Source organism: Anastrepha ludens, chromosome 2 (assembly GCF_028408465.1).
Source record: "Anastrepha ludens isolate Willacy chromosome 2, idAnaLude1.1, whole genome shotgun sequence".
Classification (NCBI taxonomy): domain Eukaryota; kingdom Metazoa; phylum Arthropoda; class Insecta; order Diptera; family Tephritidae; genus Anastrepha; species Anastrepha ludens.
The window spans coordinates 43,725,763-43,797,851 of record NC_071498.1 but is presented as its reverse complement, the minus strand read 5'-3'; the positions used below and the strand labels follow the sequence as shown (position 1 = coordinate 43,797,851).

The following is a 72,089-nucleotide window of genomic DNA, read 5'->3' as shown; positions in this document are numbered from 1 at the left end:
GATTCCGTAACTGTATCAGGATCTGTATTCGCCGTACTGCAGCCGCCCAGCGCGCTCACCTACCATTACTGTCACTTCATTGTTCGACCTACTCGTATGTAGTTCGACAAAACAAAACAAGATAAGCGAATTCAGAAGGTAAACTGGCGAATTTACGATTTACATGCACACATACATACACACTGGGGTATGTACAAATAACAATATATTCAGCATATATTCGTACATTCACACCAACATAGAGAGCCTTGCAAAAGTCAATTGTATGAAGTGACAAGCTAGCAAATATATTGTAATATTATAATTAACCAGTAGTCTCTTATTCTACCTATGCGAATTACAAAGACTAGTAATCGAAGTGATTTCATTGATCGTAAGTCGGAAATGTGATAGTCAGGTAGGAGTACTAGAAAGTTTTGTACTATAGGTATTATTTCATTGCTTAGTGGAGACTAGAGAAGCTTCAGCATATCAGCGTATGCAAAAGACGGTGTAAGAATAAAGAGACTCCCAATGAAAAGGCGTTGCTCAACGTATGTTCGATGTTCTCTAAAACTTGTAATATAATTTTTAATTAAATTTGAGGCCTTGAAGGATGTGATATCAGTTATTTGTACAATGAACAATAGAAGAAAATTGTAATTTCCACTCCGGTGGCTGAGCAATTAAGCCCATCGATATCCAGAGCAGGCTCTTCCACTTTTCCATCACGCCTTCATTTGCCTTATGGCAGATATTGATTAGGTGACTCAAAGTATTAAGGGGTTATACGCAGTTATGACTTTCAAAACAATCGATTTTTTTATTGCATTTTTGTAATGTACATATATTCAAAAGCATACGCACGAAATTTGAAGTAGATCTAAGCAATACTTTCGGAGTTATACCTAAATATGTAGAGATGCCTCGGCACGTTTTAAGGTAGGTATTGAAACTTTAAACGTGTTTTTTTCAAAACGGAATTTTTCAAGTCGGTGTACACGATATCTCGAAAACGGCTTGTTTGATCGGTCAACCGTTTTAACTCAATCTTTAAAGATACATTTTCTAGTAATTAATCGTTCCTTTTGTAAATCTGATACTTATTTTCCATTTTATAATCAATTTACGCCCAAATTTTAACGTAAAAATCGAAATCATTTCTTTTAAAAGCTGCCATTTTGTGAAAATTCACTATTTTGATTAGCCGAACGATTAATTACTAGATAATCTAATATATTAACAAAATTTGTTTGGTTTTTTGATTTCAGATAATCCAATCCTGAGTTACGATGTACACCGTAAATCGTCTTTTTTTAAAGGAGGTTCCAGAAATCGCCTGCAGCGCGCTCTATAATCAACATTTTCATAAATAAAAAATTTTGTTACTTTATACTGTTATATTCTGAAGTTTCTTCAGGATAAATCCTTGACAACCCGTCTTTTATTTGCTTCATAACTGCGTATAACCCCTTAAGCCTTTTAGACTAGTTTAGCTCATGAGCGATACCTTATCAAACAACTCAAGCATTTGGAACATTTGTGGCAATTTTTATATTTGAAATTGGTTTATTTCATGAAGTAAACTAAACAAAAATTTAATTTCATAATTTTTATATCTATTCTGTGTGGAAAATTTTGATACATAGTTTTTAAAGTCAAATGATATTGTATTATTCGATATACAGTGCACCATCTCCTAAGGAACATCTCTATTAGACGGGCACCTCCCTTGGCCGAACATTTATTTCCTACAACAAGTCTTAGGTATCGAAACATCTCTCTTAAGCGCACAAAAGTTGACTGATGGTAAGTATCCGCTCAAGGGAGGTTTCTCTGTCTATATAGTATGTATATTAGGGCGGGTCGATTTAAAAATCGCTCATTGCTCTGTGAAAATCATATTCTAGGGATCAAAATAAGAAACTTTGCCAAAGGAACCATACCTCTAAAACGAGTTCTGATGTCCCCCAATTTGCCTCCCCACAAATCGACCCGGCCTAATGTATATGCATATTTTTTCGAATAAAATATAATTTTATTTTTAAAAACTAAACTTTAAAAACATTTTTTTTGGTAGAAAGTTAATTTTTTTGCTCATAATTTTTCAGACAAATTTTTTTGCCAGTTTAACCTATTTGACAAAACCAAGTTTTATTAATATTTTATGAGAGTTTTTTGGCCCTTGGCAGGGATGCTTGGCAGAGATGCTATTCTAATTTACATTTTCTTTTACAAAGGTTTCTATTTAAAAAGTGTGCCAAATGTTGCACACACTAAACCCGGCACTACAAATCTCTCGGAATCACAAACCATATTTGACGGCACTGAGGAGTTAAGAAATGCCTTCTTTCTGTTAGGACGACCTAAAATAATTTTTTAAGAACACCTCTTCTTCTTTTCACTTCAATGTGTTCTACTAACAAGCTAAGTAAACGAAGTCGACTCTGATCTCATAGATTAGTTTATAAAATGGGGTATATTCAGAAACGCATTATAAATGCGCAGTAATTGCAGGGCTGGCAACACTGCCAATGTGACAAGTGATGCAATTGATAGATTTGTTAACGATTTGCAAACAGATTTGTTGCATTTATGAACGCGTTTTACACTAAAATGGAAGTATTATTGAGTTTAGTTGTTGACGATATATTTGAAGTAAAAAGTGATAGTTTTTTGCTAAATTTAAGAAAAAAAAGACGTGTAAAGCTAAAAAGAAGATCACATATAGTAAGATGTTCATTAAAACGAAAAATTCCCAAAAATAAATCTTTTTTTCCTAGTCGCTAATGCTTTTTAATTTATTGTGATTGTAATTCATTACTTTTCCAATTTAAAAAAAAAAAAAAAATCTATTTTTGAAACAATTAGAAAATTTTCGCTACGCGATTTGCCCGTCTATTTTCAAATCTTTATTCACTTTTTTTTATTTCTTCCGCCACCTTATTCCACAAAACACTCTTTTTCCTCCTCCCTGAAGCACATTCACTTTCCATGCTCAGTCGGACTCTGAGAAGCAACTTTACTTCCGATGTATTTGATAATCGCTACTACTAGATAATCGCTAAAATCAAGAAAAATGTAATAAAATATTGTTTTAATAACGTATATTTAATATATCTTTGCATTAAAAGCTAAAAAAATTAGTTTTATACTCACTTTTCATCAGACATTATATTAGCGTAATCAGCGGCAGTATTAAAATTTTTCCTGCAAATAATGCGTGACGTTTGATACAAAAATGGCGTTTTGGAACGCGATGCGTTTGCAGTACTGCCATATTTGCATTTCTGAACGCATTGCCAACACTGCAAAAGTACGTTGCGCATTATAATGCGTTTCTGAATATACCCATGGTTACATTTCTAATGCTTCAGTGCGCCCAACATTTCCAAATTTTTTAGCCAAAATTGAAACATTGGCTACTTAGGACCGAACACCGTTTCACAATCAGGGTCTGGGCACTTACAAGGAAACAAAGCCTTTTCAGAGATTTAAGCACCAAGAAACTGGTAGAATAGATGACAAACCTCCGAATGTATTTCTGTCATGAAAAACTATCTACCCAAAGGGAAAGAGAGTATCAGAAAAGCAATCAGACTACGGTATATGGAATATCTAGAGCAGCTAGAGGTTCTCGGGGTTTCTAGAATATTTAGTTCTGATATAACTTGAAGCCTGACTCAGCATCTTTACCCAGCATAACAACCGCATGATATTCTATTCCTAACGATGACTTGATGGCATTCGATTTTGCTTGAGTAACGCATGCCAGCGAACGAAAAAAAGGGAAATCAGTAAAGTTTTTTAGCTACCATGAAATTAGAGATCATTTTAGTATAACATACACAGTTATAAATCCAAATGTCCTGTACTCGTACCCTGGTCCATATACCAGTATGTTTTCTAATTGTATGTTATTTTAGCAACGACAACTTTCTGCTGCTGGAAATCTTGACAGCAAGTTGGTAACACCTCTCTATGGAGCGAAATGGCTCGTTTTACGCTTGGAAAATGTTGGGAAACATTACAAACTCAATAAAAAAGGGAATGTTGTCTAGCCAAACCAGTGCGGTTATTGGAAAGAAGTCCTAATCATCTTTTCGCATTTTCAGCTCGGCGTCTTTGTTAATAAGCGAACCTGTTATATCCGGCGATAAGAAAACCCACACGCGTTCATCAAGAAACCAATGTAATCTCAGAGAGTGACAGTTTCGTGCGAGCTTGAAGCGGTAACATCGGTGGACCACTTTTCTTTGAAAATTCTGCTGGAAATGCCATTTCGGATAGTGCTGAGCTCTACAGAGGCGTGATAAACGTGATATTCTGTGGCCCGAAATTGAAGACACGGACTGGAATACTCTTTGGTTTCAGCAGGATGGCACGCCAGGCCACATAGCCCATATCACAATCGATATTTTGCGCGCCTCGTTCGAGTTATCACTCGTTTCAGAGTTGTTAATTGGCAACCCCGGAGCTGCCATTTGACAGTATTATATTAGATTTATTTCTGTGGAGTGCTGTGAAGAACCGATATTATGAGAACAACCTACGATTCAGACACGGACGGAGAATATAAAGAATATAAAGCAATCCATTCGTTAGATAGGTAAATGAATATAAAGCAAGCCATTCGTGCGCTAGAAATCGTCACAAAAATCCTCAATGGCCTTGGGATGCGCTAGCTCGCTTAATAAACTAATAATGTACCAAACAAATTTTTTTTTATTTTTGTATTATAAAAACAAATCAATAATATACCAAAAAAATTGTTTTTATTTTTTTGTGGTACTATAAAGACCACCCTGTATAAAAGACAATTTTTAATGCTCCAATACACAGAGTATTATATTAAATTATATTCCTTGTGGATTTTCCTAGATGTCCGCTTTATAGTGCCCATATTTAAGCAAACTTATTGAAACACCCTACACAATTAATGCAAAATTTTTAAGAAACTTGCTTAATATATAGTCTATATGTGAATTGGCGACTAGTAATAACGAACTTAGAAATAATTAATGCTTTAATAAAAATAATTACCTTCTAATGGCAACCAAGAAATGCTCCATTTCAGTGGAATGTCCTGTCCTAACAGGAAACACAGTTTAATGTAACAGGTAGCACTTACTGCTAGCTAGCTGCAGCACGCCACATTTGCTGGCACACTCTTGGAGAAGAAGACGAGTGAAAAAGTAAGTACAAAGCTACAAAAAATTGAAAAAAAAAAAAATCAAATTACACGGAGTTTGTTAGTCATCGAGGTTCACAAATCCAAAATGAAAAGAGTGTCATTAAGAAAATTGTCAACTATTTAGAGATTTTCGCTTTTCCTCGGCTACTCGCCGCATACTATCGGGATATGAGACGTAGTTGATAGTGAGGTTCATTTACGTTGAACTATTCCAGCACATGTGCGAGTGGATGTGTGTGTGCACGGGTGTATTGTAGCTTTGTGACTGCAAGTAGGTAGATGCATGTATGTGTATACGTTTGTATATGCTGAAGAGCACTGCACAAAAAAAGGTAATTGGGTTTCTGTACAAGAAGGAGCAATAAGGAAGCAGCACAGTGGGGTAAGAACAGAGGATATTCCAAATGAAACGAAATGTGTCATGTACTCGTAGTTAACCCACGGCATACTGCGCCCTTCCGACGCCATTAACTCACCTCACAATACTCTACCATAGCCCCTGCCCACTTCTCGGGCGTCCTTAAATTACATAGCTTTTGCTTACATGCGCTCATCAAGCTAGCATAGGTACGTACATGTGGCCCTACATACATACATACATACATACACGTACATACGTACAAATATACGTTTGAATGTGGGTACTTTGCCTCCAACTCCCAAGTGGATGGATGCAATTTGCTATCAGTCGTCGCTGAGGCTGTCACTACTGCAGCAATGGGGTGACAGCAACGGAGGCCACGACGGCATTGGCGGAGACAGATACCGCTGTCGAGGCGTCGGAGTGCAAGTAGTAAGTGAATGGGAATATATAAGTGTATGAGTGTGTGTGTCTGTGTGTTTAGTAGTGTGTATGTTTGTTGCTTCTCAGCCACAACCAGGTGAATGAAAACATGAAAGGTCTCCGCGTATATGGAGTGATGGGCGGTGAGACAACACCCTCAGCCCAACAGTAGCGGCAGCAACAGCTGCAGCCGTAGCCGTAGCAGCGCCATTCGGTGTTCACGTCGAAACAATTTAAAAGGCGAAACGTGGAAAATTGGTACTTCAATGGGAGCATTGCGTTTTCGTTGCGAAAAGCGGGAGAATTATAGCTGCATTATGCGCACAAATTGCCTGCACGTAAATTTATTTCACGTAAATATTTTATTCATTTCACTTGCACTTTCTCTTTTTTATTTTTCATTTTTTTTTTTTTTGCTTTCCTTGTTGCTTTATCCTGTTAGCTCACTAAAGCTAGCAAATAATGTAGTACTTCTTTAGCTTGGCAAATATAGCTTTTTACTAGAAGTATATTCATTCTTTTTTCCACTCTGCTGCATTCAATGGCACATAGAATGAAATAAAATATTCTTGGTTTAGCAGCCAAACTGCATAAAAACACACACACATACAAACACAAATCCACAGAAAGCGAGTTAGAGAAATATGTAGATGAGCGCAGTATATGCAAATTTCGTGTTGCTTCGATAGTTTAATGGTGAAATTTCAGCTGGAGCATTCCTCGCTACATATTTGACGCTAATGAGGTCCATAGTGAATTCGCGAAATATGCATTTTTCAAAATGTCAGTGGAACACTTCAACAAATAAAACTTTTTCGGTTAGTTTTTGGCAAATGTGCTTATACATACATACACTACGTGACGAAGCGATAGTGATCAACATTTTGACCACTTTTGAGTATTTTCCTTTTTTTTGGAATTTTCAAATTTTAAATAAAAATTTCACAAAATTTGTATCACCATTCCACGATTTTAACTAGAGTTTCTAGAAAGATTCTTTGTACGCAGTTTTATAGGTTATTAAATTTTAGTATAATAAAGTAATAATTTGGAGTTGCTAAAAAATTTCGTTGATTTTTTATAGGCTGACCTTGAATTCGACCTTAATATAATTTAGAGCTGTCCGATATTCTTGTGCAACCTTTGATCTTAGTATAGCCGCGATCATTGATTTCATGGCCGCCTAGCTGACCGATAATTTGGAACCATCTGTACAGAAATTTAATTCCCCCTTCTCCATAGCTTTGGTGTTTGAGACTCCCTTCTTGACGGCATGTCTTGAAGAATCTGCCGAAGTTGAGTCTACAAATAAAGTAATCCATTCTTGTGACTATTCAGAGTGTGTAAGTTAGAGGCGTGGCTAAATCACCGGCCTTTCCATAGCGCCATACTTTTAAGTCTAAGCGCTGAGGTGGCGGCTATGTACTCGTATTCCCTTAAAGCCATAAGTTTGCACGAAAAAGCTTAAGTTCAAAATAAAGATTTCCATCATTTCAAATATTTTTTTTTTATTTATTAAAAGGATTATTTAAAAACTAAATTAGATGATTAATTTTACTCCAGTATAGGTACTGCATACATATAAGTACTGGGCCACTAAATATAGACTGAACGCCAACTGATAAAGTTCACTGTAAAAGAAGCAATGTAGATCTCAGTTGGATACAGTTCCTGGAAATAGATGATTAGCCGGTAACATACCAACTGAGTAGTCTTCAGATATGAAAACTAAGACGGTTGTCTGTAATATTATTGAATGGTGGCAGTAGTGATTAACAGAAAGCTAAAGAACAAATACCCACATTCAGTGCAGAAGGCCATTAAGTAAATGTCTGCAATGACAAGAGTAACTCTTCCCAACAGAAGCTATAGATTCAGGATTCGTCAGTCAAACATTACGGACTGGAAGACATAGTTAAGAAAGAATCTATAATAAGATTTATTAGGTCTCAAAGACTTAGATATCTGGGACATGTCAAGGGAGCGATCAACGAAAAATGCACTAAATCGTTGCCCAATTGGAGAAAGAAAAAGCGGACGCCCAAGGAAAAGGTGACTAGAAGATGTGGAAGCTGATTTTAGGAAAATGCGCGTGCAGTGTTGGAGGGAAGTGGATGTAAATCGAGATGTATAGCAAGAAGCAGTGAAGGAAGCAAATGTTCACCAAGGACTGTGACGCTAAGAAGATGAAAAAGAAGAACAAGGCAGATAAAATATCCAAACAGACAAGCAAAGGAGCGCATAAACAAAATTGGATGACTAACTTTTCGCCACCTTGTTAAATGATTATTTTTTACACTATTTTTCAGGAAACCCAACAAATAGATAATACCTATGACAGTTTATGGTCCCAATTGAATATTGTAGACCAAATTTAAGATTTTCGGGTATTTTTCGATTCAAAACTAACTACCCATATATGTAGATCATTTAGTTCTGAATGCGTACGCTATGTTATCCTTTGTGCAGCGTAATTGCAGATATTTTTAAGATCCTTGTACCTAAAAAGTTGAACATACTATTTGTTAGGGCCCGTTTAGAATAAAAAAATAAGTAAATAGTTGGCGCGTATACTTCTGTTAGGTGTTTGGTTGGACTCGTCCTCATATTTCTGGCGTGCGTCTTGACGTTGTTCCACAAATGGAGGGACTACCTCTCAATATACCTGCTAAGAACTACCGCCATTTCGACATGTTTCATGTGCAGTTGAACAAATTCAATTATGCCATGATAAATGCACCCACTGCGCTAACCTTAACTGAACTGAATAATATCAAAGATATCGACTTGCCATTTAATGGAACGGCATTTACTAGTCCTAAGTCATATTTGAACTCATTGATCCTATTTAGTGCAAAGCTAGTAAGCGTATAATCGAATTCCTTAGTTAAATAAACGGTCACTTAGCACTGATGGAGGGATCGGTAAGCAAAACTGCATGCGAAAACATTTTAGACAAATACAGGGTGGGCCATATAGCGTTTGCTTTTTGAACCACCTATTTTTTTGAGTATGGTAATACAAATGACATGTCCAATGCGTTCATAATTTACTTAAAGGTTTGACATTTACGAAATGGGACGTTCAAAACCTATTTCCAAAGTGGTGAGTCTTCTTCTTCTTCCGCGGTTACAGTAAATGGCGAGTTTTTGTTTCCAAAAATTGAAGAGGATGACATGGACGACATTTGGTTTCAACAGGACGGTGCAACTTGTCACACTGCCAAAGTTACACTCGAACTTTTGGCTACCGTTTTTGAAAACCGAATAATCAGCCGAAATTCCGATATCAATTGGCCGTCTCGGAGCTGTGATTTAAGCCCGTTGGACTATTTTTTGTGGGGAGTCGTTAAGGACAAATGCTATGCGAACCATCCAGAGACGATTGATGCTTTAAAACACGAAATCGAAGTTGCCATTCATGAAATTGGAGCCCAAACAATCGAAAATGTGCTTAAAAATTGGGTTGATCGAATGGCCTACTGTAAAGCCAGTCGTGGCAGTCATTTGAACGATATTATTTTTTATCCATAAATGACAATGTTCGATGTTTGAAAAATATTGACTAGTCTTTTTTTATAGCCGATTCAAAAAGCAAATTTTAAATGACCCACCCTATATCTTAATCAATTATTATAAAAGTTCCAATCTATGAAAAATGATTTGATTTTTCCAGCTGGTTCTGCGCTTTGGCACCGTTGTAATCTCGTAAGAGATTTTCTATTTCTCGATCTTAATTCATTAGGCTGGCGCGCCAATTAAGAAGAAGAAGTTCATTAGGCAACCAACAACAATGGTAATAAAATCTAAAACAACTTTTCCTTTTTGAAGGGAAAATCATATTTTCAGAAATCCGTAATATCCATGAAATTCCGAGGATTGACGGGCATGCAAACGATTCTGTTATAAATTCTAAGGTGGAAGATAAGATCTTTGGTTTAAGGGCTTTCAGTTTGCTAAAGTTCTCAAATCCTATTCCATCCAATAATTCCCATTCCATTTTCAATAATTAAAAGTCTCTAGAGAGTAGAAGGTCTATATTCCCACTAGTTTTCATTATCTGTGTAATTACAGGAGATGAATTGCTTATTACCATGACCAAGAAAAGCATCAATGCATTTAATTATGTAGACGATGTATTCATCCTGATGACAGGGAAGTTTTTCTCGACTATCAGCGGGCGAATGCAATCAGCGTTAAGGTATTAAGAGAACTCCCTAAGTGGGTGACCTCAAACAGCCTAATGATTAACCCAGCCAAGACCGAACTAGTTATGTTCACTAGAAGATATAAGATACCGAATTTTCAGTTACCGTCTATAGATGGAGTAAACTAACTAACCCTATCGAACGAAGCCAAGTATATCGGCACAATTCTGGACTCAAAGCTTTCTTGGAAAAGGAAAACCGAGGAAAGGATGAAGAGAGCTTGTGATGCCCTCCTTATCTGTGAGAGGACATTTTGCAAAAACTGGGGTCTGGAACTGTAACTAAACCACTAGGCATACACTACGATCATCAAACCCATTTTGACTTATGGAATTTTCGTGTGGTGAGAGGTGGTGCAGAAAGCAAAATGTCTTCTTGGATTCAACACATTCAACGTCCTATTAGGTGTTACCGACGTCCTCACAGGTGTTATAACGGGTCACTGCACTATTGACACTCTTTACCGTAGAATTTGTGCACCTCACACTCACTTCTGCAGGAGTTGTAAAGATGAAGAAGAAATTGAGTCGGTACGGTACCTTCCCTGTGAATGACCTCCAAATATCTTGGCGATTATATCTTCGAAGACCTGGGAAATTTACAAAGTGTTTACTGGTGGGTAAGTGGTTCAAGGAACTTAGTTAGGGAATGAAAATCAAATGCAGGTATCACAATGGGTCTTAAGGCCACCGAGTGTCTTGTGTTAGGCAAACAACCTGGCTAACGTAATATTGAACAACTTTCTTAAATATCGTTGTTTGCTGTATAATAAGTATTGTATTGCCATGATAAGGAGAGATATAATAAAATATGTAATGACTGTTTTGGTTTTCTCTCCGATTCAATATGATGACACTTGACAAAAATCTACCGTCTTTAGTGAATAGACGCAAAGGTTTTTTGTTGTCGTCAAGACCACATACCGCAAGGCAAACATTAGGCAAGCTGAACTAGCTCGGTTGGGAGCTTTTGCCGCATCCACCATACTCTACGGATATTGCACGTTGTGATTATCACCTTTTCCGTAGACTTCAATCCCATATGAGTAACAAGACTTATTCCTCCAAAGAAGCAATAAAAAGGGATATCGAAAAGTATTTTGGCTCCAAGGACAAACAATTTTTTGAGCAGGGAATTAAAAATTTGCCTAAACGTTGGGAAGACATTGTAAATAATAAAGGAAAAACTTATGGACTGACCTGATATTTAGTTTTATTAACTTTATTGTGTGAGCTCAAGGCCAGCCCTGTTACGAAAACTAAATGTTGGGAGCCCCTTAACACGCTTTAAGGCCGGCGGGCCAATTAGATGTCCTAAATTCAGTAGTTTTGCGAAGCGTTGTAGGATGAGAAAAAAAACAATTAGCCAAATGAAGTTTTGGGGATAGTTTAATATATATTTGAACTAAAAAAAAAAAATTTGTACAATCTCCAACAATATATTGTAAGCCGAGTTATCAATAGATTCCCAGAGCGCCTTGCCACTGAAGTATCCAACTTCTGTACAAGATATATTACAACTTGCAATTTTCATCTGAAAACAAAAAAAAAAGATTATTAATTTTGATGTAATTATCTTCGACGTGAACTAAGAAACACGTAAAATTCGAATTTTTGGGGAAGGTACAATAGAAAAAAAAGTGGTTTTTCAAGGAAAAGAACTCTTCAACTGGGTAGATAATTAGAAGATAATTACATCAAAATTAATAATCTTTTTTTTTTTTGTTTTCAGATGAAAATTGCAAGTTGTATCTTGTACAGAAGTTGGATACTTCAGTGGCAAGGCGCTCTGGGAATCTATTGATAACTCGGCTTACAATATATTGTTGGAGATTGTACAAATTTTTTTTTTTTTTAGTTCAAATATATGTATATTAAACTATCCCCAAAACTTCATTTGGCTAATTGTTTTTTTTCTCATCCTACAACGCTTCGCGAAAACTACTGAATTTAGGACATCTAATTGGCCCGCCGGCTTTAAGTCATATTAAAAGACATAATTACATTTTTTCTAAAATCTAATTCTTTTAAAAAAGTGTCCACTTGATAAAGAAAGTTTTAACTGTACGGAGTGATTTCCTCATAAAAATATTTTATTTAGAGAAAACCCAAAAAAATATAAGAAAATTAAATTTTTTACAAGTTTATGCCCAACTTAAGTCGACGTAAGATTTTATGCCCATCAAACACTAAGTTGTTAGTTATAATGCGATATGCAAGCAAGTAATCATTAAAAATTCTTCAATGAAAAATATATTTTAATAGATTTGCATAAAAATGAGAATTTTTTGCTTAGATTATCAGGCACTTCTTTTAAAATCTCAAAATTTGTTCAGACAAAAGTTCCCAGATTTGTTTTTCAGGTGGTAAAGAAAAGAAAAGTATTTTTCAAGCGTCTGAAAATTAATTTTCCCGATTTTTGTAGCAAAGTATAAAACACAATTTCCTTTCTATCTGTAAATAAGAAAACAATTGAGTAAATAGGGAACAGCTATTTCCTCTTAAAAATGTCATTTCCTACATTCGTACACTTTATCTTTTAACGGAACAAATCAAAGGCAATGAATAACCGATTTTTCATTAATCATTGCAATTTCAATTTTTTTCTTTTCTGCTTTGTAAGCAAACGTGATAAATCATTAATTATGAGAATTAATGGTTTAAATTATTTTTCTCTCACTGCACCACATCGGGTACTTAGTTTGAGAGTACGAATACGAGTAGAAGTTGCGGCAAAGCGTACAAAAACCAAAACCTAAAGACCAACTTTTCCCCCTTGTGTTAATAATCACAACTTTGCAATGTTACCACAAATACAGGGTGTGCTCTAACTGCCAGGCCAATTTCGTTTGTTGCCAATTTGATTTGGATTATTTGGATGCCAGTTGGCATTTGAAAGTTGCGACTAGATTGGAGTGGTTAATTACATTTTATATTTTGAAGCATTAAAATGTAATGTTCAGATTTTTTTACTTATTTTATAAATAAGTGACTTCTTCGGTGTCAGTCACATGGTTTAAGTCGGAGCCAGTAAATCACTTGCTATAGAATGAATAATTTAAAAATAGCTATAGGCCGATAAGCATGGGAATGATACCACTCACGGCTTGCGATGTTATTTTTTTTGGTATTGATATTGACTATTTACAAGGTGAAGTCCAAAATAAACAAGACTGGTGTCATAAAAATATTTTTGATGGCGTCATCTTTTTAATGAGTTAGCGCGTTGGAAGTTACATCCCTAGCTGACTTCCAGTGAAACCTTGGTGACATTCGGATCAGTGAAAGCGTCAGTCTGTTTCATTGGTACAAAAATCCATTTCGAACAAAGAGCTAATATCAAATTTTGTTTTAAAATCGGTGAAACGTTTACCGAAATATTTGAAAGGATGAAAAAAGTTTATGACGATGATTGTCTATCTCGTGTCAAAGTTCATGAGTGGTGTACACGTTTCAGAGATGGTTGTAAGGACATAAACGAAACTGAACCCAAAATCAGTAATCACCGAAAACTCCATCGAAATTGTTCGTGAATTTATCAAAATTTAACCGAAATCATAGTTGAAATTCATGGAATCGGAGTTGAATATCTCCAATTTATCCGAAAGATCTGTGCACGTTTCATTTAGCACAAGTTAACTGAGGACCAAAAATTGCTCAGAATTCAACATTGGAAAGACCTCATTGAAGAGGCGAGAAAAGACGAGAACTTCTTTTACAACATTGTAACTGGTGATGAAATGTGATGTTTCCAACATGAACCTGAAACTAAGCGTCAAAGTGCCGAATGGGAGGCCCCAGACGGCCACCACCCAAAAAGTCGCGTTTGGGGAAATCAGAAATGAAGTCGATGCTTATTTGTTTTTACGATTCCAAGGGGGATTGTCCATAAGGAGTTCGTGCCAACAGGCCAAACCGTCAAAGTAATTTTCTATAGTGGCATTTTGATGCGTTTGTTGCATCGCATTCGTCGCATTCGCGAACAAGGAAGCCGGCGCTTATTACATGATAATGCACCATCCCATCGATCCACTCTTGTGACTGATTTTTTGACTAGAAATCGCATTTTAACCATCAGTCTTGGTTGCCTGGTATGGTTCCCTGTGACTTCTTCCTGTTCGGAGAATAGCATTTGGCCATGAAAGGGAAACGTTTTGCGTCCGTAGAGGTCATCCAGAAGGCTTGTACCAACATCCTGAAGGACATTCCGGTCAATGACCTGAAACACTCTTTCGAAGAGCTTTTAGAGGGGACTACTTTGTATAAATAACCTCGAAGTTATCAAAACAAAGCTCCTGTCGTTTCTGTTTTTGCTCAGTCTTGTTTATTTTGGACTTCACCTTGTTTATAAAGATTTGACATGTTTCAGCTTTTAGGAATTATTTCTTGGGTACGAAAATTAATAAAAATAAATTGGAAATAATTTACATCTTTCGATTAGATCCGCCGATTTGGCTGACATTTTAACATGGGAAACACATATATACATAATTGGCGCGTACACCCTTTTTGGGTGTTTGGCCGAGCTCCTCCTCCTATTTGTGATGTGCGTCTTGATGTTGTTCCATAAATGCAGGGACTGACAGTTTCAAGGCGACTTCGAACGGCAGATATTTTTATGAGAAGCTTTTTTATGGCAGAAATACACTCGGAGGTTTGCCATTGCCTGCCGAGGGGCAACCGCTATTAGAAAAATGTTTTTATTAATTTTGCTTTCACCGAGATTCGAACCAACGACCTCTCTGTGAATTCCGAATGATAGTCACGCACCAACCCATTCGGTTACGGCGGCCGCCGTATAGTATAGCTTAAGTAAATTTTTTTAGTAAAATTTGTTTTCCACTTTACAATTTTGGTACGATCACTTTATTTTACATAAAATATAATTTGACAAATATCTTTTTTTCTTTTTAATTGGTGCGTTAACCGCTTGAGCGGTTATGGCCGAGTATAACAAATCGTGCCATTCGCTTCTTGAATACACCAAGTGAGGCCAAGTCCGTCTCGCCGTTCGATCGTTTCGTATGCAAAGTAGGATTTGGTTTACCTCTGCTAGCACGAGCTGGTACTGTATCGAATACTTTTAGAGCTGAAGCATTTGTTTCCATTCGGACGGCATGAACTAACCAGCGGATCCGTTGCGTAGCATTGTTAAAAAAGGATTAACTCTTTAAAAATGTTTGTTTTTCCATGGAATTGTCATTGAGTATGACCATCGTTCAATCAAAATTGGGAAGAATAACTCACGTGCGTTCGAAACCAATGAAGATCTTATCTGACGGTACTCATTCTCCGTTGAACTCTTCAATTTGGTGCTAGGAAATGTACTTATACTCGAGCCACGGTGTTATAGAAAAATTCACACCAGTGCGGGAAGTTGTAATTATGATGCCAATAAAGGGGATTGTCTACTTAGCGGTCAGCAATCAAATCGCCCAACCAATCAAACCAAGAGATTATGTAAAAGTAACTCCTGATAACGATATATATGCAAATATTTAAGACTCGGTGTGCATTTGAAAGGCAGAAACTTCTCTCGACGACTCGACAATCAAACATTTCTCGCTTTCAAGTCTCTCCTCATGGTCTTCCTTTTGTAGCGCGTGGAACTGTTATCTGACTTCGAACAAAGATGAGAAGGTGCGAAGTTCATGAGAAAGGAGAGTAATTATCATGACGAGATTGGCATTGCCTTGGAATCTAGCAAACGCATAACTTTCGGCAGCAGGAGATTTTTGAAGTGCGGCAGGCAATAACTGATCTGGTATATTTCTCAGCGGACAAAAACCATACCCTACAAGTATCTTCTCACGCTTGTGCTTTTGTGTGGTGCAGAAATGGGAACTATGTGGAACAAAGATGAGATAACGCAAGAGTGCGCAGTGCACTCCAAAAGTTAAAAGTTATTGAACACAACCGACTTGTTAAATAAAAGCATCCTGTATCCACTCAAACGCCACACTTTCGGCCTTGCTTGAGCGCAAATATAAATACGATTAGTAGTAGAACAGAGAATTAGATATAATACGAAAACGATAAAAACTACTACCAACATCGTAACTGTAGCATAACCGCTGCTATTCTCCTTTGATTTTTAACCGCAACTGTTGTGTCAATTCATAATTAAAATTGTTGACCCTAATCCCGTAAATGATTTCATAGCCAAGCTTCCGTCATAATTCACTGCATGCATAATGAGCTACGCAACGCAACCAACAATTAGCAGCCCACAGCCACCGAATAGCTAACCAACCAACAGTCAGTCAGCAGCGTTACGTAATCTCTCTGAAGACTACCACAAGAATAATTTTTTTTCCATCATCATTCCAACTAAATACCGCTGCCATTTCAGCAACTGCACATTGCTACATTTCAATGAAATTCAGTTCTTGATGATGTGTCAGCAGAGCGATTGCGTTCGGTGCTTTTGATTAACACCAACAAAATTAGAAGCACATTCCTGTTGCGCCCACATTGGACATACGCAAGCAAGTAAGCTGGTGATCGACGGAACACACACATCCACACGCATACCATTACGAGTATGAAGCTATGTAGTTTGGCATAGCTGTCAGTGGTGCCAACTGATTTAGACCAACAGATGACCGACCTTCGATGGATGCGATAGGCGTTGAACTTGACGGTAAGTAGTGAGATGTTGAAGTTAGTGTATATACCCAAGTTGTTGTAGCACGGATTCTGATGACTGCTACTTATATACTAAGTTGTATGTACTATAGTGTAGGTAAGTAGCAATGTGCACCAAACACAACCATAGCCACAGTAGCTGCCGTACCAGCAGCAGTAGCAGTATGAGATATGCAAATCAGCGAGAGCAATTATGTGTGGAAGTGCGTCTCAATAGCGATTTACTGCGTGTGTGTGTGAAGCAGTTGCCATGGAGCCTAAAGTAGAAGAATGTGCATGCTCATATGTACAGTCCGGGGAAAATTAATAAGCACAGGAATATCAAGGATCAGAATTTGACGCGTAGGGAAAACTAAAATCGAAAAATGTCTACTAAATAGAGAACCAGATCTCATAGTATCAGGATTTTTTTTAGCTGCATGAGAGCTATCGATATCGATAACTATGGCTTGATAGTAGAGTATGGAAAACTGTGTTGACATTTCTGTTCAGCAAGGGTTAGCAAGTCACCATGAATCGTTTACCGACAGAACAACGCTTCCAAATTGTGGAAATATATTAGGTGCGCAACTAAGTTCTCGCTGTTTTTTTTATGAAATGCAACTTTATTCTGAAAAAATGGTTGTTACAAGTGAATCATTGAAAGTATTGCCCATCGCTGGCTATTACTTTTTTCTATCTATTTGGTAGATCTCGTATACCGTCGCGATAAAACTGTTCATCTTTTGAAGCTATACACGGATCAAGCCATTTTTTGATGTCTTCATATGAGTGGAACTGCTGGTCAGCTAGACCATGCGCCATCGATCGGAACAGGAGATAATTGGATGGCGCAATATTTGGAGAATATGGCGGGTGGGGAAGAATTTCCCATTTCAATGTGAGTTTGGTAACGTGAGGCCGATCCTTGTCATGCTGTAGAACCACTTGTTCATGCCTCTCCGCGTATTGCGGCCGCTTCTCGCGCAGTGCTCGGCTCAATCGCATCAATTGAAATCGATATCGATACCCAGTGCGGGTTTCGCTTGGTTTTAACAGTTCATAATAAATAACATCAACTTGGTCCCACCAAATGCATAGCATAATATTTAACTTCAGGGCACAAGTCTATAATTACTTTAAAAGTGTTTGATTCCATTAAATTAGGGCATTAAATTTCTCTCTACATTCTCTAATTACTACTTTTGTTCTTTCTTCTCTAAATCCTTCTTTTCTTTTCCTATTGCTTCTTTTCTTCTTATTATTATAAAAATAAATTATTATTATAAATAAAAACTAAAAAATAAATAAAACTATTCCAGTTGCTTATAGTATTGTTAAAGTACTATTAAAAGACCTTAGTCTTACTATGTACTATTTTATATAAACAAATAAATAAAAAAAAATAATCTTCAAAGCCGAGGCGACGACGTAGAAGCATGACCGGGCAGTCCCCATGACTTTCTTTTCTTGGGATTGCTGTCATGAATCCATTTTTCATCACCCGTCACGATGCTGCAATCAATATAACCTTGCCTAATATAACTTATCAGAAACTTAATTCTGGAGAAAAATTTTGGAAAAGTTGACCCATATGCATTGCACCGACTATTTCTTTTACTGTGCAAATAGATACTTTTTTCAATAATGCGCTTAGCTAAAATGATTTGCAAGTGGAATGCGATGGCTTAGCAAAGCTATTTTTGCTCTGAAAAACGTTTGTTTCCTGTTTTGTGACCTTTGGAAGAGTTGAAGAAATGTTCGTGTACCAAAACGATAAGAAAATTTTGATAATTTGCATAATTTGTCTCATAACCACAAATATAGCCTAGCAATTTACTTTCAGGGATATTTAACTTGGAATACTCAGCTGAGTGACTTTCACTTATTATTCTGTAATTCGTTAAAATGCTAATGAAAACTCATTGATGCGAGTGGACCCAGGTGGGGAACAAGTGTATATTATTTACGGACTCAATACAGTATCGAATACTTTGGTTTTTATGATGCTTCCAATAATTTCGTTCTGATAATATGGATATCGAAGGTGAGGCACACTCTGGTAGGCCATCATCGAGAATGTGAATAAAATCATAGAAAATAATTTATAGTCAGATCAGTCGCTTGTGGGTGTTAATTCTATTACGATGAAACTAAAGATTATTTGGAGGAGTATACATAAGACTGGCCTCAAGAAGAAGCTCAATGCGTATGCGTGCTACACGAACTGTCGCAAAATAACATTTTGCATTGGATTGACACCTATAATTCTTTGCTGAAATGAAACGAAATCTGCCTATTTTTTGAAGTGAATAACAAGTGAAAAATGCAGAAAAACAATCGACAGATCGTAGGTCGAATTACGGAGAGCCGCCCAAGGCCGGGCTGCTAGGCCCAGAGTAATGAATAAGAAGGGTTTTTATGGTTGTAGAATCATAAACGTTCGCCATACATATAAGGGCGTGCTGCTGGAGTGACAGTCCTTGGCCGGATATCAATGCGGGTCGTTGCGGTAATGTAGAATCTACTTTCGTGGGAACGACTAAGAAGGTTTTCCTGCATGTTCGAAAGGGTATTATCCACTATGATTGGTCCGCATCAGTCCAAATACCCAACTGTTACCTATATTGTATCAATAACTGATCAGATTAAAACAGATGATATATGATAAGTGGCTGGAATAGATGAAAATAAATGGTGAATTTTGAGTTGTTGAAGCACAAGTCAAAGCCAAGTTGCATACATTTTTAGGGATGCACCAGAATATCTGAGAGTTTAAGTGGGAGGCTTTGTAGCACCTGCTGATTAGCTTAGGTCATGTAAAAAAAGTGAGTATCAGCATTTAAAGTATTCACAAAATTTCCTTTCGGAGTTCTTGTCACGGAAACCTGAAAATGAAATCAAATTGGACAAAAGTTATTGAACAAATTGGCATATACCCATTGGATATAAATCTATTAAAACTCTCCGTTATAGAATTGAATGTATGAAAGAAGTGTTTCAAAAGTTTGCTCTTTGAAATTCTCTGATACCGTCTCGTGCAGAAAATCTCACCTGCTTTCCGGTATTTCAGCTTAAACAGGTAGAAAGTAGATAATCGATTCTCTACTCAATTAAACTCTGAACTTTTAATATTTTTTACTTAATATAATATACTTTAGATTTTAGAAAAAATGTTTTTTAAATTTTTTCTTTAAAAAAAATTGCTAGTGTTTTCTTATCCAAAATTTTCATAAAATTATGTTTCCCCAATTATTCGTTTTTTCACATCATATTTTGATATTTCATAACATTGTTCCTATTATTTTTCACACAACTCTGTATATACCTATACAAGAGTAAGCAAGCTAAAGTACGGTAAAACGGATGAGTGAGAGTGCTCATGATATTGTTAATAAAAATTCCAGCATTGTCTTTGAGAAGTTTATGTACGTTTCGTCCATAAGTGGTTCGAAATTGCGCAAGAGCTGCAGAAGCTCTCACAAACCGGCACACATGTCCAACAAATTTTCATGCCCCATACTGCATACATATTTACACGTGGATATGCTCACTTACCGTTTCGAGAAGACACGTATCTAAGTGGTATGCAGTTAGTATGAATTGGGCTGCAGCAGCATGCGTGGGTGTTAGTGGCATGTGGAAGATGCGTGTATCGCTTATATGCAAGCGCCTAGCATTTCGCAACAGGGTGTTGAGCAATTGTGGAAAATAAATGAGTTTTAAGTTGAAGAGAAAAAACAAAAGGCACACAAATAAGTTTTTTATTTGTTCAATTAATTTGAATTGTTTCATTCACTTTGATAGGACCACTTCGATGTCTATTTTGAAATGTTAAGAGCTAAGGTTAACATAAATTTGAAAACATTTCACTTTTTTATTTTTTAAATAAATCAAGATTCTGAAAAAAGCTCTTCATTTTGTATCTCGTAAGTTGCAGAAATTTTCTATTATTTCCAAAGTAATATAAAAGAAAATGGTAGCCACACAGCTTTCCTCGGGTAAAGGTTTTTTTGATAATCACGCGAACAAATAAGAAAGTTTTTATTCAATTGTCCGTGTGAATAGTTGTGGAAGTTTATAATTAAAAATCTTTCTGTACTTCCAAGCCAAATATATTGATATGAATTTGAATATAGGGTGAGAATTTCAAGACAATCGTTAAAATTTTTCCCAGCTATAAGAGAACTGAGAGGGACTGCGCTAAAATTCAAAATAACGGGAGATTTTTTAGCTATTATCTTTTTAAACAGTTGGTTTAAACAGCTGAATCACTTTTCGTGTTTTGTCTCACTGTCAAACATCTTCAGTTTGGTCTATAATTTAACCATGAATCGTCTTACATACAAACAACGCTTGTAAATCATTGAATTTTATTATAAAAATGCGTGTTCTGTTAAGAAAGTTTATCGCGCGCTTCTTCCATTTTATGGTCAGTTTAATCGACCCACCGAAGCGGCTATTGTCGATTTTGGAGTGAAGATCAGCCAGAAGAATTGCAAGAGCTACCAAAAGTATCCAGAAAAGGTCACAGTTTGGTGCAATTTATGGGCTGGAGGTATCATTGGACCGAACTTCTACAAAGATGCTGCGAATCGTAACGTAATGGTGAATGGTGAACGCTACCGTGAAATGATATCCAACTTTTTTTTGCCCAAAATGCAAGAGCTTGACTTGCACGACATGTGGTTTCAGCAAGACGCGGCCACAGACACACAGCACGCGTAACAATGGACTTGTTGAGAGGCGAGTTCGGTGAACATTTTATTTCACGTTCAGGACCTCGATATACCGTCTTTAGATTATTCAGACAAGCCTGCTTCAAATAACGCATTGGAAGACAACATTAAAGCATTTATATGTGAGATACCGGCCGAAACATTGGAAAGAGTATGCCAAAATTGGACTAAGCGGATGGACCATTTGAAGAGCAGTCGCGGTCAACATTTGGGTGAAATAATCTTCAAACATTAAATTATATGGACTGTACTATCGATCTAAATAAGAACTGTGTGCATTTTTCTGAGTTTTACGTGTGTTTTTTTGAAAAAACTTTCCTATAGCTCTTAAAAAATCACCCTTTAGGAAGTTGCAGTAAATTTACCCAACCTTAATTCTTTCTGCATCGCGCAGAAACAAACAAATAAATGCCTTCGGATAATACATATGTAAAGTTTTTTGAGCGAACACTATCCGAAATACGCACTTGTGGCAGATCACAGAATAAGAATCAATCCAAAAGGTGATACGAAGTCGTAAATGGAGATGGAACGGGCACACACTTAGAAAGGACAGGAAAAGCATAAGCAGAACGGCACTGGAATGAAGTCCAAAAAGGCACAGACCACCCAGTCGTCCACGAAATACTTGAAGGCGTTCTAACCTTCTTGCACTATAAACAGTTAACCAAACGTGGGATGAAGTAAAAAGAACAGCAGTTAATAGAATAAGATTTAATTATTTTGTTGAAGCCCTATATTCCCAAGTGGATAAATAAAGGAATAAAAAAAACTATTTGGTATTTTGGTTTTAAGATGCTGGTCATATATATATATATATGAGATATATAAGACCTTATATGCATACACCTAAGAGATCCTTTTTGGATATTTGGCAGTGCTCCTCCTCTAATTCGTCGTCCTTTTGCGTGTTGATGTTGTTCCACAAATAGAACAGTTTTATGTCATCTCTGAAGACAGAAATATACTCTAATCTAATCTGTTACCGCCGAAATGCGACCACCTCTATATTGAGGTATTTAATGCCTATAGAGGTTTTCGACCACAAGTTCAACCGAATGGTAGGCATGCATAAGCCCATTGGACTACGGTGGTCTTCAAATGCAAGGGTGAAGAATGGGCTCAGCTATTTCAACAAGAAAGATGTGCATGTTGGGATAACCGTCACCCAGGTCGCCTAGTAATGACAGTGGCCGATTAAAATATCCAAAACTGAAAAAAATTAGTACTGGTGGATTAAAGATTGAATTGAGGCAGAAAGCAAAAAGTGAAGTGGAACAATTTTTCAAGGCATTTTATGAATGTTAAAAAAATTAGTGGGCAATGAGTACTATAGCTCTACTAATTAAGTGAAGAAGGATGTTTTAAAAGTTACACGATTTATAAAAATTACTCACTCACTCAAAAGTGGATAACAAGTTCGGATTGAGTGGCCCCTAATGTATACGGTATAAATTTATTGAAAATTTACTGATGAATATTCTACGCTTGACCTTGAACCGACTTTCAATTTGGCCCCGAAAGTATAAATGAAAAATGGATTTAGATTCGCCAACCCCAAAAACGTATACATATACATACTTTGAAATTTGTCCGGTGAATTTTCTACTTCTGTCCTTGAAGCAAATTAGTTTCTAATATTTTATGTACGTTCTTTGAGGGTGATTTTACCTCCTAAGGGGCGTTGAAAATTTACGTACTTGCCGTTGATTAGAACTACTATAAAGAACTTCCAAACGGAGTTTGAATACACAATTTTTTTGTTTATAAAATTTTTCTGAATAAAAAAAATACCAGATCAGGGTTTGTTTTGATATAATAAAAAAACAAGTTGAAATTTAGACCTAGACAATCCCTTCCAAAATTATTTATGAGCATTATACAAATATTAAAACTGTTCATACTCGTACATTGGACCATGTAGCCATGTTTGAAACAAATTTGTCAAAAAATCCCCACTTTATTTTTTCCAAATTTGAAGATAAAGCTACGGGAACAGAGATATTCGCACCATAGCGAGATGAAGCTGGCCGTTGAAATCAATTTTGAAGATAAATCTAAAAAATGTTTTTTCAGTAGTTTGAAGACTTATATTCAGGATGTGAAAAACATACTGAGATGGTCTCCATTGAAAAATAAAAATATTTAGAAGTTGTTTTCATTTATTATCCGCCCTTATACAAAACAAGTTCTAATTGATTGAAGAGTCCTGCGAAATCCAGTTAGTTATGAATAAATGCATACATAAATAATTGGATGCGCCTGGGACATTTTTCACTTCCATCCATTTGGCTTCATTTAGGGCTCCTTGGCATACCCTGTGACTATGTAATCAGAAACTTATATATATATATATATTATTAGGGCGGGTCGATTTAAAAATCGCTCAGTGCTCTGTGAAAATCGTATTCTAGGGATCAAAATAACAAACTTTGCCGAAGGAACCATATCTCTAAAACGAATTCTGATGTCCCCCAATTTGGGTCGAACGAAAAATCCCACTTTGACCCATTTAGAGTGCTCCAATCGAGTCCAAATGTATGACCGACCCCCACTACCTTTGGACGGCCGATCCAACCATGCCAGTGGCACACCCCCTGGAACTCTCCTGGGGGGTTCCCCACACAATCATTTCAAAATATCACCATTTTTGGCCTTTACATGAGAAAAGAAACTAAAAAGTTCGACCCATCAGGGGACATCAGAATTCGGTTTAGAGGTATGGTTTCTTCGGCAAATTTTCTTATTTTGATCCCTAGAATATGATTTTCACAGAGCAATGGGCGATTTGTTTGCCTCCCCACAAATCGACTCGGCCTAATATATATTATATATATATTATAACTAGCAACCCGCCCGGCTTCGCACGGTTATAAAATATATACCCTATGTCACTCACTGAAAAAATGATTAAAATCGATCCAGTAGTTTTGGCTTCTTCATTACCCCAGTGGCCCGCACGCGTTAAATTTTGAGTAAAACATTTCCCCTTTCTTTATAGCATGAAGATTTCCTGCTATCTTTGGAATATCTAAATTCATACCCTGCACTTTAACATATTTACTTTTTGCATTTTTACATATATAATATATTTATTTTATTTTTGCAACAATTACTATATTACAGAATGTCTTTATATACAACGTTCATAGCTTTCTTGTCATTAGACAATACAAACATGTTTTCTCTAGAGGTTACTCTTGAAAGAGCGACATACAGTTGGCCATGTGAAAAACAGTCAACGCTCAAATCTAAGCCTGCAACGTTGAAGGTTTGACCCCGAGATTTATTAATGGTCATTGCAAAAGATGTCTTTACCGGAAATTGTAAGCATTTAAATTGGAATGGTAGATCCGATGGTATCAGAGGGATTCGGGGAATCAATACATCTTCTCCGGTACCACATCCTGTGAGTATTGTGCACTCTATTATGAAAGTTTTCAGTGATTTTACCAGCAAACGCGTGCCATTGCAAAGTTTAGGTGGACTTAGGTTTCTTAATAAAATAACAGGACAACCTATTTTCAGCTGCATTTTGTGTGGAGGGAGTCCAGACGGTTTCAAAGAATTTAGAAATTCTGTAGGAAATTGAACAGCTTCTTCCAAATCGAGAACAGTATCGACCGAGTAGTATATTTTCGTCGGCGCATCAATCTTTGAAATAATCAAGTTATTTACTTTATCTACTTGTTCGTTAGTTGGTGACAGAATAGCTCTTTCTTTAAACCAAGATATTGTCTTATAATTTATGCTATCAATGTCAGAATAGACATTGTTGACTAACTCTTGGATGTTGTGTATCAAAATACAAAGGTTTTCTAGGTTAATCCGTCCCTCACTTTGTGTTAATTCTCCATTGCCAATTTTAAGCTTAAGATGACGAAACCCTCATATTAGTTTTAAGCTCTAATTTTTTGACATGCGACCAAAGGTGGGATCTTTTTAGCGAAGCATTTATTTCGTCAGCACGTGTTCCTCGAGTCACAACTGGTAGGATTTGACGGAAATCTCCTGAGAACAGAATTGTACATCCACCCATAGGTGAATTTTTGTTGCGCAAATCGCGCATTGTCCTATCCAGTGCTTCCACAGACGTCTTATTTGACATGGTAGCTTCGTCCCAGACTATTAATGAGCAGTCACGCATCAATTTTCCTGTATTGCTCTGTTTAGAAACACTACAGACGCTGTTATCATCATCGGTGGCGATTTTGAGTGGGAGCTTGATTGTAGAGTGTGCGGTTCGGCCTCCTTTCAAAAGAGTAGCGGCAATGCCGGATGACGCAACAGCTAACGCAATTTTTCCGGTAGATCTCAATTACTAATTACTGCTGTAATATCTTGAAAAATATTGTTTTTAATTATATGCTGTAAAGAGCCATATACATAGATCTATATGAAAACAACAATGTATTTAAGGTATTTAATTGGATAAGGATTAATGCTGTACCTATTTGTTGAAATCGTTTCGAAAATAAGCTATTAGTTGTCGTAAAATGTAAATGACAAAAAATGTTATTGTATGGAATCGATAGCAAACTTAACGCGCTCCGAATCAATAAAAACTATTCAAAATAGAGCTGGGAAAACCATCGATGGCACCATCGATATTATCGATGGAACCGATGGAGTGCGATAAATCGATGGAAATTTTTCGATGTCGATATATCGAATTTCTTTTTGGCTCCAACACGTGTGTAAGTAAATTGCAATATATAGTAAGATTTTGTTATTAATTTTTTCTGCCTTTCTTTACATAGAGGTCTACTTTTATTCTATTAGAGTACCCTGGCAGTTCCTCTGGTAAAATGGACAAGTTTTTGACCTCATCCCGTAAGCATTTTAAAAAGAAACAATTACAGGACAATTTTTAAGAATTTTTTTTTTTTTAGAAAAAGATCATGATACCTCTCCAACATCATCAAATGAACCATCTTGTTCAAAATCTGAACCGGAGCCTAAGCGCAAAAAGTGTATTTCCGCAGTGTGGACACATTTTGACAAATTGCAAACCAAACAACTTGCAAAATGTCATTATTGTGGCAAAGAATATAAGACAAGCGGAAACACGTCCAACTTGTTAGAGCACTTAAAACGGGCCCACCCTCTTGCCCAGCAAGTTAATAACGAAACTACGTCTTCTCAGTTAGAGCGATATTTTACACGGACAGACGTTTACGGTCCAACATCTTCCAAAAAGGAAGCAATTGACAAAGCCATTGCTGCAATGGTCGCAACGGATTTGCAACCATTTAGCGTTGTCGAAGATATTGGACTTAGAAACTTGATGAGGGTGGTGGACCCTAAATACGTCATGCCCTGTCGAAAAACTTTGCGGGACACGCATATTAAAAATATGAACGAGAGTATGACGGAGAAATTGAAGGGCATTCTTGACTCCGTTGACTCGTGCGCTATCACAACAGATGCATGGACATCTCGTGCAAATGTTAGTTATCTAACTGTAACGTGTCACTTTATTTTAAATTTCGAGCTTAAGACGGCAGTGCTATCTACAAAGCCACTAATGGATGAGACAAACCATTCAAGTCTAAATATTGCCAACACATTGCGTGAAATATGCGATGAGTCGAAAGTGTTCGACAAACTGCACACCATTGTGACCGACAACGCAGCATCTATGATTAAAGCGTGCGAATTATTGAAAAAGAAACACTTACCGTGTTTTGCGCACACTCTTAATCTTGTTGTGCAAGATGCTTTAAATCTGGAAAATGTGCAAAACGTTTTAAAAATCACAAAAAGAATAGTGTCCTATTTTAAGAGTAGCGCTATTGCTTATGCAAAGTTCAAAGATGCCCAAGGCACCGAAAATCCTTGCTCTCTATTGCAAGAGGTCCCTACTCGCTGGAACAGCGCATTACAAATGATTCAGAGAGTGTTGCGGACAAGAGAGCCCCTAACTGGCACCCTTTTAAGATGCCATAATGCTCCGATTCCACTGTCAGAGGATCAATTTCGGATTTTGAAGGACTTGTGCTCGCTTTTGGAACCGTTCGAAAAAGCCACAAAACATGCGTCTGCTGCAAAGGGCGTTACAATCTCATTAATTGCTCCTGCAATTTTCGCCTTATCGCAAAGTTTGGAAGAGCTCCATGAGCAGATGTTAACACCTGTAGGGAGAGAAACTTGCGAGTTTTTACAGAGCAACGTAAAAAAAAGGCTCTTCTCATATGAGAATAGATCAGCACCACGCCTTGGAACTCTTCTTGACCCACGCTTCAAAAAGGAGGGTTTCCAAAATCCGTCAAATGCCCAGCAGGCCATGTTGATGTTGGAGGGAGAGGTTCATAATATAATACAGAACGTGAGATCTAAAAATTCCACAGAGGAACTGCCAAGGAATGAGGAGACTCCATTTTTATTTAAATGCATGGCAGGAAAAATAAAAGAAAAAAACAAAAGTTCACGGGCGGACTCAATTATTACCATTCGCCAATATATGGAGCAGCGCAATGCTCTTCATGACAGCGATCCGCTCCAATATTGGCAGGTAAGTTAAGTGTAGTTTTTTTTAACAACTTTCATAATTGTACTTTCTACAATACAGATTAACAAGGAACATTTATTTGCACTTGGACAATGCGCAATAAAATTCTTGTGTATACCAGCAAGTTCAGCTGAATCAGAGCGCACATTTAGTAAAACAGGAGCTATTGTGACGGAACGGAGAGCATGTTTAAAACCTAAACAAGTGAACACATTGGTTTTTATTAACAAAAATCAATGGCTACTTTAAAATAACTGTGATATTGGAACGAATTGTTTTTTTTTTTTTAATAAGAACCTCTCATTAGCATTAAGTTTGGAAATCACCTTTTGTTTTGTAGTATTTAAGAGTAGCAGCTATCCGCTGCATAGTACAATAAGGACCTCTCATTAGCATTAAGTTCGGAAATCGCCTTTTGTTTTGTAGTATTTAAGAGTAGCAGCTATCCGCTGCATAGTACAATAAGGACCTCTCATTAGCATTAAGTTTGGAAATCGCCTTTTGTTTTGTTTTTGCTTAGAGAGATTTTTGTTTTCGTTTTTTGGACTTAGGACGAGAAGTCACCCTTTTTTTTATCTTCAAGTTTAACTTGAAACTATTATAATATATAAATTTTGTTTTTATATTAAAGAACATTCACAAATTACAAGCTAAAATCATTTTAATATATTTTCGATGGAATTAATTTATAAAGGGCTAACTTATAGTAGTTAAATTATACGCTAGATAATTCGTATCGATGATTATAGACAAGGTCATGAGTTCTGATACTTTTGGTTGACCCTTTTTGAATATTTGAAACTTTGTAATATTGAAAAACGACACCAAAATATATATGTTGAATAACTCGTTTAAATTTTCGATGGAACCATCGATAGTATTTTTTTTATTTTAATTATGTGAGATTTACTAATATAGAACGTGAAAATAGCGGTTTATTTCGCTGTGAAATTGTATGTACATATACATAATTACATGGAATTCAGTATATACATACATACATATGTACATACGTCCGAAATGAAATAATGCGAGCGATTCGTAAATACATACATACATACGTCACCATACGATGTAATTCAACATTAATGAGGTGTGGTGAGATTATCGCTCAACGCCTGTTGCTTTATTCGGTTGACAGCGAACAAACACACAAACATTTTTTTTGGAAAAAGAGCTGCTTTTGTTTAAACAATTTTGGTTAAATAACAAATAAATCAATTATTTTTTTTGATGCAGAACGAAAGTAAATATTTCAAAGTTAAACTTCAAGAAAGTTTCATTTTAATTGGTTGATTCGTTTATGATTTATGGCCGTGAAAACAAAAAAATTATGTTTTTTTGCCACATTTTGACTGATTGCCACGTCCCCTTTATATATTTCTTCACATTATATAGATATAAACCTTCCTCTTCAATCAATCTATCTTTAAAAAAAAACCGCATCAAAATCCGTTGCGTAGTTTTAAAGATTTAAGCGTATACGGGGACATAGGGACAGAAAAAGCGACTTTGTTTTATAATATGTAGTGATTGGCGCGTACACTCTTTTTGGGTATTTGGCCGAGCTCCTTTTTCTCTTTGTGGCGTGCGTCTTGATGATGTTCCGCAATGATTGTTGATTTTTTTTAATCAGAAACTTGCTACTATTAAATTTGAAACATCTTCATTCATTTGTAAAGATATTTAAATTGTTTACGCGAATAAAAACGACTATTGCCTGTGGAAACGAGATAAAAAATTAAACCGCACTCGTCCGTTTAACAATTCAAAAGTGAGATTATTTTATTATGTTCTATCCTTATATTATGCCTAAAACTAAGATAAAAGAAATAGCGGAAATGGAAGAACGGTACGTGGAGAGTTACAGAGAGTATGTAGTTAAGTAAATAGAAATAAGAAGAACGGAAAGTATAGCTGTAAAATAGAGTCAATGATCGAAAGTAAATAGAAACAGGTAAAGAAGGTAGCGAAAGCGAGAAACAAACTTATAGAAAATAACTTAAGATGCTTTCCACTTCAATTCAACCGGGCTATTCGGGTCATGTTCTTCGATTTCGATGTAACTCAAATATGTTGCTCTCTGGTCAAAATAATGAGACACGTATTTTTTTGTTCGCCCGAAAAAATTTTTTTTCAAGATTTATCGGCAATTTTTTTTTTCGGCCCAAAATCGATTTTTTTTAATTATATTATATAAGAAAATTTTTTTTTAAATACTCATAACTTAGTCAAAAATGAACCGATTTTAATGAATCTAGGTTCAAAACGATCGTAATTACTTGCTTGAGCAACTTCATGTAGAAACAATAGCAAAAAACTGAAAAAAATTTTATTATTAGCTACTTAATTATCAATTATTAATTTATTATTAATTTTAATTTATTAAATTACATTTTATATTATTTTATTCGATTAAAGTAATTTGCCAGAATCTGGCTTGACACCGGCCACCAGGAATCCAACAGCCTTAAATTTTTGTTTTCCACCGGCAGCTCGGCGAGTTTGTTTATGCGTATGCAGACCGCAAAGATGTAAGGGCTGAAGTTCCTCAAGGAAATGTGCTTGACCCTCCTGTATTTGCTATTTATATCTGACCTGCTTTGCAATCAAAACTGCGTGACAGCAACATTCGCGGTTGGACAAAGAAATGATATATTCGACTTAATGAAAAAAGTGTGTGCATGTAAACTTGTCATACAACAGAATGCAATACATAAAGAGAACACAAATTTGATACAGAAATATTGCAAAGTATGATACTTAGGCATGATATTTGATGCTACGCTCAAATGGAGCCAACTAGTAAAGAAAAAAGGGGGAGCCTTAATTTAAATATAGAAATATGTACCACATGGTCTGAAAAGTTGCGGGCCTAACAAAGAAAATACGTTTTGTTTTTGACGTGATAACGTCTTATAATTCGATTTAGCCGGCTGCACGCTCGAAAAAATGTGTCGTTATCTTGCTCAATCGTCGTTATCTTGCTCTCGATGGTGGTGCCTCTTAGTAGTGCCGATTCCATTTACCTCCTTCTCTATATCTATACAAAATATCTATCAAACAAATAAAATTAAAATTTTGTTTTGAAAATTGCAATCATTACATCAGTATTTTTTTATGACGTTGTCACGTTAAACTATCGTCAGTAAACCGACTTTACAGACAACCTCTTTTTTCTTGAAAATTAGCTTTATATATCAACGAAATTTCCATCAATACCAATTTTGTCGGACGATTTATCTTTTGCCTCAAAATAGGTCTCAGTTTAAGCGACGTCTCTTCATTTGAGTGAAATTTCTTACTGACGAGAATTTTTTTAATTCTGCGAACAGCCAGTAGTCGCTGGGAGCCAAATCTGGCGAATGCGTAGATGTGGAAGCAATTCGAAGTTCAATTCATATTGCCACTGTTTTGATTGACTTGTGACTCGGTGCGTCGTCTTGATGAAACGAAATTCTTTTCTACGCCATATGGGGACGTTTCTTTGCAATTTCGGCCTTCAAATGGTCCAAAACGCTATATAATATTCACTGTTGATGGTATGTCCGTTCTCAAGATAGTCGATGTTAACATGTTATAAGACACATCCTAAAATGGTGAGGCCATAACCTTTCCAGCAGATTCTTCCGCTTTCGGGCGCTTTGGGCGTGGTTCAGCACTTGCTGTTCACATAGATGACGATCATTTTGACTCCGGAGTGAAGTGATGGATCCACGTTTCATTTGTAGTTACATAAAAAAAAAAAAAGTAGTTACATATCGATGCAAAAATTCTAGTTTATTACGGTTAAACATGACCAAACACTGCTCAGAATCATCAACACGTTCTTGTTTTTGTTCAACAGTGAGCAAACGCGTCACCCACTTTGAACAGAGCTTTTTCCTAGTCAAATGCTCATACAATATTAAGCCAACACGCTCTTTCGATATCTTTACGATGTCAGCTAACTCACGTAACTTCACTTTCGATCATTTAAAGCTGTTTTGTGGTTTTTTTGATGTTTTCTGGTGTTACCGTCTCATTTGGAAGTCCACTGCGTTGTGTATCATCGGTGTCTCTACGACCACATTTGAAGTCAGCAAACCATCGTTTCATTGTTGTTTCTGATGGAGCGAAGTCAAGCCATTACTTTGCTTGAACGGTATTTTTTTCCATCAAGAAACCGTTCAAAATCAAAACACGAAATTCTTGTTGATCCTTTGTTTTGAAAATAACAAATGTAGCATCACTCTTAGCACAATAACTCACGAAATAATAAATAGAACATCATAAAATTTTGACGGCTCTCTTTTTAATTAGTACTAACTGAAAAAGAGGGGAATGCAATAAAACTGGTGTCATCTATGTGTTCAGTTAACGTTTACTTTGATAACCGGGAATTGTCCTCCCGTATTTTTGAATGGCTCTACCATACCTGAAAGTGAAACTGTCAAATACCTCGGAGTACATTTGGACCGAAAAATGACCTGGAAAGCCCACATTAAAGAGAAACAGAAACAACTCAAGCTTAAAACGAAAAAAATGTACTGGCTCTTAGGCTCGCGTTCACAACTTAGTCTCGAAAATAAAGTACTGCTCTACAAAGCTATCTTAAAGCCAGTATGGACATATGCAATACAGCTTTGGGGAACAGCGAGTAACTCAAACATTGAAATCCTGCAAAGATACCAGGCTATGACTTTACGAAGCATTGTTGGTGCTCCTTGGTATATAACTAACTTCGAAATTCACAAAGACTTAAATGTACCTTATGTTAGAAATGAAATCACCAAAGCCTCTCGAAGATACCTAAACAGACTGTCGTACCATGAAAAATTACTAGCAAGAAATCTTCTACACAATAGCACGGGTGTCAAACGCCTTAAAAAAATTCATATTTTCGATCTCCCAAACAGATTTGAGGAAACATAATTGATTTGTAGCGAATACAACTGTTCTACAATATATTGATTCGTCTCACTGGAGCGCAATCTATCCTGTCATAATCCTTATATTTAAAAAATTTGCTGATTGTCAACTGATAGATTGCAAATAAAATTTATTCATAATAAAAAAAAAAAAAAAATCTATGTGTTAGGGTCAAGTCTTTTTAGCTCACGTGTTATTCACTTATGCGTAAGCAATCACCACTATTTATCCGAAACAAGATAATTATGTACAATACCTTCATACTAAAACCTGTTTGGTCTTACTGGGGTTATTCCAGCCAAATCAATATTCAACTAATTCAAAGGTCTCGGAATAAAGTGAGATAATGTGCCATTCGTGCTTCTTGGTATATCCGTAGCTCTAAACTCGAACGCCACCTCGCTATTGATTCAGTTTCAAATAAATATATAAAGATAGCCAATTCTCATAAAGAGAGACAGAATAAACACATCAACAGAGAGGCTTCCATCCTTGCTGATATATTACAAATAAAAGGAGCAGTCACAAGATCTGGTCAATTAAAAAGAAACAAAAAATTTAATTTATATATTTTCATAATATTTTAGTAAAGTAACCCAATACAAATTGTTTGGATACAAACTCACTGCAAATTGCTCATTAGTTTTAAATATTTTGGGAAAAGTCGCAATGACAACTCAATAATAAAAAATAAAAATAAAATTCCATTAAAATTTAAAAGCCTATAAAATTCTATACTCCAAAATGTTCGCATAATTCCGATTAAAGAGTTTAGAGTTTTTATGAATTTTTCTAAATTTGTTGAATTTTTCTAAATTTTGTAGAATGTTTCGAACTTTAAGTTGGATGGTTTTTGTTGAAGTATATTATAAACTAGGCCTTTATAAATAAATACAAAGTAGTTACATAGTCAAAACTTTGTAATATGTCGTGCTGCTATTATTGTGAACGCAGGTGTACATACATATATAAATAAGCATGACTACATAATGCAACGATATTGCTCCACTTCAAATCACAGTATACTGAGTATTACTTGCGTCTTCACAATGTCAGGAACTTGAATTATGCAAAGATATATGAGGAGGATGCAAGTGCAGCTAACGGTTCAGCAGTTAGCAGCGTGTGGTGTCGTGATGACGTCGTTTGCTTTATTTTATGCCTGGATGGAAATTAAACCCAGTACATATGTAGTTAGGTGGAGATAACTTTGTTGCTTCAGGAATAAACACTTTCAGTTTCTTTAGGGATAAACACTTTTCTAAAATAATCCAGAAAAGAGAAGAAATTTTGAACTCCTTATGATTGGAAATGAGTTTATAAATGTTTTTTAAACTGAGAGCACGATATATTTCCAAAATTTTACTAAATAAAAAAAGTATTTCAACCAAATTTCGTTTGAGCGACTTTGCGTATGGGTGACATGGCCAAGCCATCGTAGCCGCTGTATTTTTACTCGCTTAACTATGTCCATACCCCTATATAGCTCATACAGCTCGCTGATCCAACAGTACTCCTCACAAACGCGGAGGGAACCAACGATCTCAAGGGGAACTTTTCTCTTCCAAACTTTCTTCCAAAACTTTCTCATCTGCTGTTGACATCGTCCATGCTCCATGTCCATCACTACATAGTAGAACGAGAATGATGAGCGTTTTGTAGAGTGCCATTTTGGTCCTTCGAGAGAGAGCTATACTATACTTCTCAATTGCCTGCTGAGCCTAACATAACACCTGTTGGCAAGCGTTATTCTCCGCTTGATCTCCAGGTTGACGTAATTTTTGCTGTTAATGTTGATCGCAAGGTAGACAAAGTTCTTTACAACCTCGAATTGCTGGTTTTCAGCTCCGACATGTTGTTCAAGATTCGAAGCGCGGTTGGTTCCGCCGATAAAGTCGATGCCATCGGCATATGCTAGTTGCATGGTACTCTTGTGTAAAATAGTACCAGTCCGGTTTAACTCGCCAGCGGTAGCGTTCAACGTTATCTTAAGGGGTTAGGGGTAGTCAGAATTTAAAAAAATGTTATTTTTTACATTTTCTTTTAGTATAATATCATAGAAATATTGTGTGAAAATTTTAAGTGAATCCGATTAATGATTTTCAAGTTATTCAACAACTATATTAACAAAGGGCACTTGGGCGCTCCGAAATAGATAGCAAAACTTTAAATGCGTTTTTCTCAAAACTATGCTTTTTGAACTGGGGATCACTGTAACTTAAAAACCGCTTGGTAGATTTCAGTCAAATTTTTTACTGCTTTTGGAAAACATAAAAAATTCGTACCTGATCGAAGGATTTTTTTCTTCAAAAATTACGATTTTATTTAAACAATTTCCTCGAAAATATGAAACATATTTCTGAGGCCTCCATATTGTTAATTTAAAAAAAAAAACCTTCGATCGGGCACAAGATTATCTATTAATAAAATTAATTTCTCTTGTTCGCTTGATTTTAGATGAATATCCAAGGACTTGTGGTGATCACCGCAGGGACTTCTGGAGAAACGGGGTCCACAAAAACAGCAATAAGTTTTACAATGATTAATTTTATTTTTTTTTGAAATTTTGCAAGTCAAGTCGAAACATGATGTACTAATACCATGTTTATATTTTTGAAGTGAAACTTCTTAGGCGTCGATGAACGAGCGCGAATGGAGAGTAAATTGTCAAGGCCATGCAATGTTTTGGGCATTTTCGTTCCGCGAGAGAGAAAAAAGATATAACGTAGAAGAAAAGGAGAGAGAGAGCTATACCTTATATATATCTTAGATATACTTGAGGCTAATTTTCCTGAGTTTTTCCTTGTGGTTGCTAATTTCTAGTGAGAAATAACACTGCCTACTTTTTGACGCTTGTTTGTTGGTGCAAACTTGCAGGAAATATAGTTTTGGTGCTTACTTTTTGGCGTTAAATTTTCTTGGTGCCTACTGTTTGGGACGTTTTTGGTCCCAATTTTTTTGGCGTTTTTTTTGGTGCTTACTTTTTGGCGCTTATTTCCGTTTCCTGGCTAGTGCTTGTGCGTACTATAAAGTGCTAAGTAAAGGAGGTACCTGAACCCATCACTAGATGGATAATATTCATGCTGAAATCTAGGACGATCAGAACCGAACTAGGAGGAACAATCAAATCTATTAAAGCCACAAGAGGTTGCCCTCAAGGTGGCGTACTTTCTCCTCTTTTGTGGACTCTAGTCATAGATGAACTTCTCCACAAACTGAATAACCTAGGATTTCACACTCAGGGTTACGCTGATGACCTAGTAGTTTATGTATTGGGCTGGCATGAGGAAACCAAGGTCAAGCAAAGAAAGGCAGCAAACGAATTAAACAAACTGCATCGCCTGATATGTGTTGGTATTACAGGGGCTATGAAAATATGCCCCACGGATGCATTGGGTGTGCTCCTGAACATACCACCGCTTCCAATTCTAATTGAAAGGGAAGTTCGCTCGAGTGCCTTAAGACTAAAAAGTATATCTGAACTTAAAAGTGGGGATATGAAAGGACATTTAAAGATCTTGGAAGACTTCCTACATAGTCCCATTCTTCATAGGGATGATATACTATCACCCAAACCAATACTCCTTAGGAACTTCCAAGTTATAATTAATGAACGAACAGACTGGAAAATTAACTCTATCACTTTCAAACCTGGCTCCCAGCTGTGGTTTACTGATGGGTCCAAATTGGAAAATGGTAGAACAGGGGCAGGAATCAATTGCCTAAACCTTCTCAACACGTTAGGGAACCTCAACATAGTAACACTATGCTGGATTCCGGAAGCGAAATGAAATGGCTGATGACCTTGCAAAACAAGGAGCAAATATGCAACTTACTGGTCCTGAGACTTTCTGTGGACTAACAAAAGGCCACATTAATGAATTCCTTAGGAAATGGGAAGAAAGAAAACTTGCCGCACGCTGGCTAAACAGCCAGCGTCAAGCCAAACTATTCCTAAGTCCCAACAAAGGAATATCTGACAAACTTCTCTCACTAAACAGAGTAGATCTGCGTCTTTTAACAGGATATCTTACAGGTCACTGCAGCCTGAGGTATCATCTAAATAATATTGGTCTAACTGATACGAACGTCTGCCGCTTTTGCGAAATGGACATAGAAAGCTCAGAACATGTGCTTTGTGAATGTCCTGCGTTGGGCAGACAGAGACTTCATCACCTTGGTGGTATCGTAGTATCTCTATGAAATCTTTGGAACAACAAACCCAAAATTGTGCTAAAATTTTTAAAAAGTCTAAAACTCTAGGGTTACAAAATAGGCCTTTCACAATAGATCAGCTCTGGTCGCAGTGCGTAATGGCCTTCTAATAATAATAATAAAGTGCTATCCACTCCGCCGTCGGATTTATTGGTATTTCCTTGCGGTAATTTGTGCCGTTGCTGCGGTTCTGGAATCGCACTTTTGTAAAATAAAGCATTTGACTAGACAAAAAATTATTGAAGGTCATAATTTTTTCAGGCCTTTGACTACCCTTAACCACTTAAACAGCCGTATTAGTTTTTCGCGAATACCAAACCCAATCATAGTAGCGTTTTATCTGGAAAATTATAGGTAGCTGCCAATATTCCTTTCGATTCCACTTTCAACGGGGTAATCGCCTTCTTTGCTGGGTATATTTACAGTCATTAGCGAATGTGTCGGCGTGTGACTGCGCTCCATGGGTGTTAGAATGTGATTGTGTGCGTGCTCTTCTCTGCCGTCCATGCGACTTACTTAGTTAAATTTAAATTTCCATTTTAAAACTGCGCGCTCGTTCAGTTAAATTATCACACACGAGCATGCAAGCACTTCTTACCTACATATCAGACACATATAAGCATTCGCACACATGCATACATGTATACTATTTCTATAAATATATACGCCAAAAAGGCAGATAAGAAGCAAGGTGGCAAAAACCCTAACAGAAGTACAGGAGATTATAGCGCGCACCGGAAATGAAAATGGGTAATGTGTGGAAATGGAACGCAGAGCGAAGTACGCGTAGAGCCTGCGCTGAGGGTTGTGTGTGGTGCAGTGAAACATGAAGTTCAATCGTCGGTGACTTGACTTGAATTTTAAATAACCTTCGCTCACACGTAGCTGTGTGGCGCTATTGTTTATTTTAGTTTCACGCAACGCGCCCCACAATCGTCCCCGCATAGCCCCCCCCCAATCACGTGTAATGTCACTTCTATATTGACGCATTTTGTGTCACACATACACATAAACTATTAGACTACAAATGGAACATGTAAGAATTGCATAAATTAATTAAGCCAAATTGGTAAAGAGGACTCCTATCGTGTATAAATATGTATTCTACACATGTGGGGAAAACGTAAACAATTTAAAGCATTTTGTCTGCCTACGTTCGAATGCCGACAAGCACGTCCATCTGATACTTACATACGTGTTTATATATGTGTGGTTGTATGCGTGCAAATGTCAATTGAAATGCGAATGTTAATGAAATTCTGATTGGCCAATATGTAAAGTCTATAAAACAACAACAATAACCACAAAACAAATATATAATTGAAATAGGGCGATAGTAGACCACACAGACCACTTCTACATATTATTGTTATTGTTAATGCTATAGTTCTCCATAAATATCAATAACTTGTTGAACTGGACACCACATAAAGGGCATTTGCATGTTGTTGGTGATGTGCTGCATATCCCTACGAATTGAAGCAGATATACATACATAGACTCTTAGTGTATCGGTCTTTAATGCATTTATTTGGGAAAGTAAGCTACCTCTTTCAGAAATTTATTATTTCAATAAGAAAACTTGTAAATCTTGAGATTCACATAAATTACGCAGAATATTTGTGCAGATCTCTGTACACATACGGCGGCGCCCTCTACACTCACATCTCTAGCGACTGAGATGTAGCAAATGAAATTGGGGACGCATCAATGGTGGAAAAAAAGTTAGGATAAGTTTTTTTGCCCAAATCAAAGCCTTCAGTGTGCTTTTGTTCACATTTCTATATACCCTACTCATCTAAATATTAATGTAGTTTACCTATTCTCAGCGGAGCTCACCTCCATCAATGAAACTTTCAGAGGAGTGCTCACTGATGTATTGAGTTGGGAAATAAGTTCATAGCTTTTATATTTTTTTTTTATTTTACAACGATTTGTTTACTGTTTGGCAAAGGGTAAGTACTCATTCGATAGAACTCTTTCTGCTGTACACAACTATGGAAATTGTATTTTTCAGTTTTTTTTAATTTTTTATTAGTTTTGAAGCAAAAATCAACATTTTCAACACCTGCTCTTCTTTGCTTTTCATCGAGGTCAAAAAGCTGCCGAAGCAGCCCAGAACATTTGTGACGTGTATGGAGCAGGTATCATAGGCGAGTCTACAGCACGGAAATGGTTTGCAAAGTTCAAAAATGGCGACCTTTGACTTTCCCTTCTCAATTCGATGAAGAATATCACAAATTACTTTTGAAGGCCGCCGAACCAGTCATGAACTGGCGGAAAAAATGAACTGCGATCATAAAACGATTCTCAATCACCTTCACTCAATGGGACTTACCAAAACATTGGGAGTCTGGGTGCCTCACGAGCTCAGCGAAAAAACCAAAGAAAGTCGCCTTCGAGTTGTTTCTCAGCAACCCGCCCGCCATCAAGCAACACGCGTTCATAAACAGCGCTTTTTGTAACGAATTGTCAAGGGAGATGAGAAATGGTGCCTATACATCAATACTGGGTTGCCCATATTCGACAGACCCGATGGATTTCGATGACTCTTTGGGCCCATTCCAATCGACGAGGCTTGTCCGCAGGCAACAATCTTTGCGTCAATTGAATCTTATACGGGAATAAATGTAAATCAATGCGGATAATTCGTTGTAAAGTGGTCCGAGCAATGCCCAACTGCTGAGAACGGTGATTTTGGGATGCCCTTGGCGACGTCTCAACACTGGCCCGTACAAGAGCAATATTCTCATCCGATCGCCTTGGTCGGTTTTGATTTGACCTCTTTGGATTAGAAGGGGCACTTTTCACATTATTTAATTTTTTATACGCACGTTGAGTTTTCACAATTGACTTCTATTGTTGAATGTAAATTTTAACAATTTGGGAGCGTTCGCGTGACCTGTACTGTTCCATGGTAAAAATCTGCTTGGGCTGACTCTTCCAACGCGGTATGTCATTAAGCGATCTGACGTCTCTGTCAAAAGATACAGGATTGCCAGATGGGTCCGTCGAATATGGGCAACCCTGTATGAAGCAAAGAAAGGAGTAGATGGACAATCCAAAGACAATCCAAAGTTGATAGATATGTGTTTGGTGGGACTGGGAAGGCTTGGTGCACTGGGAAATGCTCGAAAAGAATGCCACGGTCAACAAGGAGCACTACATTGCCCAGTTACATAGCGCGAATGAGGCTATTCGGCTGAAAAGAGCTGATTGACATGGTCAAACCATACTCCTGCACGACAACGCCAGGCCCCTTGCTGCAGAAGTCATCAAAGCCGAGCTGCAATAGTTCGAATGGGAGGTCCTTCAGCATTCGCCGTATTCTCCGGAACTCGCACCGACCGATTACCATCTTTTTCGCTCCCTCTCAAATCTTCGAGGACCAAGAGTACCTCAAAAACTGGCTCAAAAACTCCTTTGACACTAGACCAGGCGGAACGGGATCAACAAATTGGTCAAGAGGTGGGAAGAGGTTGTAAACAACAACGGCGAATATATAATTGATGAACTTTTTGATATAATTATTGCTATTTGTGTGGGGATTCCAATATAAGGAGATTCTTGTGATGCTGTGGAGTGGCTTTCTAAACGCTTTATCTATTCAGCTCCATTCCTTGTATGTTAGCTGGCGTAAGATGGGCTCCTCATTCGTTTGTCTCAAGAGATCTACGTTATTTTTTATGTCAAACTCAAGCATTTGTTGGTGAAGCATTGAAGTTTGGAAGTGATTATTTTCGTTTATTATAAGCGTTTAAGCTTAACTATTACAATTTGGGAAACGTTTTTGCGAGACAATGATGGCGCGATTTCGTACGTGAAAACTTATCTTTTAGAGTTAAAAAGCATATTTTCATTTAAAGGGAAGTGTAAATAAACTAAATTGCCGCTATTGGTCACCCAAAGGATAGAACTCACTATAAAAATATCAACAGAAACTAGCCCCTTCACAGGACCCAAAGTAAAGGTTTATTCACGTCAAAACGAATGTCAAACAGTGGAATAATTAGATTATATTTTTCGAAATTGTGTCGAAATTTCAAGTTATGATTATTTGAGCGTACGTTGCTTTAGGCCAGTTTTCTATACCTGTGCGACTTTAAACCGTTTTTCTAAAACTTGACATTTTTGTAGTCGGCGTTCGTCATAACTAAAAATTTATTAAAATTTTACTCAGTATTTCCTTACACAATAATTCGGCAGTCACATCTGCAAGCTTCATTTTGTATATTAATTTTTTTTTATTAATTACAAATCTTATAATAACAAATTAGTTAATTTTGTAGTGAAAAAACATAGAGAAAATTTAGGGCTCCAAAAAATCCTGCCTTAGTGCGTAGGGAAGCATCCACTTAACAAATATAGTATTACATTTTTATTTTATTTCAAAATTTAATGCAAATCCATATAAATCCAAGTTTGAAGATTTGTGGAAGTTTTAAAGCGAAATTCAAAAAATGTTTATCAAAATTTTACGATTTTGAATTAGAAAAATTTCAAGTAAATATGCAGAGTTATCATCAACATCATTCCTTCGTCTCCGTTGCAGAGCATAGGGCCAAAGTAAAACTTTTCCATTTTGTGCGATTTCCGGATATATTTTTCACTTCCTGCCAGGTCATTGTTTTGTCCACGGCTTTGTATTCCTCTTCGATGCAGCGTCGCCAAGAGCCCCTAGGTCTGCCTCTTCTACGCTGTCTTTTGGGATTTCAGTCCATCGCCTGCCTGGTGATTTCAGTGCCACATTTCCGTACGGTACGGCCAAGCCATCTCCATTTACGTTCTCTTATTTCAGTTGCGATTGGTGTTTGATGGCATCGACGATCCAATTCGGTGTTAGATATCCAGTTGTCTGGCCACCAGATACGTAGAATGCATCTCAAGCAGCGGTTCACGAACAGTTGAAGCTTCTGTACAATTTCTTTTCTTTCTTTTTCTCGTACAAATTATGTAACACTGCTGCTGAAAGTTCTGCGTTTGCTTTAAGCATTTCTGATGTTATCTGGTCTATCCCAGGAGCCTTGTTAGGTTTTATTGCTACGATTGCTGCTGGGATTTTCCGATAGGTTGGTGCTTCTACGTTAACGCGTGATATATGCCGAACCTTAGGTTTTTGGTCAGGTTGAGAGTTTAGGTTGGAAGAAGGAGAAGATTTTAGGAGTTGTGCATAGTGTTCAACCCATCGCGTGAGTTGGTCTTGTCTATCTGTTAATTTTGTCTGATCTGTCTAATTTTTGTTTTAACAGGCACCTTTGCCTGTGGGCCTTTGCCGCATAGCCGACGCGAGACATTATACAATGTTCGCATGCCCTGGATGCAGCAGGTCTTTCTTCTTGGCTAGCAAGCTCATCTATCCAAGCTCTTTTGTCACGTCTGATTGCTTTTTTAACTTCTTTTATCAAGTTAGAGTATTCCAGGTGGGCCTGGTATTTCGCACACCTCGTTTTCGCCTTTTCTATCTTATCTTTAACATATCTAGCCAAATAGTTAAAAAATCGCGCTGATTTTTGATAATTTTTTTGCGGACGGTGTTGTATGTTTTCTTTCTAAATAAAAAAACCGAGCAAACGTTTTACTTTTAATTCCCAAAATCTCTCGTTTGGTGGCACTGGCATCGACATATTTCCTTAAATGCTATATATCGCCTGGTTTGACACAAATTCAATATATTTATTAGCAATTAAAAAAAAAAACTAATATGATGAGTGGCGCTTGGTTTTTGGCATGCCAAAAAATAAAGATTTTTATGATTGAAATTTGGAAGATTTGGCTCCCAGTTACGTTCGAGAAAAGGGTGAGAAAAGCTGGACTATTTTTGAACAGTTGGTATGCCTCTGTAAATTTTAGTCCTTCTATAGTATCACGTGTGCGACAAAGCGTGCCTATCTCCACGTTAATTACCGGATGCAAAGCAACGCCGCTGATCTAAAGGAAAACCCGCCTTGTTTTAAATTTTTGTCTTTTCATTATTAGAAGTTTCAACTTCCGCTGAGATTGAATTCCCAACCAATGACTTAGCGAGCAAATATTTGCATCCACCGCGCACACATACATAAATCTAAATGCTAAGTAAATTGCTTCTAAATGTTGTACTTCAACAAATTTCCAGCGAACATTAAGCGCTGTTGATCTGTTTGGATTTCTTGCTGATCCGACTTTTAGCTTTGACGTTGTCAATGGTATCGGAAGGCGCACATGAACTCGAACATGATGTAAAACCAGCGGAAATCACACTTAAATCCAAACAAACAAACATAAACACACACACAAATCCACCTTTTTCACATTAATTTCTGTCTCCAGAAAAAATTATGTATGCCACTCAGGATATAATGACAAAGAGAAAAAATGTAACGTCTGAGATTTTTGCGCACCGGAAAACCCTCATCTACATTATTTGTATAAGTATATGTGCATGCATATATAAGTACATTTGTATATATATATATGTATATACCTATATACATACATACAGTCTACTAGTAATTCATATCGAGTTGCCTAACATCATTTCTTCACACACGCATGCACACATGTGCATATATGCACAAACATAATTACGAAAATGGGCATATATGTGGATACATACATATTAACACTTCGCAGTTGACCCTGTGCTTCTGTATAGCTGAGATTTTTGTTTAGCTAGCCTACTGTTACCACATCTACTTTGCGTGTGTGTGTGTGTGTGTGGATGTCAGTCTGCCGCAGATGCCGCTTGCAGTGAAAACTTAAACGAATACTCAGGAAATATTCCAGTTCATGAAGTGGTATTTCAACAAGAAGTGGTACTAGTTCCAAAGTGACTACAATTGTACTTGCTGCTAAATGACCAGTTATGACCTATGAACAACAAATTCTTACAGACCAATAAGACAAATTAGTTTAAATAGTGAATAATAATGAAAACATCATTAGAGAAAGAGAATTCCAGCTCGACAGGAGATGAGATCTGGTTGAATTCATTAAGAGCGCCAACATCTGGTGCGTTTCCGTGCATGAAATAGCAAAATGATAAAACAAGTTTTTTCTAATAACGGTCGTGCCTCGGCGGCAATGGCAAGTCTCCGAGTGCGTTTCTGCTATGAAAAAGATCTTCATAAAAACTATGTGCCGTTCGGAGACGGCTTAAGGGGGGAAGCTGGTCTAGAATTTTGAAAAAATCGAAAAATTTTTTTTTGTCTTAAAAGGTGCTTTAGGGTCTTAGAAATAATATACCAAATGAGGGATGCCAGCAAAAATGTCTAAATGCCCAAATTTTTCATTCGACGGCAGTGCCTCGCAGGTATGCCCCGAACGCTACTTACAGCTTTAAACGCGTTTTTCTCGAAATCACTTTTTTTAAACTGGCCGAAGACATAACTCGAACAAATCTTTACCGATTCTTACGAAATTTTGACAATACATTCGAAATACCTTTCTCCGGAGACGAACGTAGGATTTTTTATTTATATTACATAGTTTTTTTTTTAATCAACAATTTTATGTCGTTCTTTATAGTGAAAATTGTAACTTTTTGTTCAAACGTGCACCATTTCGCGAAAAAACAAAATATCGAAAAAATCCTACGTACGTCTCTTTCTGTTGTTATATAGAAACTAAAAAAATTTTACTTTTTGATCCAGGACAAAAATTAAGGAGTTTACGTCTTCGGCAATGGACCCACTAGAAAAAAAGGCGCCTTAGGAGAACTGCTGGACAGCGGCCATTTTGAAATTAATTCAGACGAAAAATTTTGTATTTGTACCATGAAAGCTATATTATTAAACCTATTTCACAGATTTTCGATTGATTCCTTTGTTGAGTCAAAATAAATTCATAAAATATGCCCATTTTTTGCGCTCTAGACCAGCTTCCCCCCTTAAAACTGTAGATGACTCCATTTCTGGAGGGGGAGCTCGGCTAAACGCCTAACAAAAGTGTACTCGCCAAGCATTTTTTTGCTTACAATATATTTTTTTATTACTTCCATAAAAAAGGCAGGAATTTCGAAGTTACCTTCTTGGAACATTAAATTTTATATTTTTTCAGAAGGGCAGTACAGTCAGACGCTCACTTTATAATGCCATATACAAATGTTTAGGAGATAACAGCTCTTCTCTTTATGCATTAGAAATAATTCAGACTTTTCATAGCAAAGTATAATTTTTCTTTAATAATAATTTGGGATAACTTGAAAGTAGTGGTATGAAATTGGTCTATAGTTACGCACATCATTCTTATTGCCACTTTTAAAGATTGGAGTAACCATAGAGAGACTAGCCGCAGACAGACGTTTACACATTATATTAGGTATCCGGACATAAGGGCATTGCAGGAAACGAAAAGGTAGATGAGATTGCCAAAAGCGGTGTTTACATACAATTCGAAGAAGAAAACGATAAAATACGATTTCAATACGGTATTCATGACATCGCTGCGGACATTGAAATACGGATAGACAGGAGGTGGAATAATCTAGCCACTTGTAAAATCGCGAAAATCATGTGCACACAGAGTGCAGATAAATACGCCAGATTCGTACTAGGCCTGTCTAGAAAGAAAAGCAGAACTATTGTAGGTTTACTGACAGGCCGCAATTTGTTAGCGGCACACGTATACAATATACGAATTACAAACAATGATAGCTGCAGATTTTGCAATGAGCTAGAAGAGAGGAAAACTTTAGAACACCTTCCCTGTTCTTGGCCTGTATTAGCTAGAACCCAAATTAAATGTTTAGGAGCTCTACAATAAGAGTGGTTAGAATGTCTCTCGGCGTTAGAGCTTTAGAGCTTACTTAGAATCGCAAAAGACGCAGGCTTATTACAAGAAGCCTACTGCAAGGAAACGTCAGGGTCAAGCTCCATCTTGTACCACTAAGGACCAATAGGTCTATGTGATGGCTTTCAGCCAGCCAGGTCAACCTAACCTAACCTGCTATGATAGTCCACTTTTTAAGACAACTACCAAAAGATTGTCCACATCAGTCTGGGATGAGGAATTCAAAGTTAAAATTCCAACTAAGATCTTTCCAGTAGAGATTTGAGATTTCTAGAGGTTTACATTTAAAAGAAGTAAACGAGCATTATATGATGTATAAGGTTGAAGAAATCGTAATGTTAGCGGTCATACTTAAGAAAAACTTGTTGCATTTTTTTTAATCCTGTTGATTGAGAATTGTTGATAAGGCCCCGCATTAATAATGGCGTACTCAAGGTGAGAACGTCTAACGAGGTGTGAAGTAATGTTAATGTGTATGACACCGAAAACTCCGATCTATTTCGCCGAATAAAATCAACCATCTCTTAAGATTTAGAGATGATAGAGTTAATGTCATTACTGAATGCAAGTTTCATATCTAAAATAACAACAAGGTTTTTCATTTGATCAACGGTCTTCAGCACATATCTGGCAATATTGTAAGAGCCTGTAAACATAAAACGCGATTTTGAATAGGGGGGATGAAAGAATTTTTTCAAATTTAAGCAAAAATGAGATCTAGCGCCCCACGAATAAAAGTTTTCAATCGCAGCTTGAAGATTTAACTTATCATATGTAGATTTTATTCACGAGTAAACGAATTGAAGTCATCAATGTGCAATGGAGAGGACTTAGAATACTGCTTTGAGGGACGCCGTCAATAGAGGCAACACACCACTTATTACTTAAATACGACATACACCATTGCAAAAGTATAGAGTGAAAGCCTAGGCAAGCTATTAAAGATTCAGTATTTTTTTGTTTTTTTTTTCCCCCCTTGCTCACTTCTCTCGGAAGCATAGGGCCTCGACAAGACTCAGTCTTGCGTTGGATTCGTTAATCTGTTTTGATTTCTGACAGGGTAGGTGATTAGCCTGCCACTAGAATCAGCAACTTATGAGCAACTTTATGGAAAGCTTTGAAACACTCCTTGTAGATCCAGTTGACTTGACATCCAGAATAAAACGCTGAGATAAAAGATTTACTAAAAATTTGGAAGGTTGAATACTGCAGAGCTCCGCATGAGCAATTAGAGCTCTAACTGTTTGTTAGAACATATTATATTTTGGACTGAGAAATAAATCGGATCCTTAACTATGCATTCGAATAGCTTAGAAATATAAATGAATCTCGAAATATGCCTGTAATTGCATACATCACTCTTGTCCCCACATTAGTAAATAGGAGTTACCGATGCAACTTTTAGGGCATCGATAAACTCAACACAGCGAAGTTGGATATTGAATAGAGTTTCTAGAGGTACAACCTTTTAACAAAAGGGTCGATATACCCTCAGTGCATTGCCGTAGAGGAATGTTTTAGTTTAAATATGTAGATAAAGCAAAATATATATCGTCAACTGAAATGGACATTCAGACAAACATACGCACACATATACCTTATAAAGGATGATCAGATTGAAGATACTTTTTCCAAAAAGATTTTTTCGACAGATCACGCGTGACCACTACGGCAAAATAGCTGTATTTGAGCTGAAGAGCAACCCGAAGACACTCAAGAACAGCCATAACATCTACTGAAAATAACCGTTTGATGCGGTCTATGGGCTGAAGGAATCATCAGCCCATATTTCTACAACGGTGAGACCGGTGCCAATGTAAGAGTGGATGGCAAACGCTATCGCCCCACAATACGAGGTGTGTTCCAAAAAGTATCGCGAATTTTGAATTTTCGCAGGTGACGTATATTTGAACTTCGATTTTTTTGTGGCGATATGTTGGTACTCATGTCTCTCACTCATGCCGACGAGTTCGGCCACTTTGAATGTTCAGTTAATTGTTGATAGCTGCTTTGCTTGCACGTGTTTCGGCTCGTCTTCGATTTTTAGCTATTCAAAAAGATGGATCAAAGAATCTGAATCAATTTTTGTGTGAAAAACGAAATTAAGTGCGCAGGTGCATTCCGAATGTTCACTGTGTCATACGCAGAAGCTACTTCGGACGAAAGCAACGTTTCTCGGTGGTACAAAATGTTCTCAGAAGGCCGAGAAGATGAGAACGATGAAAAGCGTGCCGGACGCCCGAGCACTTCAACAACATACGAAAAAATTGATGTGAGAAGTGAAGAAAATGGTATTGGCCAATCGTCACATCACCGGTAGAGAAGTTGCTGAGGACCTAGACATATCGATTGGCTCGTGCCATTAGATTTTTTTCAATGATTTGGGCATGAGACGGGTCGCCGCAAAATTCGTACCAAAACTACTCAATTTCGACCAAAAGCAGCATCGCATGAACATTGCTATTGAGATGTTGGACTCCGTCCGCGACTACCCCAGTTGCTCCAGAGGTAACGAAACTGGTAATAAATCGTGACTTTATGGTTATGACGTGGAAACCAAAGCTCATTCATCTAAATGGAAGCTGCCGCACGAATCAAGACCGAAAAAACCGCGCCAAGTTCGGTCGAATGTAAAAGTTTTGCTTACCGTTTTTTTCGATTGCTGGGACGTTGTGCATTATGAGTTCGTGCCACATGGTAAAACGGTCAATAAGGAATATTACCTGCAAGTTATGGCCAATTCGCGCGAAGCAATCCGCCAGAAATGCCCGGATTTGTGGAAGAACAAAAATTGGCTCTTGCATCACAATAACGCTCCTGCTCACACATCGTTGCTTGTGCGCGACTTTTTGGCCAAAAACAACACACTAATGATGCCACAGCCACCGTATTCCCCAGGTCTGGCCCCCTGTGCCTTTTTCTTCTTCCCGAAACTGAAGAGGCCTGAAAAGGATTTACGGCGTTGTCGTTTCGGTAAGCAATTTATCTCTCGTCTCGGACGAGTGGATTGGCCACCAAGATCGTGTGATATCACGCCTTTCGACTTTTATTTGTGGGGGTGTGTAAAGTCTAAATGCTTTGTGGATAAACCAGCTTCGATTGAGGCATTAGAATCTAACATTATTAAAGTTATTCACGAGATACCGACCGAAGTCTTCCAGCGAGTCATTCAAAGATAGTGTTTGCGGACGACCAAATTACGGCGCATTTGCGGCCTACATTTGAAAGGGATTATCATTAAAAATAAATGTCACGAATGGTTCTACACAAAAATAATAAAGAATTTGAATTTTCAATGCAAAGTCGGATACCTCTAAGCATGCTTCAAACGTTATTTCCTCTTCCATGCAACATTTCTTATATAAAGGAACTGAAACATGCCGCTGGAAAAATATTATCAGAAATCAGCGCGGTTTTTGAGGCACTGCAAACTTGGGCTTTATTTTACCAATTCCAGGGGACTAAAACTACATACACAACAATTTTCTAAAAATTTTGATGAAAAAGTCTGACACTTTGATGAAAATTTGTTGAATTAAAAAAAAAACATTTATATGGTTTCTGTAGAAGAATAAACTGTATTTTCACAAAAAATTGCTAATATTGAATAAAAAACAAATAAATAGGCAAAACTTGTCAATACGCCCTAGTGCTACAGTTGTTTATTGCAGTGTGTAAAATAACAGAGTAGCTAAAACAAATGAATAATTAAAATTTAACAACAGCATTTAAATTTGAATTCCGTGAGACTTTTAATTTCTTAAAATAAAATCATATCAAATTAAAAAGGGAAATTAAATAGTGTAATGTTTGATTTCATAATGAAATATTTTTGAAGTTTCCATTTTCAAATTTTCCAAGTTGTCCCAAACTGGTGAATTTCGTCAAAAATTGGACTAATTTTTTTTTTGGACTAGTTGGACTTAACCCAATTTTTTGGGTCTATAACGAACTAGTTGATGCTGATGTATAAACTGATAAATGGTATTCTGTAGCATGACACAATACCCATTGCGAGCATTAAAAATAAATGAAAAAGGAGGACTAGACTATATAACCACTTCAGCTGCATAGCAAACTGGTAAGAAAGTATTTGGTTCAAGACTAAAAAGTTTGCCTGCAGAGTTTAAGTTCATTGCATTGATGTTTTTCATTTACTGTCGTGTTTGGCTTTGTATTTCCTTGTGCGTTTGTGGGAGCGCGAGTGTGTTTGCCTCTTTGCTTGTAGTCACAAATTTTATGAGAACTGCCTAAGCATAATATTTAAAGCTTCGATGTCGCTATAGCCAACAACAGCCCCTCGAACATTAACAACAACAACAAGAAAATCGGCATCGGCGTTACAACAGCAATACGAACGTTGGCATCACTAGTAGCTACAGTAGTATGCTTGTGCAAATATGGGGCAACTACGACAGCGGCGACATAATTTAAAATTTATCAGCGCCAAAGCAGACACTCATACGCTCCGTTGTACAGCTCATAGAATGCATAGATACGAATACATATAAGCTTAGTGCAAACAACAACATTACATAAGTATATAAGCGGAGCATATGTGTGGCGTAGTAATTTCGGAAGCTTAAGTGCAATATTATATGCCGCGAGGGGTGAGTGAGATGGATATGAGTTGGGGCAAAATGGGTACTGTTTTTGTTTTTTTTTTGTTTTTTGGAAGCAACTTGGAGCAGCAAAATTAGAGCTAAACAGCGTGAGGTGACAGCGACAACGACGGCGGTGGCTACTGTCGTTTATTTGGTTGCGATCGCTGCTGCTACGTTTTTGTTGTCATCACTGTTATTACCGCGTCAGTTACTGTTGCTGCAATTACAGCTGTTGTTGTTGTCATTGGCACTGTTGCCACTGTTGTTGGGCAGTGTTGTTGTTAGTGTTGTTAATTCATGTTTGCTGCTGGTTGCTTGTTGGTTCGTTGGTTCCATGTAGGTCAGTTATTTGTGGGCTGCTGTTGCGCGTAAATTTATGCAAACTTGTGCATATATAGTACATACATGCGCACATGTGTTGTTGCTTGCAGGAAGAATGAAAAAACTTAAACTACTACAACGGTATTATATAGCCGCAGTCATTTACACTTTTGCGGGGGACTCGTTCCAAAGACGGTAGGCAGTCCTTTTGAAGTTACCTGACAAACGTCGAAAAGGTAATTTTCTCTGAGACTTCTATTCAGTTTAGCGCTAGAGCTTTAAAATGTTGTCTAAATTTTTAGTTGGTGAACCAAGTTTGTGTTGATTATCATTTTATCATTTATTTCGTGGATAGAACTTATGGAGTTAAGCGCGATTTAAAAATGGTCACAGAGACATAAGTAAATAGTGGGTAATATTTTATGCAGGTGAAATCTCTGATCAAATCAGATTATGTAAAATATTTTAACCACCATGTTATGTGGCCGAATGGGGTTGGTGATGCGAATATAAAAGCTATCCTTCCCAACTGTTAAAATGAAAGAGACTCTGACGACCGAGCATAGGCGATAAACTCTTACGAATTACGAGGAGGAATTCCCTCACCTCCCATGCCACCTTGAAAGCAAAGTCGGCAGCCACGGAATTAAGTCCGCATGCAGAAGACCAATTCCCTATCCATCTTAAAATTCACATATTAACGAAACCAACACAAACAAAGGAAGTAGGAAACTCGATAAACTCAGGACTGCTTTCAGCATGAAGAAAGATCAAAGACAGAGGATATAAGCTATTGCACAGCAAAAGCAAGACTGAGGATTAACATTGTCGAAGGTGATGCTCTTAAATGCCACTGAATTGCGAATGTTCCAGATACGCGGCATTGACAGCGAAGAAGTGAACAAATTCTGCTATCACGGAAGCATCATCAACACAACCGGCGGGCCAACAGCTGACATTCATAATGGAATGCGAAAGGTCACACTATATTTGGTATGTTCGACAAAGTTCTCTTCGTATATATCTAGGCGTGCAAAACTAAGGAATCTAAGTCAAACGCGGAATCTGTCGTTCAAAATGGATTCGAGGCATGGAATACCACAATTTGCGATATCCGAACCCTGCAAGCGTTCATCATTCGCTGTCTCCACAGGATTGTGCGCATTTTCAGGCCAAACACCATCTACAACACTGATCTTTGCAGTATGACGCATACACTTCAAAGGCTTCATAGAGGTATTGCGAAAGCAGGCTTAGACTACTGCTCACAAGGAAATCGCAGGCGCAGGCGACAATCCAACACGTGGAGGTGACTAGTTAAAGCAAAAGCGCTGCAAGCAGACAGTTCATGGAGGCAAATATAATTTCTTGCGTTAGATAAACCTAACTTTAACTTGTTTGGTGAGTCCCTTCGTTCCTCCTGGCAACCGCGGGAAATTTATAAATATAAAAGTAGTAGTAGTAATTCTTTATTTATTTATAAATATTTCATCTTACATTTCCATAATTTTTACAATAATTCGTTTAAATACATAAAGAAAGAAATAATAAATTTGTGACAATAACAATGTTGTCTGTCACAACTCAAAAATTAAACTCTGCAATAAGAAAATTTCTATAGCGTAGGGCTGAGTATATAGAGCAAGTTAGTATTTTCCAATTATGGCCATTGAGTATATCTATTACTTCTGCTTCATTTAGCTTCGCTGCGTTTAGGTATTTTGTTCTGATCTCCTTCAGTACCGGACATCTTCCAAAGAAGTGCTGCGTATTTTCTTCCTCGTTTAAATTGCAGAGGGTGCATATTTTCTAAGCATTTCCATACGTAGTTGCATTTAGCTTCAGTAAAGCACATCTTGCTTTGAAAATTGTCGTAATATCAGCTAGCCGCATATCTGCTTTAATATATGATTCCCTTTTTGAGTAGTCTAAATGTTTATAAATTCGCGTCGCGCTTGACTGTGCTTTTTGCCTTGCCATGTTGATATCTTTTATTTACATTTCGATAAGAAGTTGCACACAGCGATCTTGCCTGTCTATAGCGGTGATGTTTTCTTCAAACTTCAGACCAAACTCCATTCCCATGTCGTTCAGATGCTTAAGCCAAAACACATTTTTACTTAAGATACCTTGTGTTAGTTTGTGTGGGAGTCTGTTGCAATTATATTTATAAATAGTTTTCCAGATATACTTCATGTGTACTTCTAAAGAATACATGTGTCTATCTTCTAGATTAGTTTCTACTGTTATTGCATAATTTGGAGTGAACTCGGGTAGTTTGAAGATTCTTTTAATAAATTAACGTTGAAGTTTATTTACCTCATCGAATAAGGCATATCCCCAAACTTGCGCTGCGTAGGTTTGTATCGCTCTGCATACCGCTAGGAACAACAACTTCCATTTTGATTTTAATGAAATGAATGGCTTCGCTAAAAAACCGTTCCATGTGCAATTAATATTAGCTTTTGTTGAAGTATTTCTGGCTTCTAAGTGCTTGCCGAATGCCATCTTGGGTGTGAGAGTGACACCAAGATATTTATATTCGGCTACCAATTTAATTTCTTACCCTTGGTACCACCATTTTCAGCCTGGGAAAGTCATCCACCTCTTCTGAAGACCATCAGCTCCGATTTATTTGGGTTTACTTCCATATTCCATTCTGCGCAGTATTTCTCCAGGTTACTAATCATGGATTGCATGACTTTAGGGTTATCCGCCAAGATAACAATATCATCGGCATAAAAGAGAAGACGATATAGGTATGGACGGTTAGGTATAAAGTGAACAATAATGGCGACAACAGACAAATTTGTTTCACACCCGTGCAGGTTTCAAAATAGTCGGATATTTATTTTCCCGTCCAAACCGCAGATCTAGTATTATCTTAAATATTTTCTATGACGTTCGTTATTTTGCTAGATATTCGCATGTGTCGCAGTTTATAAATCAACGGTATCCTCGGCACCCTGTCGAACGGTGCCTTGAACTCAACAAAATATGCGTAAACTTTTTGATTTTCATGAAACTTTAGATGTACCTACAATAGACGCAAGATTATAAATGTTATCTTCAGTTGAATAGTTTCTTCTAAAGCCGGCTTAGAATTCTGTGAGCACGTTGTTTTTTTCTACCCAATTTGCAAGTCTTGCGTTTATCAATCCCATTAACACCTTTCAATAGAATTCATAAAGGATATTCTCCGGCTGCATGTATATCTTCTTAAAAATTGGGAAAATTATCGTTTTTTCAAAAGTTGCATCGATTCTTCCGATCTCAAAAATTATGTTGTATACCTTTGTTAACTCCAACTGAAATTCTGGCGAAGCAAACTATAGCAGTTCATAAGGTATTCTATCTTCTCCTATAAAAGTATATTCACTCCCAAAAGTTTGCACAAGTCCCTATCCTTTTTTTTTTTTTGGCGTATCTTTAAATAAAAATATTTGTAAGTCTAGCCAGACACGAGAAGTACGAACATAGCTATCAGACGATTTCATGTAAAGCGAAAGAGGTGATGGTTGGCATTTAAGGGGTTACATAGGTCCAGAATTAAAAAAAACTCGATGTTTTTACAGTTTAGTATTCTTTATAGTTTATGCGTATTTCTGTGGAAGTTGATTGTAAAAATTTCCCATAGATACAAAGTTATGGTAGGAAATGTAACTGCCCGACTAGAGTTTGATGCGCACAGGTAGTTGTCCTTCGTTTGAGAAGAGTGAAACAAAATACGCTAGTTAGGCTGCAAAAAAATTATCAGGACAATTACATGAGGTTTCATTCAACCCAACGTTCTCATACTATATTTTAAAGTTCACTGCAGTTTTTACCACTATTTCGGAGTGTGTGGTCTGTCGAACATGTGGTAGCAATGTTAAATTTTTAAAGGCAAATCCGCGTGGACTTGTTTTCAAATTAAATGTGTTTTGTACAGCGTGTGGCGCTAATATCAAGAGTTTTTCATCATCGCGTTTAATAAACACTACATACGAGATAAATTAACGCTTCACATTAATGCTAGTTAGCTTTCAGACTGTTAGGAAAAGGATTGAAGGCAATGCAGCTTTTTTGTGGTGTCATGGATTTAGCATCATGCATCGCACAAACAAGCTTTGATCCAATTATGAAAAATATTGGAGAAGCTTCAGGAACCATCTATGAAAGTTGCTGCTAAAGAAGAACTTCAAGAATCTGCCAATCAAGATAAATTACAATTATCTAAGAATGGAATTAGTGTATTCGGAGATAGCACTTGGATGAAGAGAGGGCTTAATTCGTTTTACGGAGTCACAACATTAATTGGTTATTTCTCGGGAAAAGTTGCCGACAGTTGGGTAAAAAGCAGATATTGCAAAGCGTGCGAAATTCATGAAAAGCACAAAGGTAAGCTTGAGTCTGAATCGTGGCTAGAAAATCATCACGAAAATTGTGTAGCAAATCACAAAGGTAGCTCTGGGAAAATGGAGCCAGATAGTGCTGTGGAAATGTTTCGGAGATCATTAGAAAACTATGGGGTTAAATATGAATATTACAGAGGCGAGGGTGATACAAAAACTTTTTCTAATATCACGAATGCTTAGCCGTATCAAACCTCGCAGTAAAAAAGAAATAATGCGTGGGTTATGTCCAAAAACGTATGGGTAAGCATTTTCGCCAAGTCGTCAATGACAGTAAAAAATCGACGTCAATCTCGTAAGAAGAGAAACCAATGACTACGAAGGAAAATTCAAATGCATCGAACCCAATCAGAGGAGTTAGTTTGGGAGGAAAAGGAAAATTAACAGCCAAACTAATAGACGAGCTAACTATTTATTACGAATTGGCAATAAGAAAAAATATTGACTCACTGCCAAGTATGAAAAATGTCATATGGGCGACATTCTACCGTAAATCATCAACGAACGTAAAACCTCATCATTTTCATTGTCCACCTGAAGAAGAAAGTTGGTGTAATTGGTAGAGAGCAAAAGTCGAAGGTACGATTCATGAATACAGGCACAAAGCCTCTTTACCTGAAATAGTACTTCAGGCAATAAAACCCATCTATGAATCATTAAATTACGAACAATTACGAAAAAAAGTGCTTAGGTGGATTCACACAAAATATTTATGAGAGTCTTAATTCGAAGATTTAGAAGATTGTACCCTAATATAGCCCAGATAGTCAGAGAGTAGTTGAAATAACTTCCAATGTTGCTGTATCTACTTTTAATGGCGGAGCAGAGAGTTTATTTAGAATAGAAAGATTACTTGGAATAACAATTGGATATGAGGGTAGCCCTATTGTCTCGGAGAAAAGTCGAACAGGCTAAAATACGCACGAATCAAGGCTATGAAAGCAACATAAGAGGCCAGAACATCTCGTCGAGTGGAAAAAAATTAAACAACAACAATTGCTTACTGATCAGGAAGCCATACAATATGAAGTTGGAATGGGAGACTAGCTGTAAGTTAAAAAGAGGTTGTCTGTAAAGTCGGTTTACTGACGATAGTTTAACGTGATAACGTCATAAGAAAACACTGCTTGAATGGTTGCATTTTTCAAAAGAAAATTTTAATTTTATTTGTTTGATAGATATTTTGTATGGATATAGAGAATGAGTTAACATTAACATAATATAACATAACATAACATAACATAACATAACATAACATAACATAACATAACATAACATAACATAACATAACATAACATAACATAACATAACATAACATAACATAACATAACATAACATAACATAACATAACATAACATAACATAACATAACATAACATAACATAACATAACATAACATAACATAACATAACATAACATAAGATGAAGATGCGCAACTATACCGACAACTCTTTGGGATATCATTTGAATTGACACAGCTCTTTACTGGCCATGGTTTCAACAAGGCATACTTAAAGCGATTCAAAATCATTGACGAAGACTGGTGCCCGTGTGACCAACTCACTGTGCAGAGTATGCATCATCTTTTGCACGACTGCCCACGCTTTCACAGTGCTCGACAGAGACACGAAACATTCTGTGCACAATATGATATTCCAGCATTCAACATAAAACAAATTGCAAAATATCCTAGTTTGATAACATCATTTAATGAATTTGTCAAAAAAATAATTGATAATTTAAAAAACTTCAATGCTTCAAACATTCCTACCTAATGTCTTAATCATAATAGTAATATAGTAGAATAACCATCTAACTGCTTGTATCCAATCGCAGGCATTTTATTTCAGTTAGTTTTGTTAAACTATAAAATATTTATGTAATTGAAAATACTTGTAATCTATCTGAATGTTATACTGCACATATGTATGAAAATATTTGCTCTAGAAAACAAACTAATTGAAATAATAAATTACTCGAAACGCAGTAAGCGCGTAGAGCCCAAGGAAAAAAAAAAAACATAACATAACATAACATAACATAACATAACATAACATAACATATCATAAAGCATTCACCAACAGCTTTCATTTGATACCCATATTGTACATACACGTCCGAAGGTTACCCGAGTCCACGTTTTGACCTATATCTCGAGACCCTATCTACCAATAGGTATTCAAACTATACGGAAATCATCTTCAATACCTACTTAGCAATGTGTGTAAGTTTGGTTTAATTCGGTTCAAAGACACGGCGGGTCCACGTTTTGGCATATATTTCGAGACCCTAGTCATCAATAGGTATGAAAATTACCCCGTGTTAAAGCACTTATCAACAGCTTTCATTTGATATCCATATTGTACAAACACATTCTAGGGTCCACGTTTTGGTCTCTATCTCGAGACCCTAGTCACGGAGCGGATGGAAATACTCTGAACTAAAGCATTCACTAACAGCTTCCATTTGATACCCATATTGTACATACACATCCGAAGGTTACCCGGGTCCACGTTTTGACCTATATCTCGAGACCCTATCTACCAATAGGTATCCAAACTATACGGAAATCATCTTCAATACCTCCTTAATAATGTGTGTAAGTTTGGTTTAATTCGGTGCAAAGACACGACGGGTCCACGTTTTGGCATATATTTCCAGACCCTAGTCATCAATAGGTATGAAAATTACCCCGTATTAAAGCACTTATCAACAGCTTTCATTTGATACCCATATTGTACATACACAACCAAAGGTTACTCGGGTCCACGTTTTGTTCTATATCTCGAGACCCCAGTCACGGAGCGGCATGAAAAATTAATAATTATAACATTAAAACAACAGGTATTATTAACAAACTTGGTTTTATTTTAAATTCTTCAAGTGAATCAAATTAATAATAATCAATAAGAAGGCATATGCAAATACAAATACGTGAATTTATATATGTACATATGCGCATATACATACATATATACGCTCACTTAAGTAGGAGAGAGCAAGATGTCGAACGTTGCCGTTCGTTTGCTTTGTTTGCTTTGTCGTTCGTTCCGCGCTTTCGCTTGCAGTTCATGCAATGCAATGAGCAAGGTAACGACAAATGAGCAAGGTAACACTAATGAGCAAGGTAACACTAAAGAGCAAGGTAACACTAATGAGCAAGGTAACACTAAAGAGCAAGGTAACACTAATGAGCAAGGTAACACTAAAGAGCAAGGTAACACTAATGAGCAAGGTAACGACACATTTTTTCGTGCGTGCAGCCTGTTAAATCGAATTATAAGACGTTATCACGTCAAAAAAATTAATTTCAAAATTAATTTTAAATTCTTGCTTTAAATGAGCGCGACCTCGAGCGAAATGCACTTCAAAGTTTAACCTCGTTTTTCTGGAAACTACTTTTTCTGGCACGGTCTGCATGATAACTCATACAGTTCTTTAATGTTTTTTGATGCGGTTTTTTTTAAATTGTCTATAGACTGTCGAAACGAATTTTTGATATTTTTATTAAAAAATTTTATAAACATAAATAAAGTGTGACATTTATGCCGTAAAACGCATACTTTTTTTTTTTAAATGCCGTCAATTGCAAAATTTTTCGAAATTCAAAAATCCGGCTCGACGGACTATAACTACAACTTTATTTCACAACTTTTTTTCATTTTACTTTGGTTCAGGTGATTTTTTCTATACACATTTTTGTAAAGAAAAGCTAAAATAAATTTTTTTACACAGTTTAAGTACTAGTAAACAATGTACAAAGGTTTTTTATATTAATTTCTATTGCTATCCCTTCTAAAAACAGTTTTTCTTTTAACTCATTTTTGGTGCTGCTGGACGTATGTAAGGTTAAGTTGGGTTGAGTTGAGGTGGCAGCCGCTAGATTGGACGGAACACTTATATACCGATAGTGTTATCATATTTTGCCCATGAGCCATGCAGTGTCCATGATTAATCTCATCTTTATTTTTAAATCTACATTCGCAATCTAATTTAGAGTATTCATGAATAGAATACCGATTTGCTGAAGATTGTTTCTGAATAGTTCCGGGATAGTAAAGAAGTAAGTTATCATTACTTGCCACTCATAATTTTTTAGCTTTTCCGCCCGTCTTTTCGCATGCTTGCCTATTGAAAACTGCCCAGTGAGTACTCTGATGAGAGAAGATATATTTTCTATTTTCTAGAACGAACCAGAACAAAATGGTAAGACTCTCAACTTATGTTTGCTGTATGTGTATACTCACGCAATTCGGCTGTCGTTGAGATATACACGCATTGACTGCTATAAACTTAATGACACTTTATTTCTGATAGATATAATTCAGCATTGCCAAATGTACAAAAGTTATGTCAAATATATCATATAATAAGGTTAGTTCACACTGAGAGAATACAATTCATTGTTGTTAGTAAATTTTAATTTGCATATACAACATCATCCTCCGCTTTAATTACGAAAATCTTCAGCTTGGTAGCGGTGTACCGATCTACGAATACGGCCACTTCGACGCACTTCTAGTGGACTTCTTGGTTGTTCCTGATACTGCTCATTAGCAGTATCCACCATAGTATCAGGTAGCAATATATTGGTAACTGAATTAGGTCCTCCTCTGCTGTCTTCAACTGGTTTGGCGTCGTTAAGATGGCGAGATTTCATTTGATTTTGATGTCGTTTAAAGTAGCCCATACTAGTTCTTACTACGTACATGACTTTTCCAAGATGTCTGTCCACGACCCCTTTTAACCATTTTTCTCCGCGGCCATAGTTGCGAATATAGACACTTTCGTTAGATGAAAATTTGGTTGAAGTTTGTTTAAAGTCATTTTTGTCATTTTCCACTGAAAACATTTGCGAAAAGAGAGTACGTGCAGGACGACCATGTAAAAGATGTGCTGGTGATATGCCTTTTGCGTTTGGCATAGTGCGATAGGATGAAAGAAATTTTAGAACCGATTCATTTACTTGCAAGCCGTCATCTATGTTCTTTTTTACGGCTGTTTTAAAAGTACGCACAAATCTTTCAGCCAGTCCATTAGAAGGTGGATGAAACGGTGCAATCGTGATGTGCTTAATAGCATTTTGGTGACAGAATGTTTTGAACGCATCGGCCGTAAGTTGTGGGCCATTGTCACTTACTATAGTTTCTGGCAAACCTTCACTAGCAAAAAGGGTAGTTAATGCGAAAATCGTTGATTCCGTCGTTGTATTTGCTAGTTTGTAAACAAATGGAAATTGCGAGAACGCGTCTATGCACAGAAGCCACATAGAACCAAATACCGGACCAGCAAAATCAATGTGAATCCTCTGCCAAGGTGCTTGTGGTTCAGGCCAGCTTGAATATTCCCGCCGATCACTTGGACCCGCTAGTTTGCAGTTTTCGCATCCAGCTGCTATTCTCGCTATATCATTATCGATGCCATCCCACCAACAATGTTGTCGTGCTAGTTGTTTCATTTTTACCACACCCCAATGTCCATCATGAAGCCGACGCAAAACTTGATCACGTAATGAGTATGGAATAGTAACCCGTGTGACATCACTCTGTAATAAAATCAAGTCATTTTGAGTAATCAAGGACAACTTACGATTGAAATATGGCCGGAGATCCTGGTCGTTTGGACACAACTTATGCGGCCATCCTTTCTGAATATATTCTTTAACTCTTCGTAGTATTTTGTCGCTGTTGGTGCTTTTTCGTATGACCTCAATATCAATTGGAGTTTGTATAGCGACAACTTGGTTAATTTCACCATTGTCGAAGTCTTCATCTGGACCCGATGGTAATCTCGATAATGCGTCAGCGTTTGCGTGATTTGTTGTTTTGCGATATTTTATTTGAAATTGGTACCCCATGAGCGTAATAGCCCATCGCTGGATACGTTGAGCCGTCATTGTTGGGAGGTTTTTATCGGGACTAAATATGCTGACTAATGGCTTGTGATCCGTGATCAGCGTAAACTTCTGCCCGTATAGAAACTGATGAAATTTTTTGACTCCGAATATTATCGCCAAGCCCTCCTTTTCAATTTGGCTGTAGTTTTCTTGATGTCGGTTGAGTGTTTTGGAGGCAAAGGCGATCGGCTGTTCAGTCCCGTCTGGATTGATATGTGAAAGCACGGCTCCCACCCCATACGATGATGCATCAGTGGCCACGACTATAGGTAAGTCTTCTCGAAAATGAGCCAACATCGTAGCTTTAATGATGTGCTCCTTTAGCAAATTAAACGCGTTTTCTTGTTCGAACTTCCACTGAAATGACGCCCCCTTTCGCCTCAATTTGTTCATGGGTGCTGCGAGTTGAGAGTAATTCGGAATAAAATTGTGGTAATAGTTTATTTTACCCATAAATGTCTCAAGTTCCTTCAAGGTTTTGGGCCGTCGTAAGTTCTTCACTGCTTGAATACCAGATTCGTCGGGCAGAATGCCATCTGCGCTTATTTCACGCCCCAAGTAAGTTAATTTTGTTTTTAGGAACTCGCATTTTTCCTTTTTGCATCTTATGCCCGCGGATTGGAGTATATGCAGAACTTTCGCTAAGCGTTCGATATGTTCTTGTTCACTCGCACCGGCCACAATGATGTCATCGATATAATTTGCACATCCGTCGACTCCACATAATAGTTGCTCGAGATGTTTCTGAAACATGGCTGGTGCGCTTGCTACCCCATACGGTAATCGCTGGTATTGAAATAAACCGAGCGGTGTGTTGACCACCAGCACTTTTTTCGAATCTTCATCGAGCTCCATTTGTAGGTATGCATCACGCAAATCTATTTTAGAAAAATATTTACCGTATCGAATGGTATGCAATAGGCACTCTCTTGTGGGTAGAGGGTATTGATCTACATCAATCTGCTGGTTAACACCTTTTTTAAAATCTCCACAAATGCGTATCGATCCGTCCGGTTTTGTTGCTAGGACGATGGGGGATGCCCAGTCGCTGAAAGTTACCTGTTTCCAAATACCTGCTTGTGAAAACCGTTGTGCTTCATCTTTAAATTTTGGTAACTGAGCAAAAGGAATTGGCCTACTTTTAATGAACTTAGGCACTGCATTCTCCTTAAGTCTGATCGAGGCTTTGACTGACTTCATTGTACCAAGTGCTGGAGTAAACACGTCCGCGAAGGTGGACAAAATTGTATGTAATTTTGCGTTCGACTTGGCGGTCACGCTATCAACTTGCACAATTTTAAAGCCTAATTGTTCAAATAAATCTACGCCCAATAGATTGTTTGAACCACGCACGTTAGAAACCACAAGAGGCAGTATTTTTTCTACTGACCCGTATTGTATTTTGGCAGCGATTTCTCCTAAAGTTTCTATTTGCGTATGACCGTACCCATATAGTACACGCGAGCATTGCTTTACTGGCGGTTTATTTAACATTTCGTAAGTGTCTAGAGTTATAACTGAGACTTCCGCGCCCGAATCCATTTGAAACCGAGTCTCTTTTCCATTGACCACAATTTGAACAAACTGTTTCTTACTTTTGTTGCTAGCTGCGCTAGCTACCGAAAATGCCGTTGAAATGTAATCTATTTTGTCACCTTTCTCACCTTTGATGTTTTTACTCCCTTTATTCTGCTTTTGTTCCTGCTTTTTTTCATTCGATAAACACACAGCTATGATATGGCCTATTTTACCGCAACCTCTGCAAACAGCGCTTCTAAATTTGCAATCATCACGATTATGTGAAACTCCACAACCTGTGCATGAACGGTATTTTGATTTTTGGTTCTTTTTGTTTTTGTTACGCATGCTAGATTTTTCTGTGTTTTTCGTTGTCATCGAATAAATTCCGTTGCTGTCTATTGCATTTGCAGTGTCCGTTCTGTCTTTGATTGTACTTACTGTTTTCGTTGTTGTTTCAAATGACTCAGCGATTAGCTGCACTTCTGCCAATGTTGGTTGTTGTTTTTGTAATGCAGCTGTACGAACTGCATCATGCGGTGACTTCAAAATTAATTTGTCCCTAATCATATCGTCTGAGAAATCATGTAGACAATTTTCTTTTTTACAAACAAAATCACATTGCCGGGCTATGCTTCGTAGTTCGGCAATCCATTCTTTATATGTACGATTACCCATTTCAGCCTTATGAAATTCATAACGAGCTGCAACTACATGAACCTTTTCCTTATAAAACTCTGTTAGTTTTGCAGAAAGCTCATTAAATGTTTGTTTCTGTAACTCGTCAACGCCGACAAGCTTTTTGAGGGTTTCGTATGCGTCACTGCCCAACCAAGATAAGAAAAATGATTTCTGCTTGTTGGCGTCAATTACCGCGTAAGCAGAGAAGTGTTGTTTTAGTTGCTCCAAGTATGAGTCCCATTTCTGGTGTTGACTGTTGAATTGAACAAATGCTGGAACGGGAGTGCTATCTTGACCTGGAGACCTTTTCGCAAAGTTGTCCATCCACGCCTTCTGCTCCTTTAGAACGTTCATTGTGAAGACACGTTGCTCCTCCAACAATTTCTTGTAAAATTCTTCAGCCATTGTAAGTGCTCAAAATTTTCCTCGTCGCCAGTTGTTATGTTTGCTGTATGTGTATACTCACGCAATTCGGCTGTCGTTGAGATATACACGCATTGACTGCTATAAACTTAATGACACTTTATTTCTGATAGATATAATTCAGCATTGCCAAATGTACAAAAGTTATGTCAAATATATCATATAATAAGGTTAGTTCACACTGAGAGAATACAATTCATTGTTGTTAGTAAATTTTAATTTGCATATACAACAGTACTTATGCCACTAACTTAATAGCGCCGATATCGGAAAGTATTTTGGGCCTGCCGACAGACGTAGGCAGACACTAGCCTAAAGCCCATTTCTCTATGATCTTCTCTACATACTCAGTTAACAGAAAGTCACAACCACCATGCTAGATGCGAACTAAATCACGGATGTAAGTAAAAAACTCCTTGGCCGCCGTAGCCGAATGGATTGGTGAATTCGGAGTACGTTGCAACATTGATTGCATTTTTATTTCTACTTCGACACTGTTAAACTCTCAGCAGAAATTTTACAAGATGTTAAGAGCAAACGCTATTGTCGAAGCTGCGTAAGTTTTGAAATAGAAATTTCTTTAATTAGTACTAATGTTCTCTGTAGAAATACCGAAAAAATTTATCCAAAAGCGTTAAACTACTTTTTCACTTACCACCTGTCTTTGCTGCACACACTTCCTGCTACTTATTCCTCTAACTATATGCACACTAGGGTGGTTCGCGGTTGCGGTTTTCGGAAACATAAATTTTCCTTTATTCTAAGACTTCTCCCAAAATATTTCGGAAAAATATTAAGAACAACATGGGCTGAACCGATTTCAAAATATCTTCAAAAGGGCCTTTTTTCATAAATAAAATCTGAAATCTGAAAATCTTTTTTTTCATAATAAAAAAACCTCTGAGCGTAAAAATAATGATATTTTTGTTGCTTGTTGTGACATTTTTTGGAATATTGGTTTAATAAAAATATGAACAACTCAGGGAGGAACTTCAAATCGGGGCAGTCCACATAAATCTTAATATTTTCCCGAAATATTTGGGTGGAAGTGTTAAAATATAATATATTTTATAATTCCTTTAGAGAAACAGTATCAATTTGCCTTTTGTATGAAGAGTGACGGTATTGTACACATACCTACACATAAACACGTATGCCCTCTGTAATTTGCTCCACCATAAGGCCAAGAAGGCGTATATTGTATTTGCAAATGAGTATGCGAGTGTTGGTGGGTGTGTGTGTGTGTGTGAGTATGCGTTTGTGACAGTTAGTTCGCTCGTACGCCTCCAATATCGTTTGTTCGTTTACTCATTTGTGTGTGTGCGTGCTTGCTTGCTTGTTTGTTTGTTTGTTTTTGTTTGCCTGCCTTGTTTACTTATGCTAATGACTTCACAATCACAATCAATGCATATAACCACACATATTCCCCCCTGTTTCGATGCCGCTACCGCAACTACACCTTAACTCTTATTTATGCCACCGACACAATTCCATGCCACATACTCTACTTTTGCAATAAACATTTCGCTTAGATTAATATTTACTTCTGTTTGTTTTGTGTGTTCGTTTTTTTTTACTACGGTTAATGTAGAATGCACGCACGCGGCTTATCAGCGCCTATAAATATGCTTAATATACTTTTATGCAGAAATATGCTTGTGATAATTAGAAAATTTACAACTCGCTAAAAGAATGTGCCTAACGGCTGATTTGCAAGAACATTTGCACTTACAACTGGTCCACTGGCGACTGTGATGGGCTGAGTGTTTCGATGCCACCTTTAAAACAACAAAAAAGTGCACCTGCTGGCAGCATAACTCACATCAGCTTTATTAGCCGTATTCTCGCCCATGTATAAATTCAACGCAAGTACATAGATACCCTGCAGTGAAACCTACTTGTTGTGAACCACATATCTTACTGCCAGTTTGCTTTGCAGCTGAAGTAGTTCGATTTCTATTATTTTACGAAGCGCGCAACTTGCATTTTCAACATGGCGATGACCTACGAATTGTCGGTTATCTGTCAGTTTTTAGAATTATGCTAGCTAACGAACTGCACAGCTAGTGCTTCAGCATTATAATAATACACGACCTAGTTTCAGTATGGACCAAAAAAAACTAGTCCAATTTATGGCGAAAATCATCAGTTTGGAATGAGTTGAAAAATTAAATAAAAGTTGGTAATTTAAGGCCGGCGGGCCAATTAGATGTCCTAAATTCAGTAGTTTTCGCGAAGCGTTGTAGGATGAGAAAAAAAACAATTAGCCAAATGAAGTTTTGGGGATAGTTTAATATATATTTGAACTAGAAAAAAAAAATTTGTACAATCTCCAACAATATATTGTAAGCCGAGTTATCAATAGATTCCCAGAGCGCCTTGCCACTGAAGTGTCCAACTTCTGTACAAGATACAACTTGCAATTTTCATCTGAAAACAAAAAAAAAAAGATTATTAATTTTGATGTATCTAATTATCTTCGATGTGAACTAAGAAAATTGGGAGAAACACGTAAAATTCGAATTTTTGGGGAAGGTAGAAAAAAAAAGTGGTTTTTCAAGGAAAAAAAAAACTCTTCAACTGGGTAAAAAAGTCGCTTAAAAAAAGTTTTTGGATATTTTTTTTAGTTCACATAGAAGAGGAAACAATACTGAAGATAACGCCTTTTGAATGAAATGGATAGCTCGTTTAGTTTTTTTGCAATCGTGTACATAAATTAGGTAAAATCGTGAAAATGAAATGCCGAGAAAACGCGCTTCAAAGAAACAATAAGCGCACGGTTGCTCGACGCCGCACCACGCTCGGCTCTGTAGCTCTGCAAATACTTGGAATTTAACTCTGAAAATTTGTGTCTTATGTTCTTGAATATCTAAGCTATTGATTTCAGGAAAAAACAAAATCTATTTTTTTGACCTTTTAATTGGCCCGCCGGCCTTAATGTTTCAAAAGAATTTCGTTATTTCGAAAATCTCCACAATTTTTTTATTTTTGTTTTATTAAATTCATTCATAAAATTTAATTTAAAAACAAATTTTATTTTAATTCCGTCATTCATTACATTTTGCCGTTCACTTAAGTAACTAAGGTTGTTTTATAGTTTGTCTTTCGCACGGACAGTCTTTGAAGTAATAGTAAGTGGAATTTTAGGGACCCCCTGCGTAGATGTTTGACCAAGCCAGCAATAATTTCACCCAAACCCCGTTGTGCGCATATTTGAGGCACTACTTATAAAAATATCAGAATATTTCAGGTGCTAAACGGTTATGACTTTTATAACAAAAGTTTAGAGAAACGTTGTTTTTTCCATTTTTATTAAAAAAAAAAATATTACTTTTAAAACTTTATTTCTATTTTTTAGCCAAATAATAACGGTTAGTTATTTTTATTATTATTTTTTTTTTGTTTTTATTTTTTTTTTTTTTGCAATATTAAAAGTCTTGGTTGGTTAACCAAAATCTTTCAGTTCAGTAATTTTTTGGTATTGAGTCTTTTTGAGTTAACAAAAAGTTAGCAAAATAAAAAGCATGCAGTTTCCTATTGATTACGAACCTCCAAGCCATCATAGTTTTTTGTCTATAGGTAATAATATTTTCAATACTCTGGAATATTTGTTTTGCATACACCCCTATTTGATAACTGCCGATCTACTCTTGACAGAAAACACGCACATAGCTACATTTGGCACGTAACGGTGCTAATGGCCAAAAGTTATCTTGTTTCAGCTCTACTGCAGCTCAACCTCGACAAAGTCAGTACCTCGTTGAAAAAGTGGCGTATAAAATCAAATCAAACCAATTCACTACAGATTATTTTCACACTCCACGAAGGCTCGTGTCCTTCAGTAACTTAAAATCACTGCCAGATACCTCAACCTGCTCAGGCAAAATATTTGGGCATTCAACTCGATAGAAGACGCCATGTTAGTCTTACATACATTCTTGAAGCATAAGCAACTGGGATGAAAATTTCGCTCACTCTACTGGCTCCTCAAACAAAAATCTGCATTGGATAACAAAATCTTCATCTGCAAATATAATATTTGTATCGAAATCAAGTATGAGGCTCAGTCTCGAAATTATAAGGCGTTTTTCAATAGGTGCGCTTCAACTTTTTTCCGATAGGGAGGGCGAACGACGCAATATTTTTTATTTTTCGCTTGTCATTTGTAAATTTCATTAGTTTACATTTCATCATGGAACGCTACACACTTGAGCAACGATTGCAAATCGTGCAAATTTTTTATGAAAATAATCGTGCACAATTTTTATGAAAATTTATAAATTTTCCAAAAAATCATCTTCAGTAATGAAGCTCACTTTTGGCTCAATGGCTTTGTCAACAAGCAAAATATGCGTTACTGGGCAGAAAGCAATTCACACGTGATTCATGAGGCACCATTTCATCCCGAAAAAATCACTGTTTGGTGCGGTTTACATGCCGGCGGCGTAATTGGCCCATATTTTTTCGTTGACGAGAACGATCGCCACGTTACTGTGAATGGAAATTGATACCGCGACATGATAAATGATTATTTTTGGCCGCAATTGAATGATATGGACTTAGACGACATGTGGTTTCAACAGAACGGGGCCACAAGCCACACAGCACACGCTACAATTGATTTGTTGAAGAGTAAGTTCGATGAGCGCATTATTTCCAGAAATGGACCGGTCGAATGGCTGCCGCGCTTGTGTGATTTGACGCCTCTAGACTATTTTCTTTGGGGTTATGTGAAGTCATTGGTCTACAGTAACAAGCCGGCGACGATTTGTGAGCTCAGAGCCAATATTGAACGCGAAATTGCTGGAATTTCGGCCGATTTATGCAAAAGAGTGGTCGAAAATTGGGTTCAACGATTGGACTTCGTAAAACGTGCACGCGGTGGTCATGCAAAAGAAATCGAATTTCAAACTTAAATGTATATGTTCAAACTCGATAATAAAAAAAAAGTTAGTTAAAAAAGTCAAACCGTTTGTGTTTTATTCAAAAAAAACAAGTTGAAGCGCTTTTACTGAAAAACGCTTTACTTAGAAATTCTTTAATGGTTTCACTCCATCTACGCATCTGTAGATAGTAAGGCCGCAACGAAATAATGCACCGAGATTTAAAAGTACCAATTTTAAATTATTAGAATTTATTAGTCATGTACATATAAGTGTATAATCTAATAACCGGTTTGATATCCATCCAATTCCCCGAGCATCTAATTTAATAAATAATATCAACTTAGCACGTAGACTAGGAAAATTTGCCACAAAGATTTAAAATCTGAATTACATTTAAATAATAGTAAGTAGCTGAACTAGGAGTTCTTACGCACATTCCTTTAAATTTTAATAATAAATATAAAGAAATATGAATAATACTGAATGTTAAGTCAATACATTTGTGGAACAACATCAAGGCGCACACCACAAATACGAGGAGGAGCTCGGCCAAACACCCAAAAAGGGTGTACGCGCCAATTATGTATGTGTAAGTTAAGACAGATTATATGTAATAAAATGGAATTTATAAAAACAAACTTAATAATTTTGCAACTGGTACAATTGTAGTCACTCTGGAACTAGTATGACTTCTTCCTTCAAATACCAGTTCGTGTGCATCTACATAGCTATCACACCAGCATACCCACACACTGACATACAAGTTTACCCTCCTACATGTATGTACGTAAATGCTTTGTATTTGTTTGGCTGCTTGGCGCGTTGAATGGCATAAATTCGCTAATTAGCAGATAAGCCAACACAAATTTTAGCACCAAACACCTACACACAACTATGGTACGCTTTTCTGCCCAGCAATTCAAACAAATGACAAAAAACAATGAAGTATGGGAAAAAAAATCGAAATGCCCGAAAGTACTAAACAAAATTACCCAAAACTGTTGCTAAAACGTAAATCCAAGTCATCTTACAATCCTCGCAAAAAACAAAAAAAAAACGCAAAGCACAAACCAAATAGACGCTCGCAACGCCCCTTTTTCCGATTTATTAGTAAAACAGGGTGTTTGCTTTGGCTGCTGCGCGCTTTTTGCCTGCTTTTATATTTGTTTTCACTTTCGCTGGTGTGGGAAATCGACTTTGTTAAAGTGCGAACTGAATTTGCCTAAGCACTTTCCGTTTTCGAACCCCAATTCAGCCCACTTTGTATTTATTCAAGTGACAGTGCAAATATGTACTTACGAGTAATTAGGGGCGCAAATGATTCTTCAAAATATTAGTTTTGCGATTTTTTTTTTCACAATTAACTGGCGATACAATCTATTTGCACGATTGCGCTACATTCAAACGTAGTTTTCGAAGGGGAAGTTTAATTCAAAAGTGAATTAAATTTGTCAAAGCTAATATTGACTCATCTGTTTAGCGTAACTGGAACTTTGGCGAAAAGCAGAAGGCTTTTGTGGTTTGTAAATAACGCCTTGAAATGTGTACTTTAGAAAATTACCGTGGGTGTTTAATATAAGTTTATAATTAGTGTAAATGTGTACGTGCACCTTTTCAGTGTTTTTTTTTTTTTGTATTATATATTTGACTCCGAAGGCCATTGAAAATTTTGTTCATAAAATCTATATTTATGTTCTTTGGTTCAAAACAGTGCTTTCCATATAATTACTCAGTGCCAACTATTGCAAGAGGACGACCATTTGTCTGCATACTTATTGATCATACCCTAATTTTACTCTCAGTGAAAAACTATAGTCTGAATTGAAAACCGATTGTACTAAATTCCAATTTATCCTATTCATATCCTTTTTTACACTCAGCAGTCTTGATACATATATATAAACAACAACCAAGAACAGGTGTTATTAGTGAATGGATTGCGCTATCGAGAGATGATTAACGATTTTTTATGGCCGGAATTGGATGGTATTGATCTGGACCACGTTTATTTTCAACAAGACGGCGCTACATGCCACACAAGCAACGAAAGCACTGATCTTTTACGAGAAAAGTTTCCGGATCGTGTTATCTCTCGAAGAGATGATCACAAATGGCTACCGAAATCTTATGATTTAACACCTTGTGACTTTTTTCTTTGGGGAAACGTGAAAGAGAAGGCCTACGCCAACAGCCCAGGGTCGATTCAAGATCTCAAAGATGGAGCAGCCACTTTGCAATTCGGTTATGGAAAATTTCATGAGAAGGATATTGTCCTGTAAGCGAGGTCGTTGCCTGATGTTATTTTTCACTATTTACGGCATACCTTCCTCTTTATAATGAAATAAACATCCGATCATTTATATTAAAAAATTGATTTTTCTTTGAATGCCAAAATAAGAGCTTTTATTGGAAAACCCTTTATATATATAATTGACGGGAATACCCTTTTTGGGTGTTTAACCAGGCGCCTACTCCTATTTGTGGCGTGCGTCTTGATGTTGTTCCACAAATGGAGGGAACTACAGTTTCGAGCCGACTCCGAACGGCAGACATTTTTTTATGAGGTTGCTGAACTGAGAATAAAATTCTAGCGTTCAGAATATATCGCCCATTGGCTGCAAGAGTGTTATATATGTAAAAAAAGAAGAAAAAGAAAAGAAGTAAGACAAACGGCTTCAAACTGTTGTATGCCTCCGTAAGAAAAATGTGTCTTTTATCACTTAATGAGTTATTGGTAATTTTTACCTTCATGAATTTTTAACACCTCCTAAATCATAAAAAATGAGCTTATGAAAATTTCTTTGTGCTTATCTCAGATACTATTTTTCTCGATCAAGCCAATCTTGCTTCAAATTAGCGATTTACTCCTATTTTAATACTATCCATCAAAAAATTGAGACTACGTTGAAAATAGTAGAGTCATAATTTGTAAGTAAGCACGAAATATTAAAACTTGCAGTAGCTTTTTAGCGTTAGCGCCATAAAGTAAGGACTGGACCACAAATTGCATCAGATGCTAACATAGAAGTCGAAATTGAGTTGATCCGGAGAAATGCAGTTGAAATTTTTAATTTATATGCCCAAGAGTGAAGAAAATATTTTTTCCAAAAAGTTTAGTGTACTTTGAAAATGTTGCAAATTGGGTGATATATCATTTTTTGCAAAAATGGCGAATTTACAAAATAATAATTCAAAATATCAAAAAAAAAAAATGCTTTTTAATTAAAAACAAAAAAACATTAAAACACAAAATTTCAAAAAAATTAAAAATTGTTTTTATATTAAAGCTAAATAGTACGCGTGCATCGCAAACTCCATGCAGAATGCAATAGTAATACAATTAAATTTCAAGTCACGATATGCTTGAGTTAAGTGTCCAATTGAAAATGAAAAAATTAAACTTCGTAAAAAGGCCCCTAAATTTTCAGCACGCCG

General features: G+C 36.8%; 3 protein-coding genes across 3 annotated transcripts; 2 read left to right on the top strand and 1 right to left on the bottom strand.

Moving 5' to 3' along the window:
• The first annotated feature begins 26,292 nt into the window (after positions 1-26,292).
• Positions 26,293-27,898, top strand: LOC128860199 (E3 SUMO-protein ligase ZBED1-like). Its single transcript, XM_054097561.1, has 3 exons — positions 26,293-26,362; positions 26,422-27,823; positions 27,880-27,898. Exons 1-3 carry the CDS (start codon positions 26,338-26,340, stop codon positions 27,896-27,898), a joined length of 1,446 nt encoding a protein of 481 aa, XP_053953536.1. The 5' UTR covers positions 26,293-26,337.
• LOC128857370 (zinc finger BED domain-containing protein 4-like) lies at positions 27,868-28,629 on the top strand. Its single transcript, XM_054093108.1, has 2 exons — positions 27,868-28,043; positions 28,101-28,629. The coding sequence occupies exons 1-2, from the start codon at positions 27,924-27,926 to the stop codon at positions 28,287-28,289; spliced, it is 309 nt and encodes a 102-aa protein (XP_053949083.1). The 5' UTR covers positions 27,868-27,923; the 3' UTR covers positions 28,290-28,629.
• A 31,071-nt stretch (positions 28,630-59,700) lies between these two features.
• LOC128860124 (uncharacterized protein K02A2.6-like) lies at positions 59,701-63,750 on the bottom strand. Its single transcript, XM_054097435.1, has one exon. It carries the CDS (start codon positions 63,748-63,750, stop codon positions 59,701-59,703), a length of 4,050 nt encoding a protein of 1,349 aa, XP_053953410.1.
• Positions 63,751-72,089: the final 8,339 nt, after the last annotated feature.

Coding starts and splice junctions, on each gene's coding strand:
- LOC128860199 (XM_054097561.1), top strand. CDS start 26,338: ATGGACAAGTTTTTGACCTCATCCC. Junction 26,363..26,421: donor CAAGTTTTTGACCTCATCCC/GTAAGCATTTTA, acceptor TTTTTTTTTTAG/AAAAAGATCATGATACCTCT.
- LOC128857370 (XM_054093108.1), top strand. CDS start 27,924: ATGGCAGGAAAAATAAAAGAAAAAAACAAAAGTTCACGGGCGGACTCA. Junction 28,044..28,100: donor ATCCGCTCCAATATTGGCAG/GTAAGTTAAGTG, acceptor TCTACAATACAG/ATTAACAAGGAACATTTATT.
- LOC128860124 (XM_054097435.1), bottom strand. CDS start 63,750: ATGGCTGAAGAATTTTACAAGAAATTGTTGGAGGAGCAACGTGTCTTC.